Raw genomic sequence first — 72,089 nt, 5'->3', positions numbered from 1 at the left:
AATAGATTCGTGTAAGAACTGACCTAGTTCAGGAAGGCTAGCGGCCCGACCTGGCTACACACACACAAAGACCAACAAAGTCGCCCCTCCCTCTCTCACACACACACACACACACACACACACACACACACACACACACACACACACACACACACACACACACACACACACACACACACACACACACACACACACACACACAAATATCTCTCCCTCCCTCTTTCCCTCTTTCCCTCTTTCCCTCTCTCCCTCTCTCTCTCTCCAGCTCTCGGCTAAGGCTTAGACTCGGCCTCCCTGGAATACGGCGGCTCCGGCCACAACTCCCACTGAGCCGGAGCGTGGTGCAGAGATCGGCTGGAATGGGAATAGACAGTTAATGGGCACTTAGAGGATGGTGAAAACATTTTCCTCTGGAGAGGCAGTGGTTTGGAGCCATCTCAGCGGGTACTGGTCTGGCCAACTCTCTGACTCTCTCTCTCTCTCTCTCTCTCCCTCTCTTTCTATTTGTCCTCCTCCTCATCGTATGTCTCAGCCTCCTCCCCCTCTTGCCACCTCATTATCATCCTCCTCTTCCTTATCCTCTTCTTCATCCTGTCCATGATTTTACATCATCATCCTCCTGTCTGTTCCGTCTCCTCTCTTTCTACCTACTCCCATTCTCTTTCCCTCACCTTGTTCACTTTCATCTTTGTCATCCTCTTACCTCCTCATTCTTTACTCCATTGTCTTCAAAACCTCCCTAGTGGACGGTGGAGATGGGGTGCCTTGGCAGCGACCAGGCCCAGTCTGCTCATGGTTCTCTGTGAGGCATGAAGTGGAGGAGGAGGCCGGAGCCTGTAAGGCCGATGCCCAGCAGCAGTGTCTGTTGATGGGTACTGGCTCTGCCTCAACCCCCTCCCCTCCACAGTCTGGCCAGTCCAGACATCTGAGAATGTTGTTAAAAGAACTGGTGTCACCTCAGGATAATCTGAAGTCCTGCAGCCCATTTTCCAACCCATTCACTCACTCAGGCCTCACCGAACCTACGCCACTGCTGTCCTATTGCTATTCAACCAACACCTCATATAACTTTGGACCCAGCTTCTATTTACAGCATGTTTTACTGTGCGTTTAGTTTATATGTTTTCTTTTCTCCTCTTTTCCCCCATCTGATTTCTCTTCTTCCTCCTAAATGTTTTGCTTAGACTCGAAGCTCTATGGAAAATGGAGGACAGTCGAGATGAAGATGAAAAAGTGGATCATTTTCTGAGACAAGCGAGATACCAACTGACGTGACAAGAAAATGAACTCTCTAATCTAATTTAGGCTACATTTCTTTTAGATTCAGTCCAGAGAGTCATCCTCTAAACCACATCTAATGTTAGTTCAAATTTCCACAAGCTCTTTAGCATCATCATGACCGAGCTAAAGGCCAATAGCCAGTTTGTCATTACGGCAGTGATCACATCAAGAGCTTGTTCTTCTGAAGAGGGTGCCCGCTTATCCTGCTGGTCCCGCAGCAAACACACTACTGCAGGTTTCACACTTCAGAACACACACCCCACATCACAACTCTATTGTTCTCAATATGTTGACGTCACTGGCCCAGCTGTCACGACTACGGTAGTGAAGACACCGGCAAGTCTTTCCAGGCCTGGCTTTTCTGACACAGGCCATATGGATAAAGGGCAATGGTGGATACGGGGCAGTGATACAATTTGTGCACATTAGAGAGACATTTATTTGACAATGATGAAATGCATTTGGTTGTACCCTGATGTAGATCAACATATCTACATATATATATATGCGTATCCAATGCATTGCAAAATAGCACTAACAGCTCTACACCAGTCTCAAACTCTGGTCTGAATCGCAGCATTACAGGGACACAATGTGATATAAATGAGGTCATTTATATGGGACCATGGACTGTACAAGAGTGATGGAGAAGAGGTGTCTTTTCTTAAGGATGTATGGAGAGAGACAGCGAGAGATGGACACGCTCTCAGACTGAGCAGAAGTGTCTATCTGGGGGAGGGCAGTAGAAATCTGCCACGGAAGGCAGATGTGTCCAAATGTGACCCCCTCAGCAGACCCATCCAGCCCTAAAGACTATCTAATTGACTGGCTGGTCTTCATCCTCCTCCCCCTTACCTCCTCCAAGTCCCTGTGGACTGCTGGATGGATGGTGTTGACTCCCAACTGATCAAGCCCCATTCACTGCTAATGAGAAAATGCTTAATGACCATAGAATGTGTGTGTTTGTGAGTGTGTATGTATATGTATATGTGTGTGTGTGTGTGTTTGCACACACGTGTGCGATGCAATGTGCCGGGGTGAGGTTTAAGATGAGGCTTGACCTAATACCCTGTACTATTCCACCACCCCTAACTGATGTTAATTAACCCCATCTCACCCCGACCATGGTGAGGTACAGCATGTTCTGTATCAGAGTCCATCTGGTTTAACAGGTTAATATCATGTATCTCAGAATATTATCCCTTGGTTGAGATCAGCCAGGGATCCTTTACCATTCATTACGTGACAGTTATAAAACATTGCAATGGTTACAAAACAACATCCTAGACCTAGACAAATTGTTCCGAACAATATCTCTAAATTCACAAATGGGACAGTTCACTTCCATGTTTGATGCCTCCACTGAGACCATAGAGGACGAACAGTACTGACGAGTGTGTAATAACCAATGGGTAACAGGCAGAGAGACCTCTGGGACAGTGTGTGTGTGTGGGGTGTGTAACTCCTCTGGAGGTACTGACTGTGGATCCTCTATGTTGCAGTGTTCTACTGTTCTATATCCAGCTCTCCCAGTGCGAGTGTATGCCTCTGCACGCCTCCACCCCACACTACACAGAGCCACCCTGGGAGGCCCACTGTCCTGGGGCTGGAGGGACCACCACAAATAATGCTCACCAGAACACGCAGAATCTTATTATGAAGTATTACATCAGTGTTGGAGAAAGAAAGAATTTGATTAACATAATCAGTGTCTATTTGTATCAAGAAAGAGATGGCTTGATGGGAAATTAACATCTATGTGCATAAGAGAGAGAGAGAAATGGTGTGTGTTTGGGGAGGGGGGGGGGCTTCTCCCTCATCCTCAATGAAGTTCTCCTTCCCAGCAGATCTATTTATATCGGTTTCAAATTGGAAACATGGAAGTCGGTCTCTGACCACCAGAACCTAAGGAGACCCACAGGACTCCATCTAGCTCTCTTCTCTAGTTTGCTCAGTATCCCCATGAGGGAAAGGAACCAGACACCCATTAAAAAGACCCAGGACACCCAGTTAACAGCCACAGATACCCCCTTTTAGTGCTCCGGATCCCCCCCTTAAAATCCCTCATTCCCTGGATGATAGTGTGTCAACGTTGGTGGAGATCAGACAGCAGGCAGCTGGTGGCAGTGGAGGAGCAGCCTGCCCCCTCCTGCCACAGGAGAGATGGCTGAGAGGAGTCATCCATCACTGCCTGGTGCCTGCATGTGTGAGGCCCATCCACACAGGGACCCATGGCTAATGATTGCCTGGCTGACTGGAGCTGGGGTTGGGGCTGAGGCTGGGGTTGAATCTTGGAGTTTGGAGCTGGAGCTAGGGCTGGGGTTGGAGTTGGGGCAAATCAAATGTTATTGGTCACATACACATGTTTAGCAGATGTTATTGCGGGTGTGGTGAAATGCTTGTGTTTCTAGCTCCAACAGTGCAGTAATATTTAACAAGTAATATCTCAAATTTCACAACAATACACATAATACACACAAATCTAAAGTAAAGGAATGGAACTAAGAATGTACAAATATTTGGACGAGCAATGTCAGAGCGGCATAGACTAAAACACAGTAGAATGGAATAGAATACAGTGTATACATATGAGATGAGTATTGCAAAATATGTAAACATTATTAAAGTGACTAGTGTTCCATTATTAAAGTGTCCAGTGATTTCAAGTCTATGTATATAGGGCAGCAGCCTCTAAGGTGCTAGTGATGGCAATTTATCAGTCTGATGGCCTTGTGATAGAAGCTGTTTTTCAGTCTCTTGGTCCCAGCTTTGATGCACCTGTACTGACCTCACCTTCTGGATGATAGCGGGGTGATCAGGCAGTGGCGTGGGTGGTTGTTGTCCTTGATTATCTTTTTGGCCTTCTTGTGACATCGGGCTCAGTAGGTGTCCTGGAGGGCAAGTAGTTTGCCCCAGGTGATGTGTTGGGAAGACCGCACCACCCTCGGAGAGCCCTGCAGTTCCAGGCAGTGCAGTTGCCGTACCAGGTGGTGATAGAGCCCGACAGGGCGCTCTCAATTGTGTATCTGTAAAAATGTGTGAGGGTTTTAGGTGCCAAGCCAAATTTATTCAGTCTCCTGAGGTTGAAGAGGTGCTGTTGCTGTCTGTGTGGGTGGACTGTCTGTGTGGGTGGACCATTTCAGTTTGTTAGTGATGTGTGCGCCAAGGAATTTGAAGCTTTCCACCTTCGGTGTACACATAACTGACAAACTGAAATGTCAAGGGTTTAATCTCAGGTTTTAGAGTGGGGTTGGCGCTGAGCTGGTGTTCTGGATGGGAATAGAGTTGGAGTTGAGGATGGGGCTGAGGAAGAGGGTAGGTTTGGAGGCTGGGGATGGAGCTAGATTTGGGTTTTGAGAATCCAGAAAATCATGGGGGTCAAGCTAAACTCTGGGCATGATTTAGTATTGGTAATAATTCTGGGGTTTGAGAACACTCTGAAAAAGCTACTTAATCATTCTGCAGAGTCTTCAGAGGTACACAATATACAGTAGATGTCAGTGCCATATTAATTTGGTTTGGTTTGAGCTTAAGTAAAGGTCCTAAGTATTTTCTAGATATGTGTTTGAGCCAATGACTATATGAGTAGAGTAGTCTTTATACTCTGGAGTGTTAAGCAGTGAGTGTCTCTTTTTGGAAGGTGTCCTGTTCCACTCCTCCACTGAGGCTGAGAGGCTGAGGGGCCGTGTATAGGGGGGAGGGGAAACTGTAGATTTATATCCTCCACTGACACGCGCTGCTCTGGGTCTTATGTTAATGGAAAATGAGATGTTTAAGAGTCCAGGGGAGAAATACAGATCTTCTTAAATCCTGCCTGTCAGCCTATGTAACAGCATCATAAGTATAGCCTAGCATGTTAATGCCAGTAATATGTTACATTTTCAGCACAGTTTTATCCCATGATTTCTATATGTTACAGTCTTCTCAAAGCAGCTTACATAAAGCCTTATGAATGTCTATGTCAGGTTACGTTCACTACATAGACTGGAAGTGGGTCCTAGTGCGTCAGGCACATCCATCGCCAAGAGGCGTACAGTAGCCACAGTAAAGAAGAAAAGTCTCCTTCGTGTATTTGAAGTCATTGGTATGCAACTAGCGACCTGCCATTTCAAACCAGATAAAATTCATACGCAATGGATACCCAGTGTATCGCCACTCAAACACTGTCTTCCCCCTCACCACCCAAACACTGAAAGGTCTGCCAATGAAACACATTGACAAGTCTCTACCTAAGGTCTGTGGGGAAAATACTTGGGTCACAATCCTGTATTCTTTTCCCAGAGAGGTCTGATTCATACTTATTGTCCAATCACAGCCACTCTTTGTTTGTCCGAGCTGACATTCCCAGAATGCCCACATGCCTCAGATGCCTCCCTCTTCCTTGTTTCTTCAATTCTGTGTCTGTTTACTTTCTAAAGGGCTTTTTCTGCCCTCTTTTCTCAGCCCCAACGCCCAGACCTCTGTAGGAGGGGACTGGCTGGCCTATACCTGATGCCCTGCCACTGAGTACTGTGGTACTATAAGGTTTATCTGTGTCCCTTGTACAGTATGATTGGACCTAGAGTATCTAGCTAATACAAGCTAAGTTTCTCTAATAATGTCAGTATCAAGATTTGCCTCAATACAGGCATGTACATTTTAATATTACATATTCTACTTCTCTCCCCTAGATAGACCCTTCTGCTCAGTCTGAGAGCATGTCCATCTCTATCTGTCTCTCTCCAATATGCTTCTGTCATGTCAAAGGCCATACTCTATTCTAGGACCCATAAAACACACCAGTTATGTCATTACTAATGGCTAACCCTTCCGTCACCACCACCAAGCCTACAATGACAAGCCTGGAGATGCTTATCACCGGACGGCCCTGTTGACCACGCTCTCCCCCCACTAACCCCCCAACCCACCCAGACTAAACCCAGAAACCCTAAAGACCTAAATCGACAGTAGGACAGATAAATGCAGGCCTGTATAAACCAACGCAGCCTCCCTTCCTCCTGAACACAAAACCCAATGGCCTGCCTGTCCATGTTAGAGAATGCATTAGGATTTCCTCCAGGAAAGGATGAGTATTCTGTTAGCTAATCCTGGTTCTGTGGTTTTAGCTGGCTAAACCAGGCTCTAAGTCAGGGTAAGAGTGGGCATCGTGGGGCTGTCACAGAGGAAGAGGTTGATTCTGGAATAAAGATTCACTCTGTTATCATTTTTTGCTGGTAATTCTAATAAATTGTTATAATCGCAAGAGTATCACTGCAAATTGTTTACTTCAGCCAACATATGGATGCACATGCCATAATAATAAGTCTAGCAATTAATTTAATTTAATTTCCCCCTAATTCTTTTAGTTCTGGGCCAGTTTTTTGTCACTTGATCCGTTAGACACAGTGGAACAATATTCAGGCAGTACTTAGTAAGTGATTTGTAACGTTATAGCCTGCAGATTATGCTGTTTGTACAGCACACAAGGCCTCCCTATTAAATCTCAAACAGAACAGCCCGTATCATGTCTTTCCCTGCCTAGCATTCCTCAGAGATACACTCTGCCTCTCATATCTGGTCTGGATGGGGCCCAAAATCCTGCGGCAAAACCAAATTTGTGTAACAAGATCTGGACCCCGAGACGCACGCCTGCCACAACAAATTGGCCTCATGTATAGAGGGAGAAAAGAGTGGAGGAAGGGATGGAGAAGGGGAGGAAGGGGAGGCTAGTGAAGATGTAAGCTAGTGGAGGTAATCTTAGAGCTGCCGTGGCCTGGAGGGGCCCTGCCCCCTGATGCTCCAGCGTTTGGCCCCGGCTCAAATCACAGTCCCTGTGAAGACAAACATCACGTCTGCTTCGATTAGTCTTGTAGCACAGTGCTCCTCTCCTGGTAGGCAGAGCAGAGAGTGGGGGAGCATGGCAGGGTGCGGAGCCTCTCTCTGTGTGTAGAGAGAGAGAGTCGAGTTCCCTTTCTGTTTTCTCTATTTCAAAGTGAATCTTTCTCAAACCTGTACTTAGATTCACTCACATCTATACTTTGTAGTGGAGTGAGTTGAAGGTGTTTTCAAACAGTGTGGAATCAGGTGAGTAAAGCTTAGGGGTCACAGGGGGATAGGGGGGGTTACTGTATCCATTGAGGTTTGGGTGGTGTTGTTCCTTTTATTCTCCAGAAGTGTAATGAAGTAGTGTTTTTGACCTGCATGTTTAGAACAGCTCCAAACCAAATGGTCCTTTTGGGGCAAATTTGGCTACCTTTTTTGGCATATCCCTAGCAGTGTGCTTTTAAACTGACACGCACACACACACACACACACACACACACACACACACACACACACACACACACACACACACACACACACACACACACACACACACACACACACACACACACACACAAACACACATAAATGACCTTTCTCTGTGTATTTCTTCTGTTTTCCTGTTTGTGTCTGGCAGCAGGAGTGAGTGTGAGATGTATGTGTCCCCGTAACGTGAAGCGGCGCTGCCTGCAAATGTACTGTTTCTCTGTAAATCACAGCTTTCTCTTGTCTGCCGTCCAACACACATCCACCTCCACAGTATAATGTTTTCATTTCCCTGGCCATGTTTTCTCTACAATAAAGGTGCAAATGAAATCGCTTGTCCACCTGCCAAAAGAATTACAGCAGCACTGAGAAGTACCGTCTGGATGGCATTGATTTTTGTGTATTTCTTTCCCTCCATCCATCCCTCTCTCTCTCTCTCTCTAGTTTAGTTTTTATTTTTCTTCAGCCTTATTTATTTAATCATTATGTGGTGCTAATTGGCCTCAGCTTCCTGTTCCCTTCATTTCAGGGGAAAAATAAAAGGGGGCTAGAAAAACCTCCGTCAGAGTGGGACTGCATGTGGAGAGACGTAGAGAGGGTGCACCGTGCCAAGGCTGCCCTCAGCAGCCAGCCTGGTCAACAGGCAGCTAGAGATCAACAGAACTGGTCAAAGGGGGTGCAAGCACACCTCATGGACTTTAAATGGCTGAGTCCTTTCATCCATCTGTCCATCAATCCATCCATCAGTCCCACAATGTCACCCTTCATCCCCCTCACAGCAGTAGTGTCACCAATCACTAACTGCTCTTTATTTGACCTAGATCATACACCCTTTCCTCACAGATATGAGACACATCTCTAGATCTGGTTCATATGAACCTCACCTTGATCTCCAAATAAGGGAAATCCTGCCACAGGAAGTGTGTGCTATCAATGAGTTGAGTGCCTGCCTGCTGTTAGGTTATTAGAAAGCCTCTTCAGCGAAGCACACATCACATCTCCACCTCACTGAACTGGGTCAGGTCAACTCCCAAGCACAGGAAATCAGTCATTGGTTTGGATTTATTTGGTTTAACAGACATATACAACAATATGTACAACACGGACCCAGAGGATAGCTCTTTAAAGTATTAATTAAAACATCTGTTTCCAAAGTGATCCTCGATGGTGAAAACAAATAAGGCATATACATTCAATTCATTTATATTGTCATCCTAAAAAGTAGCACTAATTCCTAACCTAGGAAACAAGCTATAAATGTATTGCATCCCTATCTTTCAAATAAATACAATCAGTAGCCGGGGTTATAGGACTTTGTAGAGCTACTTTGGTCACCTCAGATGACAGTCAGGTTGACTTTGACTTGTACCTTTGATAAGTCTGGCACAATACAGACTTTTTGTTGTAACAGACACAAACTTGAGTCGTAATAAATCAGTTATTGCTCAATTAAACCAAATAGAGATGAGTCATTCCTTGTTCCTAATTCCTTCGTTTTGTGTCATTTATTTTAGGTTTGTGTTTTCATGTTCCAGTGGTGAATGGATATGTTTGGAAAGACCTAAATTGATTGAAACAACTATAAACTACCACTGTAGTCAATTTACTCTCTCAAAGGCAAACTGTCAGCACATTTTTCTATGAATTTAATGAATTTTAATGGAGGGATTTCTTTGCCAAACCAACCTAGTTTTCTTGTGCGAGTATTAAAGACTTCAGAGAGTTGATGCACTCAGAAACGGCTGCCCATGAAATTCACAGACACAATTGTCCCAGTGACGGCAATGGCCCAACCCTTGATTGGCTACACACTGTACAGACTGAGCTTAATTTAGTTAAGTGATTTGAGTTTGAGAAACAAATCATATTGTTTGGTGATAATGATATTACGCACGTGTAAATACCCACATAAACCTCAGCATCTGTACCAATGTGACATTCTCATCGACCGTCTCATACTGTTAGCATACTGTTAACCTGGTTGACACTAAACTACACACAATATGATATCACTGTACTACACATCACATCACAGTGGTGAAACACCCCACATGTATCATTATACACTGTATATGGCTCAGTGTAACAGTGCCAGGGTGATTTGGGTTAGGATTACAGTGTTGCTCACCCTGTTGTTAACTTTTATGTTCCCATCCATAAAGGCATCCCGCCCCCCTCTCTCCCCCCAACACTGCCGCCCCAACCCCTCTGGTCGCCCCAGCCCTCCGGCTATGATCGGTCTAAACAGGATCAGAGGATCCAGAGTTGGCCATGGATAAAAGAAACAACCCTCTCATTCAGGTGTGACACCACAGTCTAAGAGCTCATTTTAAAAAAATGATATCATAAATGTTAGTGTTTGTGTGGCCCTCATACGCTTTGGTTTTCTCAAGTCAAGCAATGAGCTTTCAATTATACTCTATACTGGCTGTCCAATTTGTGACACTCAACTCCTTTAAATAGGAGATCCAGAGATATCGCTGTCCTCTGTCAAATGACCCCTTGCAAGTCAATGGCCCAGTGGATTATCACAATTTTGACACCAATGTAGCGATACTTGGAAGCAGTTTACTCAAAATGTAGTTGGCAAGCCATTAAACATCAAACCAACCATCTAATGTACACCGGTCAAAAGTTTTAGAACACCTACTCATTCAAGGGTTTTTCTTTATTTGGACTATTTTCTACATTGTAGAATAATAGTGAAGACATCAAAATTATGAAGTAACACAAATGGAATCATGTAGTAAGCAAAAAAGTGTTAAACAAAAAACAAAAAATATATTTTATATTTGAGATTCTTCTTTTGCGTTGATGACAGCTCTGCACACTCTTGGCATTCTTTCAACCAGCTTCATGAGGTAGTCACCTGGAATGCATTTCAATTAACATGTGTCCTTCTTAAAAGCTCATTTGTGGAATTTCTTTCCTTCTTAATGCATTTGAGCCAATCAGTTGTGCTGTGACAAGGAAGGGGGGGTATACAGAAGATAGCCCTATTTGGTAAAAGACCAAGTCCATATTATGGCAAGAACAGCTCAAATAAGCAAAGAGAAACGACAGTCATCCTTACTTTAAGACATGAAGGTCAGTTAATACGGAATATTTTAAGAACTTTGAACGTTTCTTCAAGTGCAGTCGTAAAAACCATCAAGCGCTATGATGAAACTGGCTCTCATGAGGACCGCCACAGGAATGGAAGACCCAGAGTTACCTCTGCTGCAGAGGATAAGTTCATTAGAGTTACCAGTCTCAGAAATTGCAGCCCAAATAAATCCTTCACAGAGTTCAAGTAACAGACACATCTCAACATCAACTGTTCAGAGGAGACTGTGTGAATCAGGCCTTCAGGGTCAATTTGCTACAAAGAAACCACTACTAAAGGACACCAATAATAACAAGAGACTTGTTTGGGCCAAGAAACACGAGCAATGGACATTAGAGTGGTGGAAATTTGTCCTTTGGTCTGGAATCCAATTTGGAATTTTTTGGTTCCAACCTCTTGTGTCTTTGTGAGACGCGGTGTGGGTGACTGGATGATCTCTGCATGTGTATTTCCCACCATAAAGCATGGAAGAAGAAGTGTTATGGTGTGGGGGTGCTTTGCTGGTGATGCTGTCTGTGATTTATTTAGAATTCAAGACACACTAAACCAGCATGGCTACCACAGCATTCTGCAGTGATACACCATCCCATCTGGTTTGGGCTTATTTGGACTATCATTTGTTTTTCAACAGGACAATGACCCAACACACATCCAGGCTGTGTAAGGGCTATTTGACCAAGAAGGAGAGTGATGGAGTGCTGCATCAGATGACATGGCCTCCACAATCCCCCAACCTCAACCAAATTGAGATGGTTTGGGATGAGTCGGACCGCAGAGTGAAGGAAAAGCAGCCAACAAGTGCCCAGCATATGTGGGAACTCCTTCAACACTGTTGGAAAAGCATTCCAGGTGAAGCTGGTTGAGAGAATGCCAAGAGTGTGCAAAGCTGTCAGGCAAAGGGTGGCTGCTTTAAAGAATCTCACATATAAAATACATTTTGATTTGTTTAACACTTTTTTGGTTACCACATGATTCCATTTGTGTTATTTAATAGTTTTGATGTCTTCACTATTATTCTACAATGTAGAATATAGTAAAAATAAAGAAAATGAGTAGGTGTTCTAAAACTTTGACCGGTAGTGTATATGCTAAATTTGCTTAAAGCTAATCAACAAAAATGTACAATGTGATTTTGAATTTAAATGAGGTAGGATTTGTATTTCTTATCGTAACACACAGCAAAAACATTGAGGGGACTTCCATAGTGGTGAACATGCTGCTTCACAGCCATATATAGTCACACTGTCATGTTTTGGGTTACAAGGTTTTTGTCCACAAGGCAACTCTGCGCTCCATGTGGCTCCAAATGACTGTTTAACCTCAAAGTGGCTTCTATCTCAGCCACAGAATGACTGCCTGATCAACTGAAACACTTCAGCTTTCTGTTATTCATCACAATAGCGATATTATCTTTACTGGAACGACAAAGCCGGCGCTTTGTAGCATAGTGGATATGCTCACCATCATCTACTAAAAGAGGTTTGCTGTCACATTCAGTATTCTCATTATGTTATGAAGACACACACAGAGACAGTTTCGTATCTGAAATGGGTTTACAGAGTAGTGAAAGATAAATAGCCAAATCGACACATCGTGCATTATGACAATCAACCCACAATGTACAGTACATGTAGCCTCACAAAAGTCTGCATCCCTCTTTGAAGCAGTTTTTCATCTTTGTCTCTCTCTCACACACACACATATACTCACACACATACACACACACAGGCACACACACACACACACACCACAGGCCTTGATGGTGTTAATTAATCATTTGTGACTGTGAGTATGCCAACTGAGCAATATTACAGCCAAATGTGCCAGAGCACGTCTCCAAAAAAACACCTTGCATACACACACTCACACACAATGTGTGAGACAAACATACACATCTTCTAACTAAGACACATGTGCATTAAGCATCCACAGACACTTACACATCACACACTATGCTTTACCACACTATATGCTTTACAGTCACTTCATTGTGTGTGCAGAGAGTAAAATATCTCCCAGAAAAGGAGCATTCAGGGTTTTCTGGCCTCCCCCTAATGTTCTGCTGGTTTTGTAATAATCCTGATCTTCTCTCACGAGGACAGATATCATCCATCTCCAGGCCATCAATCTCTCTGCTGTATATATTCTAAAGCACTTACGCAACTCTGAACTTGTCTCATTGTCTGCGTGAATTTTGGTCTAAGGTGCAGGTTCTTGCCACCAGCCGTAGAAGGCCAAGTGAAGTTGGCTGGGGCGAACAAGGCAGTGACTGTAGGATTAACCCTTAGCCTCCTCTGCAAACCTTCCCCGCTCTCTGCTTTGTACTCTTGGTGCACAGGTGGGTTATTAGCTGTGTCTCTCCCTGAGCGTTTCCAGAACACAAGGAGTTAACAAAGACACTTCCTGTGCTGGCAGCGGGCCCAGGTTCAGGACATGCCTCTGCTCGGAGAGGTGCAGGCTGGGAAACATCTGTATGGCAGTGTCATAAAGGGCACACACACATGCAGGAAGACACACAGATGTACGTGCACACACACACACACACACACACACACACACACACATAATTTATTGTCTATTTTCCCATTTGAAGACGTAAAGATATGGAGATGTGTAATTCGTCAAGTCAAGGCCATAATGTTCCAAATGTAGTAGAAACTGGCCTACCTTAAGGGAAGACGGAACTGAAGACTGATATCACATGTCAAACATAAAATATCCTTAGGTGCTATAACAAGTAGAACCTGCACACAGCTTTCGCCTTGGGTTGAATGAGACAGATTTTAAGACTTTCTATGGCTTTGATTCAGTCACTACGACACTACGTCATAAGGACTGCATTCGTATAGGCCTATAGTACCATTATGTCAACACACTTTCAACTGCATTTTAGATTTTGAATTGAGTCTTAAGCTCTCAATTGCATATTCTTCTACGTTATTACTGTCTCACAGTCGGGCCTATAATGAGTAAATGGATGTAACCCACAAAGTGTGGCCCATTCACATACACCATAATGTCTAAGTAGGTTGGTAACCCTGTTTTGGAGCGAAGCCACTGGTATATGACTGGAATTGAATGGTTAGTCCCTGTAGAAATTTTACTGCCCTTCTGCTGGTGGAGAGATTTATTTTTCTTCAACTCTCTCTCTCAATGTTGAATGATGTGTTGCTCGGTGTGTTACAGGGACCCTTTGTTTATTTAAGGCCTGGGTTGCCAGACGCAGCGCGGTGCGCCACACTAGACGCCTGCTGATAGGTCCGTGCCCCAGAGCGGTCGACTAAATGAAAATCACAACACTTCAAAACAGCAGGGGACAAAACATCTGTTGCACATAAGCGGTGCTGTGGAGATGTGGAGAGAAACATACTATACAGCACATAGGGGTGGTGTTGTATACAGAACAATATAATCAGAGAAGAATAGAACAGGATTGATTCAGGCTCAATGATTTAGATTCAGAGGAACACATCGCTCTGTCTTTCTCCTCTCTGTCCTTGTGCTAAGGTGTTGACTGTGTTCAAAGTGGTTGTGATTAGAGTGGAGAGGTTACTCAGTAGAGACTGAGAGAGGGTAGGTACTAGGTAGTGCAGAGTGGTGCCTGTGGGGTAATGGCTGGGTGGGATGGATGTAGTTTACTGCCCCGTGCCCATGCCACTGTGCCCACTCATCTGCTGCAGGTGTGACTGACTCCCCTAGCTGTCTGAAACAGTGAGTCCTCTCTTTGTGTACCTCCTCCCCCCATCGCTTTGTGACTCTTCCGGGAAGGGTGCGCCTTTACCAGTAAAACATCTCTTCTAGGCATCACGCCCCTATCTCCCCAACTAACCCTATCCCCATCCCCCGACACTCCTAACTGTGGAGAGTGTTTTTGGTCATTAGCTATGGCAATTGCAATCCTCTAAATCAATACTGTTTTCTCTGCTTTTGCTGTCCTGCAACAGAACTTCAACTGGCAAAGATAGAACTCTTACACAAGACAAACAAACATGTGATATTGAGTAATACTGAGGTGTCAATTAACTGTATCTTCCACCATTCTTATGTCATCATCCCACAGTATATCTAAGCACACACTTCTCACACACTTCAATCTTAGCAAAATAATTAGATGCAAACAAACCCATGTGTGGTTTTATTTTACCTAAACTGATGAGAGGTAATATTCATTTACGTGGTTCATCTTTGCTCTATTGTTGAAGCCAATCTCACTGCAAAAGAGTACAGATGGTCTGCCAAATGTTCCACATTTACAAATATGAGGGAATGATTTGAGTGTGACACCGTGTCTTTCAACCATCCCCAAGGACACTAATTTGATGGATCCATGGACCCTCTCTCTCCTTCATAACAAACTGATAGTGACCCCAGTTCAAGACACAGAGAAAACAGGTTGGGGAGATACTGGCCAGGGCAGATAAAGTAAAAGCAGCTAGAGTATGTGGACCTAGGCCTCTGGAGAGGGGACTTGAGGTCAGGGAAAAGCAGACCGGGTCCATATGGAGTTAATCTTGCATTGCCATACCTCCAAAATCACATTATTGTCACGCCTCCATTGGAGGTCTGGAGAATTTTCTACTGCAAAAACAGTTTGAATGAAGCAATGATTTTGATTGTATGTTAAATTTCAACCCCCCCCACATGCCTGTGGAAAGGTCGCTGTGTGTTATGTGCGTCACTGTTCCCCGTCCGGATAGTTGTTGTTGTGTTAGTTCAAGTGCTAATTTTCAAGTTATTAAGTGTGGCCGACAGTATGTGATTTATATTTATTGAAATTGAAAGTGGATTACGCAGGTAAAGTCAAACGTCACAACACAATATAAACCGCTCTGGTGACAAACACACTTTTTTTCTTGTCTCCATTCGTCCACAGGACTGCTGGCTGTGCTTTGCTACCAGTGAAAATATGGTGAAGATTGCCCAGTATTCTGTTTTTGTAAGGACCCAAAGAACAGAGGCAGTGGGACAACATATTCAAGTAAATACATTATTTAAATGTAAAAAAACAATATATTATTAGCTAGCTAGCTACAGTAGGCCACTTTGTAGGCTAACTCAACTGAGCTGCTACCTAACTAGCTAACTTTACACACTGTTTGGCTAAGGGAATTAAATGTCATCAGCTAGTTAACTTCCTATTAGCTAGCTATTTATTTGATTTGATTTATTAGTATCCCCATTAGCCGATGCCAATGGTGACAGCTAGTCTTACTGGGGTCTGATGTATAACGAAAAATACTTCACAGACAAAATACTTTACAATTAACATACATTTAAAAACATTAACATGTAGTGTATGTGTGCATCTATCAGTTACACATACAGATCAGTATATACACACAACAAGTAGGTCACATGGAAGAGAGGAGTTGTGCCATGAGGTGTTTGATGTTCACTTGCGCTATATAAGATGGAAGAGAGTTCCATGCACTCATGGCTCTGTGTAATACGGTACATTTCCTTCTGGACCTGGGGAATGTGAAAGGACCCCTGGTGGAATGTCTGATGGGGTGTGTGTGTGTGTCAGTGCTGTGTGTAAATTGACTTCACAAACCATTTGGAATTTCCAACACATTCATGTTTCTTAACAAATTAGGAAGTGATGCAGTTAGTCTTTCCTCAACTCTTAGCCAAGTGAGACTGGCATGCATAGTATTAATATTAGCCCTCTGATTACATTGAAGAGCAAGACGTGCCGCTCTGTGATGGACCAGCTGCAGCTTAACTAGGCCTTTCTTTGCAGCACTTGACCATATGACTGGACAATAATCAAGATAAGTTCAAACTAGACCCTGCAGGGAACTTGCTTTGTGGAGTGTGGTGTCCAAAAAATCAGAGCATCTCTTTATTACGGAGAGACCTCTTCCCATCTTTACATCCATTGAGTCTATATGTTTTGACCATGACAGTTTACAGTAACAAGGTAACACCAAGTAATTTAGTCTCCTGAACTTGTTCAACAACCACACCATTTATTACCAGATTCAGCCGAGGTCTAGAACTTAGGGAATGATTTGTACCAAATACAATGCTCTTAGTTTTAGAGATCTACAGGACGAGTTTATTACTGGCCACCCATTCCAAAGCAGACTGCAACTCTTTGTTAAGGGTATCAGTGACTTCATTAGCTGTGCTTTCTGATGTATATATGGTTGAATCATAAGCATACATGGACACTTTGTTTAATGCCAGTGGCAGGTCATTGGTAAAAATAGAAAAGAGGAGAGGGCCTAGACAGCTGCCCTGTGGTAAACCACACTTTACATGTTTGACATTAGAGACACTTCCATTAAAGAAAAGCTTTTGAGTTGTATTAGATAGATAACTCCACGATATGGCAGAGGTTGAAAAGCCATAACACATATATTTTTCTCAACAACAGGTCATGATCAATAATATCATAGGCTGTACAGAAATCTAATAGTAAACTCCAACAATCTTCTTATTATCAAATGATTTCAACCAATCATCAGTCATTTGTGTCAGTGCAGTATAATGTTGAGTGCCCTTCTTTTTAAGCATGCTAAAAGTCTGTTGTTTATTTGTTTACCGATAAGTACCATTGTATTTGGTCAAACAGAGAAATGTAACTAGCTAGTAGCCAGCTAGCTACTTCATGTCACTCGTGCTAGTCTTTACAGTCAAATATCACTTCAGATACATAAATATAAAACATTTTGATATAGCCAGCATTGCAGACCATCTCCTCTCTTTCTGCAGCTTTAGCTCAGCTCAAAATAACAGAGAAATACTGTGAAAACTAGAGTACTGCAAACGTCCTAAAAGGTTTTGTCCACAGTGCTTGATTTGTTGAAATGTGTTGTCTTAATTGTACTGATCTGGTGAGCACCTTTACAGCTCCGCCCAAGCAAGGCATTTGCTTGGTTTGACATGTTGCGAGGCGTCACTGATTTACACTAGGTTCCGGCCCCTGTTTAGCTGATTTATGCCATGGAACTTCCCCAGGCTTCCCATTTTAGGGAAGCCTGGTTAGTGACAAGGCAAATATGGAGTGGACAGGGCTGAATGGACACGGTGAGTTTTTCAGACAATGTAGAGGGGTGAGTGAATATTAAGATGTAGTTGAACTAATGGCTGACTTAAAGTGACGCAAAAAGGTGCTATATCAAACATTAAATTTAAAAAATACAAAATTTTATTCAATTGATTGATTAATTGGCTGGTTTGTTGATTGATTGCTTGTGTCAGTAAATTACAGCTGCAGAGGAAGTTTTGTGTGGTTTTGGTTCGTAGGAATGAACCGTGTGCCAGACATTGGGGTTGTCAGCGTGAGAGAGCACAATGGGGAACCCCAGGCCCACAGGATGTTGTCAGCCCAAGAGAATGAGGATGATGTGACATCACATCCTGTCTTCCCCTCACTGCTCAAATGCACGCACACACACACACACACGCACACACACGTACACACACACACAAGGATGGGTTAAGTGGTTTCCTGCTCAGGAATACACAGATGTGTTGTCTTTGTTATCCTCACATCCTGTCCTCTGTCTTTACTGTACTTCACCTGCTCTCTAGGCATTTCATTTCATGCAAACGTCTTTGCAAAAGCTCCCTTCGATGCAATCTTAGCTTGCTCTTTCAGAGAACATTGTAGACAGTGACCCTAATCAGCATTACACTGAAGGTTAAATTGTTGCTGTCCCTCTTGGCAAGGATATGCTTGTAAATGAAGATTGGTTCTTAATTGACCTTCCTGCTTAAAATGAGGGATAGAGTGGATTAGGAGAAACTAATGGAAACTCAAATTTGAGTCTGATTATGCTTTCTAAAGACACCCTTTTCCATGTGAAGTCTTAGAAAACTAAAGGCAAGCATTCCTACTCTAAAATAAACTAAATTGTCCATTCTGGATTTTCTGAAGTCCAGTATCCATCCATCTCTTCCCTCTAACTCTCTCATTCTAAGTCCAGTGTAAAGCATCAATAACAGAAGTACCCCACACAGCAGCAGCCAGCCAGCAGGATGATGCACTCCCCTCATCTCCCAGACTCTTTCTGCTCCTCCTCTCCTCCCTCTCTCTCTTCTCTCCTCTAATTGAGGAGTGTAATTTGATGGCACTCGTAACAGAGTTAGAAAGCAATTAGCGTTGGGGCCCGTCGGCACGAATGGCACAGAGAGCCCACCTGTGGGCCACTTTTTAATTTGGTGAAGTGCTGAGTGCTTAGTGCAGGGGCCCCAGCTTTGATATACTCAGTAGATGGTAAATCCTGTTAGCGATAACTCCGCAAACTCCCCCGCCGACCAATTTCCATCTAATCCCCTGGTTAGAGACACACCATGGCAGGCAACAAATTATTAGGGTGTCATCTGGCCAAGGATTAAAAAAACTGACTCCTTCACGTAAAAGAGGAGAGGAGTGGAGGAGAGAAGGATGGGTGTTTAATTAAAGAGGCTGATCCGTGCTGTTTGTTGAAGAACTAATTGTCTGTGCCCCTGAGGAGGCACTTTCCTCAAGAAGCTTCTCCAAATTACACTGGCGACGGTAAATCCTCACATGTTGCATGGTGGAAACCACTACACTAACAGTAGACATAATAATTAAAATATGTTTATTTAAAAACCAAAACAGTAAAAAAAAGAATATATTTTCTCTGAGGAAAGGTCCACATCTTGGAGTCTGTGAGTATTTGTTCTAATTACTCTGAAGTTCCCAATCCGGTTGGAAACCGGGGTGCTTCTCCAAGCCCTCAGGGGAGTGTGTTTAACATGTAATCCTGAAGAATGACACTTGACCCAGAACAACCTCTGCCCCCTCATTAAAGTGCCCCCCTCCCCTCTCAGCCCCTCTCAGTTTCAGGTCTGGCTGCCTGGGTGTGTAACCCAATCCACTCCAGAGCATTGCTTCACGAAGCTCCTCACAGAAAACGCATCATCACACAGCGCCTACGTGTCATTCAGTCGCCAACGTGTCAGTGTACCCCTGGGGTTCCATTTACAGGAGCTATTTTATCTATCTAATTTAAAAGGTAGTAAACTCAGGTTATAATGGTGTTATATTCTAGTCCACTCGCGACGACTACACTAAGATATCCCATCCACCAAACAACCCCCACCCCCCACATCTCCCTAGGATCTCCCTAGGATCTCCCTAGTTTGTAGCTGCATAGTTTGTAGCTGCATGGACATAGTCAATCACTTTATTTATTACTGGAAGTCTCTGTGGAAGAGTAATTCTAAGGTATAGGTTCTGTCTCAGTATCCTGTGCTGTGATGGTGGCTAACCCAGACCCGGCGCCAGGATAAAGTGACTAAGGGAGCAGTTGAAATTGCAGGGGTGAGAACATTGGGGGGGGTGAAAAAAGTGAAAATCAATCCCAGAACAACAGCAAAGGACCTTGTCAAGATGCTGGAGGAAACAAGTACAAAAGTATCTATATCCACAGTAAAACAAGTCCTATATCGACATAACCTGAAAGGCCGCTCAGCAAGGAAGAAGCCACAAAACCACCATAAAAAAATCCAGACTACGGTTTGCAACTGCACAAGGGGACAAAGGTCATACTTTTTGGAGAAATGTCCTCTGGTCTGATAAAACAAAAAAGAACTGTTTGACCATAATGACCATCATTATGTTTGGAAGAAAAAGGAGGAGGCTTGCAAGCCGAAGAACACCATCTCAACCGTGAAGCACTGCGGTGGTAGCATCATGTTGTGGAGGTGCTTTGCTGCAGGAGGGACTGCTGCACTTCACAAAATAGATGGCATTATGTGGTAGGAAAATTATGTGGATATATTGAAGCAACATCTCATGACATCAGTCAGGAAGTTAAAACTTGGAAATGGGTCTTCCAAGTGGACAATGAACCCAAGCATACTTCCAAAGTTGTGGCAAAACGGCTTAAGGACAACAATGTCAAGGTATTGGAGTGGCCATCATAAAGCCCTGACCTCAATCCAATAGAACATTTTTGGGCAGAACTGAAAAAGCGTGTGCGAGCAAGGAGGCCTACAACCCTGACTCAGTTACACAAGCTCTGTCAGGAAGAATGGGACAAAATTCACCCAACGTATTGTGTGAAGCTTGTGAAAGGCTACCCAAAATGTTTGACCCAAGTTAAACAATTTAAATGCAATGCTAACAAATACTAATTGAGTGTATGTAAACTTCTGACCCACTGGGAATGTGATGAAAGTAAAAGAAAGAAAGAAAAGCTTAAATATATCATTCTCTCTACTATTATTCTGACATTTCACATTCTTAAAATAAAGTGGTGATCCTAACTGACCTAAGACAGGGAATTTTTAATAGAATTAGAAGTCAGGAATTGTGAAAAACTGAGTTAAAATATATTTGGCTAAGGTGTATGTAAACTTACGACTTCAACTGTACATATTCCAACCAAAGGCCGTGGACAACAGGCAACATCCGCACTGAGCTAAAGAGTAGAGCTGCCGCTTTCAAGGAGTGGGACACTAATCTGGATGCTGATAAGAAATTCTGCGAAGCCCTCTGACGAACCATCATACAGGCACAGCATCAATACAAGACTAAGATTGAATCCTACTGCACCGGTACTGACGCTCGTTGGATGTGGCAGGGCTCGTAAACTATTACGGATTACAAAGTGAAGCGCAGCCGTCAGCTGCCCAGTGACACATGCCTACCAGACAAGCTAAATTACTTCTACGTGCGCTTCGAGGCAAGCAACATTGAAGCATTAATGAGAGCATCAGCTGTTCCGGATGACTGTGTTATCACACTCTCCATAGCCGATGTGAGTAAGACCTTTAAACAGGTCAACAGACTGATCACCACGACGTGTACTCAGAGCATGCGTTGACCAACTGGCATGTGTCTTCACTGACATTTTCAACCTTTCCCTGACCGAGTCTGTAATACCAACATGTTTTAAGCAGACCACCATAGTCCCTGTGCCCAAGAACGCCAAGGTAAATTGCCTAAATGACTACCGACCCGTAGCATGTCTGTAGCCATGAAGTGTTTTGAAAGGTTGGTAATGACTCACATCAACATCATTATCCCAGAAACCCTAGACCCACTCCAATTTGCATACCGCCGAAACAGATCCACAGATGATGCAATCTCTATTGCACTCCACACTGCCCTTTCACACCTGGACAAAAGGAATGCTATCCATTGACTACAGCTCAGCGTTCAACACCATAGTACCCTGAAAGCTCATCACTATGGATCCTGGGACTAAACACCTCCCTCTGCAACTGGATCCTGGACTTCTTGACGGGCTGCCCCCAGGTGGTGAGGGTAGGTAGCAACACATCTGCACGCTGATCCTCAACACTGGAGCTCCCCAGGGGTGCATGCTCAGTCCCCTCCTTTACTCCCTGTTCACCCACGACTGCATGGCCAGGCACGACTCCAACACCATCATTACGTTTGCAGATGACACAACAGTGGTAGGCCTGATCACCGACCACAACGAGACAGCCTATAGGGAGGAGGTCAGAGACCTGGCCGGGTGGTGCCAGAATATCAACCTAGCCCTCAACGTAAGCCTTTTGGACTTAGACTTGGTGCTCCGGTACTGCTTGCCGTAAGATAGCAGAGAGAATAGTCTATGACTAGGGTGGCTGGAGTTTTTGGCAATTTTTAGGGCCTTCCTCTGACACCACCTGGTATAGAGGTCCTGATGGCAGGACGCGTTGCCCCAGTGATGTACTGGGCCGCACGCACTACCCTCTGTAGTGCCTTGAGGTCAGAGGCTTAGTTGCCATAGTCAGGATGCTCTCAATGGTGCAGCTGTTGAACTTTTTGAGGATCTGAGGACCCATGCCAAATCTTTTCAGTCTCCTGAGGGGGAATAGGCATTGTTGTGCCCTCTTCACGACTGTCTTGGTGTGTTTGGACCATGATAGTTTGTTGGTGATGTGGACACCAAGGAACTTGAAGCTCTCAACCTGCTCCACTACAGCCCCGTCGATGTGATTGGTGGCATGCTCGGTCCTCCTTTTCTTGTTGTCCACAATCATCTCCGCTGTCTGGTTCACATTGAGAGAGAGGTTGTTGTTCTAGAGCGGGTCATAGACTGTTCTCTCTGCTACCGCATGGCGAGTGGTACCGGAGCGCCAAGTCTAGGTCCAAAAGGCTCCTTAACAGCTTCTACCCCCAAGCCGTAAGACTGCTGCAGTTAATCATATGGCTACCCAGACTATTTGCATTGCCCCCCTCTTTTTTTGCGCTGCTGCTACTCGCTGTTTATTATCTATGCCTAGTCACCTTACCCCTACCTACATGTACATATTACCTCAATTACCTCGACTAACCTGTACCCCCATACATTGACTTGGTACCGGTACCAAGTCCAGAGAATTGTTGCAGAATACCAAAAGTCAGTCCATGTTTCAGTGCAGTAAGAACGGTCGGCATAGCGGAGAGAAGTCCAGAGAATCATTGCAGGATACCAAGTGGGGTCAATTTTACCCATCTAAAAAGTCATGGCTCTCTAGGTCAAGGGCACACAGGGCCTCCGCCTGTTGGCTGTTGCATTAGCTGAATGATTCTGACATTTCACCAGAAACAGCATCCAAAGTGCTGAAGAACAATTTCCCCTCTCTTCTGCTGGCCTGCTGTACTGTCTACCACGTATTGCTGGAGATTTGTTCTTAGATAACATCGTCGTTTGCTCTGGTGGTGCATCAGTGCCACTGGCACTGCACTGTGCCCAAATGTCTTCGAACTCACTGTCGCACCTCAGATTCTCAACACACTCCAAAGCACTGTAAACTTAAGGCTGGTACAGATAAACTTAAAGAGATACAGATTCCGTCATCATCTTCAGCCGCCCTGTAGCCTCAAGTCTTACTTCTGTATTGTAGAAATGCATGTGTTTCCCCCCGCATTTTATGGAAACCAAAGGAGTCACGCTTAACTGCCAGTGGCTTTCCATAGCCCCACTACACAAACTGTGGCGTGCCCTGTCCATTGTGCTGACACAGCGCAGCAGAGATACAGATTTCTAACCCTAACCCTAAGTCTGAGCTGAGGGGTCTAAACCCCCTTTAGCCCCCTTCTGGAGCCGGGCCGGGTCGGGTTTACCCTTCAGTGTCCCCACATCCCGTTACGAGGGGTGTTCCTTGGCGGTCCCCTCGCTCTGCCTCAGATTGGCGCGAAGTGACAAACTGCAGCCAGGGGTAATGGAGCCCATCATCCAATGGCTGAGTAATGAAGAGGAATTATGGATAATGAGGAAGGATAGACCGCTTTACCTGAGAGGACAGATCTCAAAGGACTCTCACCTCCTCCCATCCTCACAGCGGTAAATCTAGGGGAGGAGGAGGCGGTGGTGGAAATGGGGGAATGACAGAACTCACACATGAGAAAGCACACTCAAACTTGTACATTTACAACCTCTTCAACCTCTGTTCTCTGATTTTGGAAGTTATCAAGTTGCTGCATTAGAAGGAACATGATAAATTTGTCAAAAAAATAGAAAACAGCAACAAACCCAAACACAGAGACAATAACAAACCCAAACACAGAGACAGATAACAAAGATGTAGTTCCTCATACTTCAACTACCAATGCATAACTCTCATATGACTGTGCTTTTAAACCTGAAGTGAAGGACAAAATGTTTATGTTTGTCTCTGAGGCCAGTCAGCGAACTAATGAAACAAATCCGGGGGATAGATTTACTTGGCTGAACCATCAGGGGACATTTTCATCTGATGATTCCCAGAGATGGTGTCTGATGATGGATGACCAGGGTGTCCAACCAAATACTTACACAGAGTGAGCCAGCATCCCGCTGCCCTTTCACTTTGCCTCTCTGGCAGAGAAGTCACTGTCTTTGGCTGGCCTCTTATTCTGGATCTGTGCCCAACCCAATCACAAATCCCCATTGGCTCACACAAACCTGTCGCTAAGCAGTTTAAGCCAGTGAAGTTTCTCAAACCTCCCCAACTTCCCACAAGCCCCACCTCTGGCCCCTGCTTAATCAAACAAGAGAAGAAGAAAAAAACAAGTTGGAGCTATCCCACATCACTGGACAATGACAGGGGGGAAGACAGATGGGATTGTCCTAGTGTGGATGTGCCAGAAAACAGGGAGCTAACAGAGCAGATGTATACATATATATTAATTCCCCCTCCATTTCACTTTTCTTTGTCCTCTTGACATCTTTGCTTGTGTCCACAACCAAATATACTGACCAGTATTTACAGTGCATCGTCTCTGTGTGCATTGTCTCTGAGTGGATGGCCAGTTACAGCATTAATCAGCACAACACAAGTAGCTCTGATGTTGAAACTCTTAGATACTTCACTATCGATAAAACCCAGGGCTTGTGACCCGTGTAAATACCGTAAATCTGTTCCACTCTTATTTCTCCTTCTCACTCACATGCTTCTTTCTCATGTCCCCATGTTATATCTGCTGTCCCATTCCTGATTCTTGGTCCATAGTTCCTGAGACCTAGCTATGTGTGTCTGTTTGTGTGTCTGTAAGGATGTGTGACTCTACCTGGCACCATCACAGCGTTTCCAGGCCGTGCTAATGCCTTTAGCATCCAGCTCCAGCTAGGCTGGGACACAACAGGAAGCACACTGCTCAGCTGTCACCAAACACTGCCTCTGGTGGCCAGGGGGGTCACGCCAGAACGAAAAGAAGAAAAATGACAACGCTTTAATTTATGCTGCCATTATTTTTCATGATCCCAGAGAGCATTGGACTAGGAGGGATGGGGAACATGGGGGAAGTTGAGGAGGAGAGTGTTTCAAAATCAGTGAGGCAAAACCATTCCAGATACAGAGTGACCGAGGGGTGCTATCAGGTCCTATCCTCAGCTCTCTGTTTAGGAGTGGGAACGGTGCAGTCGCAGTCTCGCAGATGGTGAACAAATGTTCTTTTGAGGCGGCGTTGCACAAGACTTGGTTCTCTTGCGAGGCCCAGCAACGGGCTGGCCTGCTGCAGATGGCTGGGAAAACAAGAGACAAACCGTCTGTGACAAAACATGGCTGCTGATAGCGGTGCATGATGCAACATGGTGGGAGGTAAATGATCGTACACATGCAGACATCTGCTTCAATGAGTTTTCCCTTTTGTTTGTCAGTGACTGTGCATTACCAAATCACTTTACGTATTGATCACTATGCAGCAAAACTCTTCAGACTTGGCCAACTTCATAATCTTCAGCTTCTTTACTCATCATTTCATCATCACTTGAAATTCCATTTAGTCTTCATAATTGCTTGTTTCTAACAGTACTTATTTCCAAGACAAGACCACAAGACACAGTTGATGTCAGAATCACACTAAAGCCCACCTTCAGTAAGGATATTATATCTTGTTACAGTAATTGTGAGTAAAGAGCACGGAGTCTTTTTGTGTCAGAGCAGCTTACACCGTTTTCAGAAGAAAGTCATGAAATCGAAACAAAAACTTGAGTAGAGCAAATGTTATTTCCATTACATCTGGGATATTTCTGAATTTACAACCCAGGTTTCCCTCACAAAAATGGTGGTGCAAACTATTAACACATAATTATGTAGTGCGAAAATAGAAGCATATGACCAGTGTTCACCCTCAATACTCATTTAGTTTTATGTGCCTTAAAGAAACTGCAAACATTGATGGAATACGCCTGGAAATTGTCAAACATAAAGCGGAGTCAATGTACATGAGTAGACAGAAGAGATTTCTTGTCACCAAACTTCTGTTAGCCAGTTCTTAAGAAGACGGGCCAGATGACTTCACAGAACATTATCATCGCTTAGCACTTCAGACTTGAGATCACAAGTTCTCGCTTTCATTAACCTTTTACTGCAGTGGGCTAAATCAGCGTCACACAGAGTGATTCTTGGTAGTCTTAACAAATCTACTTTGAAACAAAAGTATACACATCACAAACACGTTTAAGTGCTTAATAAAAAGAAGACACCTGTATTGTCAGATGTATTACATTTTGAGTTTGCATCCCAATATTACACTTTATATACATCACAGAAGACTGAAATATAACATCACTTTTTGACAGAGAAACACCGGATTTTCACCTGTTTTTTTTATTAATTATGAAATTATACCACCTATGTGGCCAAAGAGGGTGCTTTTGGTCATTGACTGCAGGAAAGGGCTACCAGCTTTGTGGGTAGAGCATTGATGTGGAACAGGCATGCTTTCTCTCTGTGAACTGCTGTGTATGGTATGTCATCTCTTAGAGTCCAAATCAAATTTAGCCTGTCGCATGTTACATGGAGCAGAGGAGAGAAATACATCGTCATAATTGTGGGATTGCGAGAGAGAAGAGTTTCACACATCAAATGGCCTCCAATCCACCCTGAACAACAAGCTCATGGTACCTATAACTGTCCCCCCTTTCTATCGTGTTCTCTCTCTTCCTCTCCTCTCTTTCACCCCCCATTATAATGACTATTCCATTAACGTGAGAAGTGAGACTACCGAGAACTCTTACTATTCATTGAGTTAACTTTAATAATAAGATTGGACCAGGAGCTCTGGGCGATGGAGGGTAGCCGAGAGGAGAAGGCCCAGAGAGGGTTGCCCTTGTCTGGGAACAGTCGTGTCCATTGTCTGGGATGAGTAGGTGTTTTGGTCTGGATTGGCTGGTCCCAGTTCTGTAATTGCGGGCTGGAATGTGAGCCCGGTTAGGGGACATTTTCTGACTACTGGCTGTCATTGTTCCAGAGAGCTTCAGAGCTAGATCTCAGCGTTGAGATCTCAGTGCCACTCCAGGGTCATGGTATTTTTATTACTTCATTGACACCCCTCGGGCTCCATTGGAAGTTAGGAGACACTGAGGATCATTTGATCGACTGGTTATCTGACTGGTACAGAGAGTATAGCCATGTGATGGGACATCCGCCATGAGAAACCTGCACATGTTCATGGGTGATTGTGTACGTGAATGTATCGTCACGCACATAGTAGGGTATACAGTTCTGATTTCAAACTTAAACCTTCAATGTTTTCAGTGTATGAATGCCTGTTGAGATCTACAGGACGTTCAAGGGGTACCAATATGTACTTTGATTTGCATGGCATTTGCATGAAACAGAGAAAGAGAGCAAACAAGTAGGATGAAATGTCCATTCTGTGATTTGGGAAGGGATGGCAGCTTAGTCAACTGTCTCCAGACTTTCAGACATACTGCCAGGAGGCTGAAAGCTTGCTTAGTAGCTGTCTACCCCTCTCTTTCTCACTGATCTCCCATGCAGAACATATTCTCTCAAGATTCACACACCATCAACATATTCACCTCACATTGTGACATTATTTCGCTGTCTGGTGTTTCATCTCGGAGTGTGCTGATTAGAATCTCCACTCCACACAGACATTGTGAGGAGTTATGAGGAGAAATCAAGGAAAGGTTCTTATAAGTTTGTGTGTGTGTGTGTGTGTGTGTGTGTGTGTGTGTGTGTGTGTGTGTGTGTGTGTGTGTGTGTGTGTGTGTGTGTGTGTGTGTGAGACAGGCCAATGGAGGACAATCATTCTGGTGATCTTATCTCACTAAACAATCACTATCTCCGAACCAATCTTACATGTAGGCCATCACATCCTGCGGATCAAGATTTTACCTTACAACAGGACAATGGCTTTTCATTTAGACATTCATTTCCTTTTAAAATGTTCATTATCTAGTGTAAAGGAGTCTGCATTGCTCTGTGTCCACAGCTCCCTCAAATTACACACATGTTCTTCTGCTGAACATACACTGAGCGTACAAAACATTAGGAATATGGGGCATGGACTACAAGGTGTTGAACGCATTCCACAGGGATGCTGGTCCATGTTGAAACTGTTGAAAAACCCAGCAGCGTTGCAGTTCTTGACACACTCAAACCGGTGCACTTGGCACCTACCCCGATCAAAGGCACTTAAATATTTGGTCCTGCCCATTCACAATCTGAATGGCACACATACACAATCCATGTCTCTATTTCCTTCTTTAACCTGTCTCCCCCCCTTCATCTACACTGATTGAATTGGATTTATCAGGTGACATATCAATAAGGGATCATAGCTTTCACCTAGATTCACCTGGTAAGTCTGTCATGGAAAGAGACGGTGTTCCTAATGTTTTGTACAGTCAGTGTCTCTTGGATTATTGTTCAGCTGCATGTCACGTACTAAACATTATCTCAAGACTTTGCTCTGCAGACAGTGATTTGCACCTCTCTCTCTTTAACTCTCTCAGTCGCACGTACACGTGCGCACGTACACAACCACACACACACAGAGACACAGACATGCACACACACATGGGGAGACTCATTGTTCCACAGGAAATGCTCTACCCACACAGACAGTAGGCTTGTCTACTCTAGACTTAACCTTATAATAAAGGCCCTACCTCTGGTCCAGCTACAGTATGCTTTATGGTAGGTCCTAGTTTCATTAACAAGATATACCTTGACTATGGTCACTGGCCTGGGAGAGGAAGGGAGAGAGGAAGGGAGAGAGGGAGAGAGGAAGGGAGAGAGAGAGAGAGAGAGAGAGAGAGAGAGAGAGAGACCTGATATACAGAGAAAGATTCAGTGGCCTGTTATAGACATAGGTCAGGCACATTGGTCCTATTGAGAGAGAGAGCGACCTGATATACAGATATACAAAGAAATATTTAGTGAAGGAGTCTTTAAATGACAGTTAGTCAGTACCAGAGTATAGACAGAGCTTTAGCTTCAGCCTGAATTGGCCTCTCTAATCCTTGAGGTCTTTGGGTTTCAACACTTTGAGGAGGCCAGAGGGAGAGCAGCTGCTTTCTCTGCTTCTCGTAAAGACTGAAACAAACAGATACATGCACACAGAGACACTGGAAGGGAGGCAATGAGACTCCCAGTAATGGATGGTGCAGGTGTTAAGATGTTTCAAGTGGGAATTTCCCAAAGCCCATGAAGTATTCAGCAATGGACCATAGTAGTCCCTTCTTAACTACATGTGTCCAGGGGAAGGGTTTTTTACCGTCCAAGCCCAGCACCTGCCCTGTAAATACTGTCTTCCCTTCATGTAACCCTACCCCTCAATTACATCATCCACCCCTCAACTCATCCACCTCCCTGCAGAGACAGTAAGGATACATGTATGTTGTCATCTGACAGTGTGAAACATGGAGCACTGCAGGTGGCTTGGTTTTTTGGCGGTGAAGATGCAATCATACTATCCATTGGATATGAGATGGTAGGTCAAATTATAGTACTGTCCAGTCTTCAGATCAATAGTCTAGAATTGTCTCTACATTGTCAACTCTGCCTTCTGATGTGTTTTAGTCTACAAACAGGGCTAAATTCAGAAAATAATTCCCCTTTGAATAATGAACCTTACTTGGTCCAAACTGTCAGAAGCAATGGGTCTATGATTCCAAGGTTCTAATCTCACTGTGAACATTTTATTTCACATATAAAACAATCTATAAAACGTCTCTATCTTTATTTCTGTTATAAAAGCCGAGCAGGAGCCTGAGTACCATCCCCTATATTCTGCCATGTCTACTGAATGTCTCCCCACCACCCTACTCATTTCATTAGGAACCAGCCACCAGACACTTCAGAGAAACATTCAATTATACTCTGACTGTAATTAAATGTCCCTCAAATGAGTTAATTTAAATCATCTTCTTCATTTGGGCTTCACACAGGATTGCTTGGCTCTGAATAGGGCTCTCAAATGAACATTAAGTCCCTCACCCACTGGGAGTGTTTCAAGGGGCTATGTTCACAATCGCAGTCAGACGACATTTTCTCAAGCTAAGTAAGCTAACAATGGATGGTGGTTTAATAGGGATGGATAGACACACACACACACACACACACACACACACACACATACACACACACACACACACACACACACACACACACACACACTGACACACTAAAACACACATGGATAGATGCAAAAAACACACACACATGGACAGACACAGACACACACACTCACAAACACACACAGGTGAATTACAGCTCACACAATGACATCAGGTTCTATATGGGTTCATTTGGTAGCCTTTGTATTTTCAACGTAGCGATTAGTCCTCTAGCACAGGAGACATCGTGTGACATTAGCTTAAATTATGTGTGATTTAACACTCATAATGGGGCGGATCTGTGAGGTGCCAACATCTATCTCCTCACGTCCCCATGTAGGCACCAGACACAGGTCTAGGTTTACCATTTAAAGGTTTGAAATACAAAGCAATGAAAGACTCAAATGTCACCTCAGATCCCATGATTAGTAAAGGTTGAGATTAGGGACAGTGAATGACTAATAGGCTCTAATAGACACACATGACTAAATAACACAGTGGAGGAGCTTTAGTTGGCCTCCTCAGGAACGGTCTCTCTTTCTCTATACAACATGTCATGTTTACAAGGACCACAATGCCCACAGGGAGCAGAATACAACACAACACACAGTAAACACAAGAGACAGGAGTTACAGAAGTAAATAAAGTAATATGTAGATACTGTATCAAAGTACAGATCCCGGACGAGCCCCCAACTATGTTACGATGACGAAAGCATGAGTCTAGCAGCCTGACTCCTATTCAACACATACAGTATAGGTCAATAGCTGTCTTGAAAAACCAAAACAACTTCTCTCTCTGTTCCACTCTGTTAAAAGGGTTCACCTCCCACCACACTGGCACAGCCCAGCACAGTCTAACATAATTAATATGATAATTATTTGTGGATGAAATAACTGTCAATCATGTAATGACCCCCTAGTTATTTTTAAAAGGGGATTCATCAATATTCTCCTGGGGTACATGGAGAAAGGTTAGAAAATCTCTCATTAGGATAGGAGAATGCGTGTGTGCGTGTGTTCGTGTGTGTGTGTGTGTGTGTGTGTGTGTGTGTGTGTGTGTGTGTGTGTGTGTGTGTGTGTGTGTGTGTGTGTGCCTGTGTATGACGATATCTGAGAGTACACTGTATCTCGCCACCAAGGAGGTTCTCTGAATGAAGGAATAGGGAAAATCCATGTATTATATTTTCCTTACACAATCCAGGTAATGCCACCTCTGCTTGCCTGGCTCTTACAATCAGGTATACCTCACTTCAGAAATGTTCATTCTACACATTCTCTCTCTCGCTCTTCCTATCGGATTCCAGACTTGCACATTACCGACGCTAGGGGATGCCTATGCTGCAGTCAAGCCAGGATAAGTGTGCACTACCCATAGTCAGCGTTGGGCAGCCCAACCCCAGTCTGTCCATGGTTGTTATCAGCCTGGGTCTCGTACAGGTGGAAACAGACAGTCAGTTCTGCAGTCAATACTTCAATGCAATCCATGGGCTGTATTGGCCTGTTAGTCAAACACATATATTGTTCAACGTAACAAGACGATCTCATTCTGTTTTATGGAAAATAATCCAAAGGTTGAAGCAATGGTTCAATGGTTCAATGGTTCAATGCTTAAATGCTTAACCAAAAGTTGAAATAATCTACTCTACATCTCATTTCAATACAATGTGCAATACCTTAAGGGACTCTTTCACAGGACCACTCTGATATGGCGCAATGATCTCCTAAAATGATCTCACAAGGATATTCCTTACAGTTGTCATTGATGATATAAGAGGTCATGAAGTCACAGAATGAGAAAACATCCAGTGGGGAAGTCATTGTTGGCTCATCAGTAACAAAGACATTACCAGATAAACTCTGTTCGGTGAGAGCACTTCCGGGTTGGAGCGAGCGGTCGCATCTGCACTCGGTCCGCAGGTAGTATTACATTTCATTACATTTCATTATAGTACAACGGTTTGATTTGTCTAATCTTAGCAATTTCTTCTTAGCTAGCTACACAGCCGTCTTTGTATCATAGATAATTGCGTAATTATCGTATTTCGTCGTCCTAACGCAGTCTACACTGCCCTGCAGCTAGCCAGCTAGCTAACGTCCACCGTTAGCTAGTCCACCGTCTACCGATTAGCAGCACAACTATTACACTCAACTGAACGACTTGATTAGTGTAGTGTTAGCTAGCTACATAGTTGTCTTTGCTGTCTTCGTACCCAAGATAATTGTGTAGTTTAGAGTGTGTAGTTTTATGTCGTCCTTAACATAGGAGACTCTGCTAGCTAGCCAACAGCTAGCCAACGTCTACCGAACAGAACTTCTGCACTCAACAATCCGGTCGCATTTCGCTTCGCTCCACAGGTAGTATCACATTTTTCTTTTCATTTCATTACAGTACAACGGCTTGATTTGTTTGATCGTAGCTAGCTACATAGCTAGCTACATAGCCGTCTTTGTATCAAATATAATTGTGTAGTCTAGAGCGATTTCCTAGGTTAGCCAGCCAGCTATTGTCGTTCTTTTAACGCAACGTAACGTAATCAACACTGCTAGCTAGCCAGCTAGCCCCGAATAGCAGCACAGTAGAAACTATTACACTCAACGGAACGACTTGATTAGTGTAGTGTCAACAACCCAGCCAATGCCAACTAGCCTACTTAGTCAACAACGCAGCCTCTGCCAGCTAGCCTACTTCAGCAGTACTGTATCATTTTAATCATTTTAGTCAATAAGATTCTTGCTACGTAAGCTTAACTCTCTGAACACTCGTGACGTGTAGTCCACTTGTCATTCCAATCTCCTTTGCATTAGCGTAGCCTCTTGTGTAGCCTGTCAACTATGTGTCTGTCTATCCCTGTTCTCTCCTCTCTGCACAGACCATACAAACGCTCCACACCGCGTGGCCGCGGCCACCCTAATCTGGTGGTCCCAGCGCGCACGACCCACGTGGAGTTCCAGGTCTCCGGTAGCCTCTGGAACTGCCGATCTGCGGCCAACAAGGCAGAGTTCATCTCCGCCTATGTCTCCCTCCAGTCCCTCGACTTCTTGGCACTGACGGAAACATGGATCACCACAGACAACACTGCTACTCCTACTGCTCTCTCTTCGTCTGCCCACGTGTTCTCGCACACCCCGAGAGCTTCTGGTCAGCGGGGTGGTGGCACCGGGATCCTCATCTCTCCCAAGTGGTCATTCTCTCTTTCTCCCCTTACCCATCTGTCTATCGCCTCCTTTGAATTCCATGCTGTCACAGTTACCAGCCCTTTCAAGCTTAACATCCTTATCATTTATCGCCTTCCAGGTTCCCTCGGAGAGTTCATCAATGAGCTTGATGCCTTGATAAGCTCCTTTCCTGAGGACGGCTCACCTCTCACAGTTCTGGGCGACTTTAACCTCCCCACGCCTACCTTTGACTCATTCCTCTCTGCCTCCTTCTTTCCACTCCTCTCCTCTTTTGACCTCACCCTCTCACCTTCCCCCTACTCACAAGGCAGGAAATACGCTCGACCTCATCTTTACTAGATGCTGTTCTTCCACTAACCTCGTTGCAACTCCCCTCCAAGTCTCCGACCACTACCTTGTATCCTTTTCCCTCTCGCTCTCATCCAACACTTCCCACACTGCCCCTACTCGGATGGTATCACGCCGTCCCAACCTTCGCTCTCTCTCCCCCGCTACTCTCTCCTCTTCCATCCTATCATCTCTTCCCTCTGCTCAAACCTTCTCCAACCTATCTCCTGATTCTGCCTCCTCAACCCTCCTCTCCTCCCTTTCTGCATCCTTTGACTCTCTATGTCCCCTATCCTCCAGGCCGGCTCGGTCCTCCCCTCCCGCTCCGTGGCTCGACGACTCATTGCGAGCTCACAGAACAGGGCTCCGGGCAGCCGAGCGGAAATGGAGGAAAACTCGCCTCCCTGCGGACCTGACATCCTTTCACTCCCTCCTCTCTACATTTTCCTCTTCTCTCTCTGCTGCTAAAGCCACTTTCTACCACTCTAAATTCCAAGCATCTGCCTCTAACCCTAGGAAGCTCTTTGCAACCTTCTCCTCCCTCCTGAATCCTCCTCCCCTCCCCCCCTCCTCCCTCTCTGCAGATGACTTCGTCAACCATTTTGAAAAGAAGGTCGACGACATCCGATCCTCGCTTGCTAAGTCAAACGACACCGCTGGTTCTGCTCACACTGCCCTACCCTGTGCTCTGACCTCTTTCTCCCTCTCTCTCCAGATGAAATCTCGCGTCTTGTGACGGCCGGCCGCCCTACAACCTGCCCGCTTGACCCTATCCCCTCCTCTCTTCTCCAGACCATTTCCGGAGACCTCCTCCCTTACCTCACCTCGCTCATCAACTCATCCCTGACCGCTGGCTACGTCCCTTCCGTCTTCAAGAGAGCGAGAGTTGCACCCCTTCTGAAAAACCTACACTCGATCCCTCCGATGTCAACAACTACAGACCAGTATCCCTTCTTTCTTTTCTCTCCAAAACTCTTGAACGTGCCGTCCTTGGCCAGCTCTCCCGCTATCTCTCTCAGAATGACCTTCTTGATCCAAATCAGTCAGGTTTCAAGACTAGTCATTCAACTGAGACTGCTCTTCTCTGTATCACGGAGGCGCTCCGCACTGCTAAAGCTAACTCTCTCTCCTCTGCTCTCATCCTTCTAGACCTATCGGCTGCCTTCGATACTGTGAACCATCAGATCCTCCTCTCCACCCTCTCCGAGTTGGGCATCTCCGGCGCGGCCCACGCTTGATTGCGTCCTACCTGACAGGTCGCTCCTACCAGGTGGCGTGGCGAGAATCCGTCTCCACACCACGTGCTCTCACCACTGGTGTCCCCCAGGGCTCTGTTCTAGGCCCTCTCCTATTCTCGCTATACACCAAGTCACTTGGCTCTGTCATAACCTCACATGGTCTCTCCTATCATTGCTATGCAGACGACACACAATTAATCTTCTCCTTTCCCCTTCTGATGACCAGGTGGCTAATCGCATCTCTGCATGTCTGGCAGACATATCCGTGTGGATGACGGATCACCACCTCAAGCTGAACCTCGGCAAGACGGAGCTGCTCTTCCTCCCGGGAAGGACTGCCCGTTCCATGATCTCGCCATCACGGTTGACAACTCCATTGTGTCCTCCTCCCAGAGCGCTAAGAACCTTGGCGTGATCCTGGACAACACCCTGTCGTTCTCAACTAACATCAAGGCGGTGGCCCGTTCCTGTAGGTTCATGCTCTACAACATCCGCAGAGTACGACCCTGCCTCACACAGGAAGCGGCGCAGGTCCTAATCCAGGCACTTGTCATCTCCCGTCTGGATTACTGCAACTCGCTGTTGGCTGGGCTCCCTGCCTGTGCCATTAAACCCTACAACTCATCCAGAACGCCGCAGCCCGTCTGGTGTTCAACCTTCCCAAGTTCTCTCACGTCACCCCGCTCCTCCGCTCCCTCCACTGGCTTCCAGTTGAAGCTCGCATCCGCTACAAGACCATGGTGCTTGCCTACGGAGCTGTGAGGGGAACGGCACCTCAGTACCTCCAGGCTCTGATCAGGCCCTACACCCAAACAAGGGCACTGCGTTCATCCACCTCTGGCCTGCTCGCCTCCCTACCACTGAGGAAGTACAGTTCCCGCTCAGCCCAGTCAAAACTGTTCGCTGCTCTGGCCCCCCAATGGTGGAACAAACTCCCTCACGACGCCAGGACAGCGGAGTCAATCACCACCTTCCGGAGACACCTGAAACCCCACCTCTTTAAGGAATACCTAGGATAGGATAAAGTAATCCCTCTCACCCCCTCCCCTGAAAAGATTTAGATGCACTACTGTTCCACTGGAGGTCATAAGGTGAATGCACCAATTTGTAAGTCGCTCTGGATAAGAGCGTCTGCTAAATGACTTAAATGTAAATGTAAATGTGTTGTTGACAGTGATGCTGATTTCTCACTAAGACTTACTTGTGACAGGAGGTGATGACTTCCGATGCCATGACGTCCTTCAGTATCATGTAGCAACCAAGATCAAGCAACAACAACAAACATGCATTGGCGGGAGCGTTCAAGGAAAGCTCTTTAGTTTATCTATCTTGCAAATTAGGCTAATGGTGAAAACCCAACGTAGATGTAAGGCCATCTTATGAACGTGCAAAAGTGCAAGTCACCAAAAAGAGAGGATATGGGTTTACCCTGGTAATATTTGTCACCCTATCCATATTACTGTAAAACTAACTACATTTCTCAGAAATATGCTTCCTCCAAATGCCTACAGTTGTAAAAGTGATGTTACTGCAGCTGTAACAAAACATGAGCAGTTCAATCCAATCAAAAAGATAAGCTGACATCTGAATGAAAAATGGTCTTCAGTGAAAGTGAATCATATGATATGACCTCCATGCCCATTCCGATAGTTAATGTGTCATAGTATTGCGCTACACATTAACCCTTGAGAATGACTAAACTAATAGATCATGGCATTTGCATAAAATTATGGGTAATACACAGCTGTCAATCGTTGTCCCTGATTGTGAACCATACTTAGGCAGCCTGTTTTTCACCCTTGAGTTGTGGGTGATTGTTTTCTGTTTTGTGTCTGCACCAGACAGGACTGTTTCGTTTCGTTCATTCTCCTTTGTTATTTTGTTTAGTGTTCTTGTGATAATAAATTATCAATATGGACACTTACCACGCTGCTCATTGGTCCTCCTCTTCTTCCACCAACAACGGCCGTTACATGAGAGAAATAAGCTTTTTGTGCATATGGGACATTTTTTGGGATCTTTTATTTCAGCTAATGAAACATGGGACCAACACTTTACATGTTGTATTTATATTTTTGTTCAGTATAGTTTGGGACATAGATGTAAGTGTAAAACTGACACAATACATTATATCACTGGAACACAATGTCTATGTATATTACCTGTAACATATGCTAGGGTCAGAATGAATGTATCAGTATAATACTATGCTCCTGTTCTAAGGACAAGTAGAATGGAAAGGAAATCATGTGACTCCACTGTGCTGAACTAAGATGACTTCTCATATGGATGTGACTCACTAATCACTGGCATGGAGAAACATGACGATGTTCAGTTTCTTCTTTGATTTTCTCTTCTTTCTATATTCCATTCCTTCCTATTCCGGCCCATTCCTTGTTCTTCTGACTAGGAGGCGGGCCTCTATTCTAGTGATGGGGTTTGTCTCTTTTCACTGACTCTGATCTTTTCGACATGTTCCCTCAAAAGAATGAATCTTTCGACTCATTTTGTTCACTTGAGTCAGTATGCCCAGAGCATGCTGGACCCCCTACTGGCCAACGATGTACTGAAAACTCGATGATTCTACCAGCATTTTGTTCACATGTCGTTCACTATACAGGGCTTATTGGAGATGTCCTTTGTGACTGAGACTTGATTGCTAGGCATACAAATAGGATTATTTACTGATACATTTGAAACAAGGTCTAGTTGTGGCCGCAACCAGACTAGAGTGTGAGCACAATATCGTTTGCGAACTGCACCACCCCAAACTATTTGTTCTCGAGTTTGAGTTCGTTGAGAAGAGGCTGTGTGTATGTTCTGGTTCAACAAAGCTGTGTCACATTCAATAATTAGTTGCATTCATTCTTGCACCATGCGAGCAATTACCAGTTCTAAACATGTATTTTGCTTATCTATGCTGCCAGCAACGTGATTTGTTTTACAGTTGTTGGTTGGGGGCACATCTCTGAAGCCGCTGAGCCGGAGGAACGCATATTAATCCTGCTGTAGTCATTGCAGACAGCAGGTCCAACGAACAAATAAAATGAAGGAGTAAATCAGAAAAACAAATCATGAATTTCGAGTCACTAAAAAGAGTTGTTCGTAAAGAACGAATCACTACTGTAGTCCAATAGACACGCATGTCTGACTCAGTCTTTCACATGTCTGTGATAGATTCGTTGGTTTACTGCTGGTGCCGCGCCATGCATCTCACCATGGTGTCAATGTCAAAATCAAAGCCAACAACGCTGACCCCTGGCGTCAACCCCCTGGTCTCGAAACGGCCTCCCTCGCTCTCCTATCAGACAATGGCTGTTTCCTCCTCCGTGTGCCACCAAATATCTTCCCCCTACAGTCACAGCGGCTGTCCTGGAGACCTCACAGTGGAGAGATGGTGATGGTCACCTCTAACCCTGTTTAGTCTCCTCTGCCTGCCCCTCCACTCCCTCTACCCCCTCCACTCCCTCTACCCCCTCTACCCCCTCTGCCCCCTCTACCCCCTCTACCCCCTATACTCCCTCTACTCCCTCTACCCCCTCTACTCCCTCTACACCATCTACCCCCTCTTATCCCTCTAATGCTTCTACCCCTCTACCCCTCTACTCCCCTCTACCCCCTCTACTCCCTCTACTCCCTCTACCCCCTCCACTCCCCTCTACCCCCTCTGCCCCCTCTGCCCCCTCTACCCCCTCTGCCCACTCTACTCCCCCGACCCCCTCTGCCCCTCTACTCCCTCTACCCCGTCTGCCCCCTCCACTCCCTCTACCCCCTCTACCCCCTCCACTCTCTCTACCCCCTCCACTCCCTCTCCCCTCTCCCCCTCCACTCCCTCTACCCCCTCTGCCCCTCCACTCCCTCTACCCCCTCTGCCCCCTCCACTCCCTCTTCCCCCTCTACCCCCTCCACTCCCTCTACCCCCTCTGCCCCTTCCACTCCCTCTACCCCCTCCACTCCCTCTACCCCCTCTGCCTCCTCCACTCCCTCTGCCTGCCCCTCCACACCCTCTACCCCCTCTGCCCTCTCTACCCCTCTTTCCCCTCCACTCCCTCTGCCCCCTCCACTCCCTCTGCCCCATCTACCCTCTCCAACCCATCTACCCCCTCTGCCCTCTACCCTCTCTACCCCCTCTACCCTCTCTACCCCCTCTACTCCCTCTACTCCCTCTACCCCCTCTACCCCCTCCACTCCCTCCACTCCCACTACCCCCTCTACCCCCTCCACTCCCTCTCCCCCTCTCCCCTCCACTCCCTCTACCCCCTCTGCCCCCTCCACTCCCTCTACCCCCTCTGCCCCCTCCACTCCCTCTTCCCCCTCTACCCCCTCCACTCCCTCTACACCCTCTGCCCCCTCCACTCCCTCTGCCTGCCCCCTCCACTCCCTCTACCCCCTCTGCCCCCTCCACTCCCTCTTCCCCCTCTACCCCCTCCACTCCCTCTACACCCTCTGGCCCCTCCACTCCCTCTTCCCCTCTACCCCCTCCACTCCCTCTACCCATCTGCCTCCTCCGCTCCCTCTGCCTGCCCCTCCACTCCCTCTACCCCCTCTGCCCTCTCTACCCCCTCTGCCCCCTCCACTCCCTCTGCCCCCTCCACTCCCTCTGCCCCCTCTAACCCCTCCAACCCCTCTACCCTCCACTCCCTCTTCCCCCTCTACCCCCTCCACTCCCTCTACCCCTCTGCCCCTTCCACTCCCTCTACCCCCTCTACCCCTCCACTCCCTCTACCCCCTCTGCCTCCTCCACTCCCTCTGCCTGCCCCTCCACTCCCTCTACCCCCTCTGCCCTCTCTACCCCCTCTTCCCCCTCCACTCCCTCTGCCCCCTCCACTCCCTCTGCCCCATCTACCCTCTCCAACCCATCTACCCCCTCTGCCCTCTCTACCCCCTCTACCCTCTCTGCCCCCTCTGCCCCCTCTACCCCCTCTGCCCACTCTACTCCCTCAACCCCTCTGCCCCCTCTACTCCCTCTACCCCGTCTGCCCCCTCCACTCCCACTACCCCCTCTCCCCCTCCACTCCCTCTACCCCCTCTGCCCCCTCCACTCCCTCTGCCTGCCCCTCCACTCCCTCTTCCCCCTCTACCCCCTCCACTCCCTCTACCCATCTGCCTACTCCGCTCCCTCTGCCTGCCCCTCCACTCCTCTACCCCCTCTGCACCCTCCACTCCCTCTGCCCCCTCTACCCCCTCCAACCCCTCTACCCCCTCTGCCCTCTACCCTCTCTACACCCTCTACTCCCTCTGCCCCCTCTACCTCCTCTGCCCTCTGCCCTCTCTACCCCCTCTGCCCCCTCTGTCCCCTCTGCCCTCTGCCCTCTCTCGCTGGGTGACAGATGGATTAAGGTAATTACAGCTTGGCTGTGCCCACATTCTGGTGGCAGGGTGAAAATTGAGATTCCAACGGGGGCTCTATCACTACACTGTTGATGAAACGTCTTGCCCTTCTTAGTGCTTGTTAGTTGGGGTGGAGGGACTTGTGTACTGGCCTGGATACCCTATTATGAAACCGTAAAGCTGCATTAAGAGTACTTGCAGCAGACCCTATCAGCTCTGACTATAAACAGTACAGACCTGGATAACACATTCAGATTGGTGTGTGTGTGAGTATGTGTGTGGTACAACTCAGTGTTGGGACGCCTAAGTGACTGATTAAATGGCAGCTCTGTGCCTTATCAACCTCTGGCTGCCTCTCACTGAACTGTTGTTGGTTTAATCCCCCCTTCTCCTGCCACTCCCGTCTATTGCAGGCCCACAGCAAACATCTCACTGATCTGCCCACTCAGTCTCCTCGCTATTTATCACAATACATTCAATTAAAGAACACATTATTAAACAAACCACGCAAGATCTATTAAATTTATATGTCAGAAATGATTTGTTTAACTATGCAAAAAAAACTCTGAAAACAACCACAAACTCCCATATCCCTGCTGTTCACGATTGATAAATGACAGCCAGTGTGTGTAAGAATGAGAAGAATACAGTCCTGATACAGTACCTGATCTAACCCACTCTGATAGTCTATTCAGTGTAACTATTCAGTGGAGCTGTTAATTCCTGCTCTACTGTGTGTTTAGGGTTAATGATGTTTAAATGTCGAAGAGAGAGAGAGAGAGAGAGAGAGAGAGAGAGAGAGAGAGAGAGAGAGAGAGAGAGACCTGATACAGGTTCAACTGTTAAATCAGGATCAGAGGGAAGATGGTTCAAGGACTTAGAATAGAACGATGAGCAATCAACAGCCAAATTGTGTGTGTGTGTGTGTGTGTGTGTGTGTGTGTGTGTGTGTGTGTGTGTGTGTGTGTGTGTGTGTGTGTGTGTGTGTGTGTGTGTGTGTGTGTGTGTGTGTGTGTGTGCGTGCGTGCATGCATGCTCTAACAGTTAGATTAGACAGGTAAATAAACAGATGATGAAATATACTTTTCCAGCGTTTAGCTGGAAGACACTGGATATAATACAAAAAAATCCCTATTATCATAAAACCCCAAAAAACTTCATAGAACACACATTCACCTTAGGAGCTAATCATGCAGTGTTAAAGTGCCCCTTAAGGCTTTAGTTCTAAGGGTCCAAAAAGTGATATGTTAATTCTCCCCATGAATAGTCATTCCAATGAGGGGTCATGTTGACATGTTTTGGTGCCTCAGGGGCTGTGCTTTCTATGACTTCTCCTTATCTTCCATTGTCTAAGACATTCCTAGAGAAAATTCTCTGTACCCAATGAACTAATTCTTACTAAATGCATTTCTAGACAATATCTTACTGTGTGTACATACATCAAATACTTTTAATGAACATGGCATTTCATTTAACATGCTTCTTCGTAAAATAGAGAGTAGCATTCATGTCATCGATTCTCCATAACTAATAACTCATAACTCACTGATGCTCTAATAAAAAGCTGGCGCTGGAGCACAATTATTTTGTGTGGAGGTGCTGACTATCAGCGAATCAACTGGGAGACCCTGAAGAAGGCCCAGTGATGCCGAAACGTTGGTGTTTTACCAAATAAATGACTGTGAGTTTATATATTCTGAGGGTGTGAATCTCTCTGTTTATTTTTATAGCTCACTGATACTCCACCAAAATATATATTTTAACACACATTCATTACGCTTTTAAAACTAAGGTGTCTTCGCCTGAATACAAATCTCTACCTACCTACCTATCTGTGTTTCCCCTCCATTTTGTCCGGTAAGACAACCATCTTCCTCCTCTCTCGGTCTTTTGATGCGGCTACTTGCTGCACAGTGGTGCTATCCCTTCCATGTAGATCTCTCCCTCTCCGCACTGCATCATCAATAACTTCAAAGACACAAAAGCAGCTAAATTAGTTCTGGCACTTTGTTCTTTCATGACTAATGAGCTTTGCCTTCGCTTGTGTATTAGTCTTGCTGCACTGCTGTGGCTCTACCCCAGGGAACGCCACACTGCCTTACCGTGCTGTGTCTTTCCATGAGCAGGTAACCCCAAACAAATGACTAGAGGGAAAATATGGGCATAGACTCTATACAATATTTCGGGGGTTTATTTGCATATAAGCGTATGAGCTGCTATGGATATAATGGCATCGTTTGAGATCACTGGAAACTTGTTTCAGGGTCAGATGACAGAAATCATGTTATTCTATGGGGTCCATATGCAGAATTAGAAGCTAGAGTATGTTGCCTTTGTTTTGCAGCCAGTACTCATGGCCACCACTGTGTGTGCAATTACATCTGCTAAATGGCATATATATATTATTTTTTATTATATACTGAATATAAACGTATGGTCTATATACGATCCTATGCAGGCAAGAATTCATTACTGTTTAGGCATATGCAATGTCCTGCACAATAACCCACTGCGCACACTGACCAAGAGCATCTGAACTTAGGTTCAGGCTAAGGCAAAGCATCAGGGAACAGGGTACCTATCTGTTTTCACATGTATCGAGTGGTTTCATAGCTTGCGGGTTAGCGCTTTCTGAAACTGTCACGCCCTGATCTGTTTCACCTGTCTCTACCCACCTCCAGGTGTCACCCGTTTTCCCCATTAGTCCCTGGGTATTTATTCCGGTGTTCCCTGTTTGTCTGTTGCCAGTTCGTCTTGTCTGTCAAGTCAACCAGCATGTTTTTCCATGTACCTGCTTTTTCTTATCTCTCTTTTGCATGCCCTTCCCGGTTTTGACCCTTGCCTGCCTTGACTCTGAACCCGCCTACCTGACCATACTGCCTGCCCTGCCCTGACCTCGAGCCTGCCTGCCACTCTGTACCTCCTGAACTCTGACCTTGTTATGATCTTTTGCCTGCCCCTTGGATTATAATAAATATCTGACACTATATATCACCCTGTGCCCTTATAGTAAGAACTGGCCATGACAGACCCAGCAGACTTGGACCGGCTCCGCCACACTGTCTCCCTGCAGTGAGCCACCTTTGGGAGGCATGAGGAGCTACTGCTGGACCTTTTGGAAGGGCTTCGCTTCCTGCTGGAACGCCACGACCAAGAGTTCAAGGCTATTATGGAGAAAATCAGTGAGTTAGCTCATAGGCAGCCTGCCACCTCTGAAACCCCCCAACCACCCAGTAACCTTTTTACTATTAGTTGTGGGTTTGTACAGCCTACCCCTGCACCCCGAGAACCCCGCTTACCTCCTCCAGAGCGATATTCTGGGGATCTTGGAACCTGCCGGTGTTTTCTTTTTCCGTGGTCCCTCATTTTTGAGCTGCAGCCATCTTCAGTCCCTTCTGATTGGTCGAAGATAGCGTATATTATTACGCTAATGTCGAGAGGGGCGCTATCCTGGGCTATGGCAGTTTGGGAGCAACAATCCGCTATGATCTGGAAGATGTCATGTGTATCTCTCTGGTCCTGAGACCAATGCCATGGAAGAGTACATCGAGGACTCTCTGGCTTTTGGGAGTGTTAAAATTTCTGCCTCTCCTGCTGGAGCAGGATTCTTCTTTGTGGGGAAGAAGAACAAGACCCTGCATCCATGTATTGATTACCGGGGTCTCAATGATGTTACGATCAAAAATTGGTACCCTCTACCACTCCTCTCCTTGGCTTTCAAACTTCTCCAGGGGGCTACCATCTTTTCCAAACTGGACCTTCGGAATGCCTACCACCTTGTGAGGATAGGAGACGAGTGGAAGACAGTGTCCACTGGCAGTGTTGAAAGCTATGAGTACATGGTCATGTTGTTTGGACTCACCAACGCACCCGCTGTCTTCCAGGCCCTGGTCAATGATGTGCTCCGGGACATATTGAATCGTTTTGTTTCTGTCTACCTCGACGACATCCTGGTTTTCTCTCATTCTGCCCAGGAACACATTCTCCATGTTCGACAGGTCCTTCAGCGCCTCCTGGAAAATCAGTTGTTTGTAAAAGCTGAGAAGTGCGAGTTCCACCGCTCCACTATCTCCTTTCTGGGATACATCATCACTGAAGGGAATGTTCAGATGGATCCATAAAAGGTGAGAGCGGTGGTGGATTGTCACCAGCCCATGTCCAGCAGTGGACAAGGCTTTTGGGGATCTAAGGCAGCGATTCACTACTGCCCCCATCCTCATCCATCTGGACCCAACTCGTCAGTTTGTGGTTGAGGTCGATGCTTCCGAGGTGGGGCAGGGGTTTTTCACCGACCATACTGCCTGCCCTGCCCTGACCTCGAGTCTGCCTGCCACTCTGTACCTCCTGGACTCTGACCTTGTTATGATATTTTGCCTGTCCACCACCATTCTTTTGCCTGCCCCTTGGATTATAATAAATATCAGAGACTCGAACCATCTGCCTCCCGTGTCTGCATCTGGGTCTCGCCCTGTGCCCTTATAGAAGCAGTATTATAACATGTTTTGTCTAATCACTCTTTCACAATCAGTCTCATAATTTCTTTGTGACTTTCATGCTGTTTACAATTGAATCTCTATGAAAATGTCTTGCTGAATAGTTCTTGCCCACTATTAGTGACAATGACTATGTCAAAGACCTGAAGCAGCGTACTGGTACTGTCTACTGTCTCCTCCTTTCAACATGAATGCATTATGCATCCTATCAATAACCATTTCACTAACCTAATATTGTATGCATTTCAGTAAGATATTAAGAACAGTTGAATCCCTCTTTCTCTCTCCCTTTCTCTCTGCTTTTGCTGTGGTCAGAGAGTGTTAGTGTTTGCTAGCCACATCCTAAAGACCAAGCTTATTTTCTCTGAATACCTCCTGTGTATCGCTGTGCCTCCTGACTACCCTCTCTGTCCCTCTCTGTCTATCTATGTCCCATTCTGTCAGTGGTCTAAAGTACTTAAGTTCAAATACTTTAAAGTACAACTTAAGTAGTTTTTGGGGTATCTGTACTTTACCGTCCATTGATAAAGTGATCATGTAAGATCCACCACAGGCTTCATACCTCGGACTATTTGGAGGGAAGCTTTGTCTCCGCTTTTGACATGACGTTGTCAAATAGTCGTTTCATGCCTGTGACAAAAGCCTATAATCATAGTCCCTGTCTCTCTCCAACTCCAAGACTCTCATCCCTATGACTGAGTATGTTTAGCTTCCCGGGTACACACAGTGTAATGATATGCCAAATAACTCATGTCCCAGCCGCCAATCTATGTGAAAGAGGACAGTGGCAATCAGTCAACTTCCGTTCCAAACTTCAGGTAAGATTTCCTCTTTCATTTCTCCTTCACATAACTTTTTTATCTGTGGCTGAGAAAGAAAAGCAGGCAAACGTTTTCTACAATTTGTAAAACCAACAAACACACACACACACACGCATGCACACACACACACACACACACACACACACACACACACACACACACACACACACACACACACACACACACACAGAGAGAGAGAGAGAGACACACAAAGCCAGCCAGACAGACAGAAAGACAACACTACATAAAACTGCCTGAATGAAAAAGTGAAAAAATAATACCTTCTGTTTTTAAAATCAGTTAGTGGACAACAATCTACAGAGCTAGAACCACACAAGTTTCCATGTCTCTCCTTGTCTGGATCTATGCCTGTACATACAGGGCTGTGGTGTTATCTGGTTTTATCTCCACTTTTAAATAACCCGTTTTGAATCTTTTCAAGAGATTGATTAGATATCAACACCTTTGTCTTGGCTTGCCTTGAGTACACACTACCTTGGACCAACTAACAAAAGCTGCATGGTAACCTTTGTTAATGTGAAATAAAAATGAACTTATATGTGTGTTAGCGATAACAACATTAGAAGGTATCTGGGGCATTGCTATATGAAATCCATACTGTCGCCTATTTTAGCCTTGTAATGATTCCTATGAAAACATACACAAGCTCTGTTCATCTTGAACGATCTGTAGGGATCAGCATCATCCCACCTGAATGACGAATCAAAAACCATTGACAAGAGTCGTCATAGTGATTATGAGTTAGACAGGTACAGTATGACAGCTAACAGGGGGATTTTCCATTGACCATGATTCCACAGATATCAGGGCAAGGGGATTTAATCTCACCTTTGACTCCTTGACTCATCACCAATAAACAAAGTTCAGATGGTAACATTCATTGATCCATTAACACGCATTGATCCACATCCCACAGTGACATAGCAACAGGATGGGTCCTAGGCTATCTCTACTTGACTAATTCCTATCTCCACTATTTGACTTCACTGTATTGCCAAAGTCTGTGTGATAGGGCCTTGTGTGTGATTGTGTTTGTAGATCATTGGTATTTCACTTGAGTAACACTGTGGTTTTGTGTTGTCATTGTCAGGTGACTAAACATAATCAGGGATGGCGTTTTAATGACTTCAACTCATCAAACTGGTTATTGTGCAATGAGCTTTCTCATACATTGGAAGCACCCCCACACTGAGTTTAGACCTACAAAAAGTACCCAAGTAAAAATTTAAAACAAATACCTTTACAGAAAATGACCCAAGTAAAAGTGAAAGTCACCCTGTAAAATAATACTTGTGTAAAAGTCTACACGTATTTGGTTGTATATATACTTAAGTATCAAAAGTAAATGTAATTGCAAAAATATACTTTAGAATAAAAGGTAAATGTATTTTTAAAAATGTCACATTTTTTAAATTAAGCGAAACAAACGGTACATTTTTCTTGTTATTTTAAATTGTGGATTGCCAGAGGAACAGTCCAACACTCAGACATCATTTACAAACAAAGCATTTGTGTTTAGTGAGTCCGCCAGATCAGAGGGAAGCGTTGAACTCGCTGAACGGTTATAACAACATCAGACTGATTGGCACTGTCCTCTTTCACATAGATTGGCCGCTGGGACGCGAGTTATTTGGCATATAATTTCACTGTGTGCACCCGGGAAGCTAAAAATACTCCGTCCTAGGGATGAGATCATAGTCTTGGAGTTGGAGAGAGACAGGGACTATGATTATAGGCTTTTTGTCACCGGCATGAAACGGCTTTTGTCAACGCCGTGTCAAAAGCGGAGAAAAGCTTCCCTCCAAATAGTCCGAGGTATGAAGCCCGTGGTGGATCTTACATGATCACTTTATCTATGGAGGTGTTATTACGCATGATTTACCGGCACGCGTAATTAAATATTTTATCATTGACACATTTATGCGACAATTTCCTAAAACCAGACTTTTGACCTAATAATTTAGTGTGTGCTACTAATGTAGGCGAGTGGGGCTACACTTGCAGACTAAATGCAAAATACATACAACTAGACTTTAGGGTAGCAAATCTCCATAGTTGATGTTAGGTGCTGTGAGTTACTCTATACGTTTAGCCTACTTTACAGGCTTGCATTTGTTGGTTGGCCTATGAGTAGCCCAAACTGTATAGGTAAACACACAACAAACCTGTGGCAGTGGCCTTAGTAACCAGGCTGTGTTTTAGACCGGGAAACTGGTCAAACAATTTGGTTGGTGAAAACGAAGTCCCTCCTATTGCTGTCAAATAGCCAATGTTATGCTGCGTTCATAACCAAATGGGAAGGTGGTAACTACATTGGTCAAGTCGTAAATATGAGTCAGGTGCATTCAGGTTTTGATGGGACACACCATCAAACACGGAGGACATTAGGCTTGAGATTGTTTTGCTATGTTTTGCACATGACGACAGAGAGGTGCAAGTGGGAAACTCAGAGCACGCGGATGATAGGCCTACACGATTTTGGCTCCAGTAATTACCAGTTGGATGGGGGTTGAAGGGGATTTTTCCCAGTCGTATGCTGGTATTTACTAAATTACGAGAAATCGTGAACGAAGCATTATATCACTGATTAGACTGAGTAAAGAGGGTAGAAGGTGAGCATTGTTAAAATAGTTGTAGGGTGGTAATTTGGCTGGATAGTGTAGTATAAAACTACATGATTAAACTGGCGTGCGCGGCTAAAATTCGTCTGTGCAATAGACTACAACAAGTGAGTTGCTCATGACACGCAGTCCATTAAAACCCGAGGAAATGTCTGACCTCTGAACGTCGAGATAAAGTGCAATGTACAAGAGAGTGGTTTAATGTATGACTTTGGAGCAGGGCCCGCGGAATCAGTGCTTTAGATCAAGTTTTAAAAATATATATATAGCACTGTAGTGCATGTAGGAAAATCTCCTGGTTTGGAACGCATTGTTCATTACTGAATGACTCCCATGTAACCACTGCTTAATAGCAGCCTATATGAGGGGATTATGATTTGATAGGACCACGTAGGAAGTACATGTTTACTTGTTTTATGTAACGAATGTTCTACACAATCTAGTGTATACAGCTGATGGGAGTGGCGAATGTTGTATTCTATATTTTCTCCCCAAAAAGGACTTGCAATTGACACGTGATTCATGCGGGATATGCCACCATTCACCATTCACTCCTTTGGCTATTTCCCTGCCAATGTTTCCATACTGTCGTTCTAAAACAAATGTATCATACCTTATACATACATTGGAGTATTATTCTTTCCAATAAATAGTCTCTTGCGAAATTGTCTAATTTTGCTTCTGCTGTGAATGATTCTTTCAGATGAAGCAGTTTATTTAGGAGAACGGTGCTTCAATGTCCCCAAAAGGTGGCACTGTTGAGTTTTACAACGGCAGATGTATGTCTGCTCTCCACAAATCCTTTGTAATTTTATTTCATAGAACTTCAGCACAGAATCGTATGTATTCCTGTATTCTGTCACATATCAATACTGTATGAGCCAACGCTGTTGTTCATGTCACTAAGATGATTGTAAAGCTGCTTATGCATTTTGGTTAGGCTACTGGTAAATTTGACCACTTCGAATTTCAAGTAACACGAACTGTGAAAACGTGTGCATAACCATCCCCCAATATTTGCACATCATAAATCATGAATACTATGTTTGATACTTTTGAAACTAATATAAATCCTACCACCATACAAAAGCGTTATTACGCATTTATTTCATGACAACAACTAATAATATATATTATTGCTTCAATAACTTAATAATTTGCATATTGCAATTTACATTTGGATATTAAAATGTTACCATTGCCACTTGCAATAACACTAAATCGAACCATAATGTGCACACAGCCTACTGTCCTTTCCCCACCATGAGCGCAGTGAGAGAATGTAATGGTTATTTTTTGTCCAAATGGTAGAATCAATGGCCATTAAAATAATATAAATGGAGAGGCGAAAGAGTTAAGAGGTTGAGTTGCAGCTGACAGTCAGCTGATAGCCTTTGACAGTTGAGAAAAGTTTTGTTTCTGTACTAATATGTTAATTAGCCCATAGATTGTGCGAGCCCATTGGCTCTTCGTCCGAGTCAATTTCCCATTTCCAACCTGACGTCAGGGCGGCTATAAAACTCTGCAATGCTTTTAAACTCATCTGCTGTGTGATCCTTCTAAAAAATCGCCTACAAGTCAGAGGCATTTTACGTGCGAGGCTACATTTACCCCTCTCCTTCGACATTTCACCCTCTCCGCTTTACGCAATGTAGGCCTTCCATGAAGAAACAGTAATGTGTTAAATGTTAAAAATACAAATTCGCCGAATTTCTCATGCTGAAAGAGGACTCCGCAACTCGCCTGCACGGCTCTGGTGCGTCTGTGCAATAGACTCTGAAAAGAAAACTATTAATTTACAGTTGGGAACACGTCGCTGCAAAAAGGACATTGAAAACCTATTTTTTCACTTTAAGACAAATACGCTTAAAAAGCAAACTGGCTCACGTTCTTCCAAACCAACCCAGTTTGACAGCTGCTCTTCACCCCCTTTGGAGGACTGTCGGCAGCAAGAGGATGGCATCAGAACTGGCAATGAGCAACTCCGACCTGCCCACCAGTCCCCTGGCCATGGAATATGTTAATGACTTCGATCTGATGAAGTTTGAAGTGAAAAAGGAGCCGGTGGAGCCCGATCGCAACATCAGCCAGTGCAGCCGCCTTATCGCCGGGGGATCCTTGTCTTCCACCCCGATGAGCACGCCTTGCAGCTCGGTGCCCCCTTCTCCAAGCTTCTCGTCGCCCAGTCCGGGGTCGGGGAGCGAACAGAAGGCACACTTGGAGGATTTCTACTGGATGTCCGGTTATCAACCGCAGTTGAATCCGGAGGCGCTGGGCTTCAGCCCCGAAGACGCAGTTGAGGCGCTGATCAACAGCAGTCACCAGCTCCAGTCCTTCGATGGCTATGCTAGAGGGCAGCAGTTTGCCGGCGGAGCCGGAGGAGGAGGCACCATGGGCGGGGAAGAGATGGGCTCTGCCGCGGCGGTGGTGTCCGCAGTTATCGCCGCCGCAGCAGCCCAGAACGGGGGGCCCCACCACCACCATCACCACCACAACGGCGGCCACCATCACCAATCACCTGGGGTCTCGTCCAACGGCAGCTCCGGAGGAAACCACCCACACATGGGACATTTGGACGACCGGTTTTCGGACGACCAGCTGGTGGGCATGTCGGTGCGGGAGCTCAACCGGCAGCTACGGGGAGTCAGCAAGGAAGAAGTGATCCGGCTGAAACAGAAGAGGAGGACCCTAAAGAACAGAGGCTATGCGCAGTCCTGCCGCTACAAGCGGGTGCAGCAACGGCACGTCCTGGAGGGCGAGAAGACGCAGCTCGTCCAGCAAGTCGACCACCTCAAGGCGGAGATCTCCAGGCTGGCCCGGGAGAGGGACGCATACAAAGAAAAATATGAGAAGCTCATCAGCAACGGCTTCAGAGAAAATGGATCCAGCAGTGACAACAACCCTTCCTCCCCGGAGTTTTTCATGTGAGTCTCGATATTATCATGAAAACTGAGTTTGTCAGTTCCCTCATTAAAAAGTTTTCATTGTGATATTTTTTGTAATGGGGCTTACTAGACCAAGAAAACTAATTTGCAAACATTTTTTTCGGTTTTAATTTTTTTGACAACAGTCTGTCAAATAACGGTTTTGTGTTTTGGGGCTTGCAATAGAAAGATGGAACTTTGTCATAATTGCCCTTCATTTTGGAGTAGAAACTGAAACCTGCCATCATCTTTTTTTTTGCTACCATTCTTATTATTTGATGCATATTTTTGTCAAGCTCTTTTTCATCATTGTTCATTTGACTTGCAGTGTTTTGAATATGAACTATCATTTATTATTTGTTAACTTTACAATGTTGCTGTATACTATGTGTGCATGCAAGCACTAAGTATACCCCTTGGAAGTTCATCGACTTGCCTTTTTTCACCTTTCGACTTTGAAATCCGTGTACAAATACCGGTCAAAAACTGCATCCATCTACAGTAAGAAGACGTTTTTGGCCTTTTTCCCTTTCTGTTTTTGTTCTGCCAAACTCGGAGGACTGCGAGCCTGCCATTATACCCCACCTCATCTCATGCGTTATGCTTGCTATTTTGTGTTAAGCAACAAACAGACTATATTACTCATAAGAAACAATATCCATTATTTTAAAATAGATATGTTTTTGAACTGGACTGCATGCTGGACATGTACGGTGTTTCTTTTCTTTTTGTGCTTGAAAATGTAATTTTATCGGATGACTCCAGCATGGCATTCATACTTGTTTTATGACCTGATCACTTTTTTGGGACAGCAACAAAAAAGTGACAAGGACTCTCCACCCCCCTTCCCGTGTAAGTGCATTTCAACTGTGTTGAATGATACGACTAAGCGCCCATTTCTATACAGTATGACGCATTCCTGATGGAAGATGGTCGGCGGTATCCATGTAGCGAGGTAGCAAAAAGGACCTCAACTATTCTAAAATGAATTATCTATCCCTATATGGGACTAAACTGTATGTTGCTTAAAAGCAGTTTGTGTATTTAAAAATAAAATAAAAACATCCCTGTGCGTTTAACAACTCTGGAAGGCTATGGATTATAATTGAAGTATATGTAGACCTACAGTAGTTATACTTTGTAAATCTAAAAGAAAATATGGATGTGCTACAAGTTGACATTTAAAGAAGAATGTGATGTAGATTATTAGGATCATTTAGCTGTAGGTTTCATAAAGTCCTGTGCACTAAATTGTTTCCCTGTCATTGGGTAGGGGAGGTTGGGGCGGCTCCAATTGATACAATTTAACAGTATTGTTTCCATGCATAAGCAGCGCTTTTTGCAGCATGTTCTTCCAGTTTAAGCAGTAGTTTGACAGCTGTAGTAGTGTTTGTCTTCACCTACCACTCACTGTATTTTAAACCAAAGTATTAAATAAGGAGAAACTTCAGCCCTAAGTCAGCGTGAACCCTGCATTTTGATAATGTATTTTGGACTGAATTGCACTAAAATGTAGTCTGCAATATATCACAGAATGGGAACTCTATGAAGCTAATTCAAAAACGCAGATAGATAATTTTTGGCATTGCTGGATAACTTAATTTTAATAGTTTGTTGTCAATCAGTATTAGATTATTTTTTGGCTCAAACAAACTCATTATTTCCAAGGCAATAATATTATTATAATCAATAATGTCTGGACATTGTTAAATAGACAGGGATTGACACCCTGCTTGTACAAAATGGGGAGATACCATTCATCAATAAATCTTTAAGACATATGTTAATTGAACTTTCCTCTTATATATTTTGCTGTGCAAAATTATTTCCCTCACTAACCATTTATGTGATGTTCATATGTGCTCATTTTTTTCTCAATTTCTTACAATTAAATGAAATGCAATAAATGTATGTAATCGGCCTTTCATTAAGCTTCTCCGTTTTCTCTTCACATAGACCTGCAGAGATAATGATGGAATGTGAATTTCACAAACAAATCCAGAGTAGTTCATGTTAATGGGAATAGACACAAGGAGTTACATTTGGGGGATTGACTTAAAGTACGCTATATATGAATTGCTATCCATCCGTTTTCGTCAAATTTTCCTGAAGTTGTTCTAGTCTGTGGGATTTGTCTTCATCTGTGCAGATGGAAGGAGGCATGACTCATGCCAGATAATCACATCAGTAACAATTTGTTTGGCTAGGTAGCAACCCTGCCTAATATGAGCCTCATTCAAAACCTCAAACAACATCTTAAATGTGGAACACAATTTAACTTTGAAAATACATAGACGTTGTATTTTTGTTAGAGATAAAAATCCATTTGGAAGTGATGCACCTTAACATTTCTGCGAGCATCTTTACAGGTCAGTAGTAATGGTATTCCTACAAAGTTATTCATGTTTTATAAAAAAGAAGAAAAAAAGAAAGGTGTACGATAGAGAGTCTCATTACTAATTAGACTTTGTTTCACTGTTCAATATTTATTTGAACTAAATACCATTTCACATTTTAAAAAATCCCTCAAATTAAATAAACAAAATGAAAGGTATAGTTGAGGTAAGAGTCAACGTTATATGCCATGGATCAAGCCTCCTGGGTATGTATTTACATTCCATAATTATTTTCAATATCAATCTATCATTCATGTCATTGATGTAAAGCTTAGTACAATGCCAGTAGCATATGTGTGTGCATTGTACATTATGATTACACGTTTTATTAAAACTGAAGTGATGCATTTCATCCTCGATTTGAATGATTCATAACAAAAAGGTGAGCTTTCTTTTTGTTGTGCTTTCATGCAAAACTATATTATTTGCATATTTATGATTTTGGGAACATCTGGACTTGTTGTAGTTCCACATGTTAGTAGGGCAATGGAAGTATGTCCTTGCATTCGTGTGTGTGTTTGTCTGTGTCTGTGTCTGTGTGTGGGTGCACACGTCTATGTCTATATGCCAAATATGTGCTTGTGTGTGACTATTTTTGTGAGACTATACTCGTATGTTCATGTGTTTCTATAGATATCTATGTGTGTGTGACATTCCATGTGTGTGTGTTTGTGTGTATTCTGCAACAGCCCAATCCCTATGTACCCCTTTTCACCGTTCTTTCCTCCCTGTCCTCCTCCCCCCCTTGCATTTGGCCTAGAACAGAGAACAGACCATGCTCCGAAAGACAGGGGTACACCCAGCAGGCGAAGAGGGCTCTGTCGTGCATGTGAGGGGGTGTAGGAGGCGGTGCCAGGGCGATGCATAATGAGTCACCGGGGTAGGCATGGGCAGATGAGGCACAGTAGCGCTTCTCCCAACCCGCTGTTGGTTTGGCGTTTACCTTATGACCTTTGAGACCTCTTCTGAGGAAGGATCTTAATCTTAGTGTCCCCGAGGGGACAGTAACTGAAGATCCCTCTCAATGTCTTTGTCATATCAAACTGTCAAAGAGACTTGTGTAGGAGAATGGAGGGCATTTTGTTTTAGTGTTCTACAACAATTGGTTAATGAGAAGAGAGATGTGACAGTGTGAACAAGACAGCATTTTAGGGATTAAATTCAATCTCACTCTCTTTCCTTTTCATTTTTAGCAGCACACCAATGCAGCAGTATGCACATTAAGGTGTGAATGGAAGGTTTTGCATGTGTATGTGCGAGTGTGTATATGCATGTATACTCTGAACATGGATGAGCGGGGGTGTGGTCATCTTAACATAATGTTTAAATCACCTTTATAGTGGTTGGTGTCTCTTTTAAGGGATAGTTAGAAATTTAATCAGGTGGGAGATTACTGGGGTGGGAGATTACTGGGGTGGGAGGTTACTGGGGTGGGAGGTTACTGGGGTAGGAGGTTACTGGGGTGGGAGGTTACTGGGGTGGGGGTTACTGGGGTGGGAGGTTACTGGGTGGGATGTTACTGGGGTGGGAGGTTGCTGTGGTGGGAGGTTACTGTGGTGGGAGGTTACTGGGGTTGGAGGTTACTGGGGTGGGAGAGTACTGGGTTGGGAGGTTACTGGGGCGGGAGGTTACTGGGGTGGGAGGTTACTGGGGTGGGAGGTTACTGTGGTGGGAAGTTACTGGGGTAGGAGGTTACTGGGGTGGGAGGTTACTGGGGTGGGAGGTTACTGGGGTGGGAGGTTACTGGGGTGGGAGGTTACTGGGGCGGGAGGTTACTGGGGTGGGAGGTTACTGTGGTGGGAGGTTACTGGGGTAGGAGGTTACTGTGGTGGGAAGTTACTGGGGTAGGAGGTTACTGGGGTGGGAGGTTACTGTGGTGGGAGATTACTGGGGTGGGAGGTTACTGTGGTGGGAAGTTACTGGGGTAGGAGGTTACTGTGGTGGGAGGTTATTGGGGTGGGAGGTTACTGGGGTGGGAGGTTACTGGGGTGGGAGGTTACTGGGGCGGGAGGTTAATGGGGCGGGAGGTTACTGTGGCGGGAGGTTACTGGGGCGGGAGGTTACTGGGGTGGGAGGTTACTGGGGGGGAGGTTACTGGGGTGGGAGGTTACTGGGGTAGGAGGTTACTGGGGTGGTAGGTTACTGGGGTAGGAGGTTACTGGGGTGGGAGGTTACTGGGGCGGGAGGTTAATGGGGTGGGAGGTGACTGTGGTGGGAGTTTACTGGGGTGGGAGGTTACTGGGGCGGGAGGTTAATGGGGTGGGAGGTTACTGTGGTGGGAGGTTACTGGGGTGGGAGGTTACTGTGGTGGGAGGTTACTGGGGTGGGAGGTTACTGGAGTAGGAGTGTTGTGTGATTTTTTTTATTGGGCACAGGGGAGGTAGTGCATTTTTTCTGTGGTTTACATTCCCCATTTTGCAGGTTTTACTATATAATTTTTTCCATATAGCCACATTTCCTCATCTCCTTTCATGTGCCCCCACTATAAAGGTGTTTTGGTACTTCCCTTATGCACTACGCTTTTCTGCACGCTGACTATACAGTCAACGCTATCCTGCCCTCTATCCATAGGGACAATAGTGGTAGGTGGATCGTTTGTCCAGATCTGCAATAGGTTAACTAGCAATCATACCACACATCAAGTCATTGAAATCTGCACCAATTTTCTCCAGAAATCCACAAGAACATAGAGGAATAGCTGATAGTCAGCGGAGAGGTCAGGTGCATCATTGCGCATGAAAGAACAGTAAAGCCATGAGACACGCAGTAAAATATTATCCCCTATTAATCTTGTTTAGGCCATACAGATTTAATTGACTATATAACAGACACCCCTCTTCACATTTTTTTTGTTTTTGTGATTAATTTAATTCATATGAAACTATTATTTTTAAATCATTCTTTTTGACTGTGGTAATTGTGGTTTGGTTAAATTGCGGTGAATCGAATCATGGGAATCAAAATAATTATTTGTGAATCGCAAACAATGAAAGGAAAAAACTTAGCTGTAACGTTCCTTTGGAATTGTGTTGCTGCAAAATCCATTTTGTAGATGATTTAAGTTGATTTGGATATTCGATTTTCGGGCATTGCAACTCAATAGATGTTATTAGTCAGCCTGAAGTTAAAACTTCTAAAAGTAAGAGAGATACTGAGTGCACAAAACTTTAGGAACACCTGCTCTTTCCATGACATAGACTGACCAGGTGAACCGGGGTGAAAACTAGGATTCCTTATTGATGTCATCTGTTAAATCCACTTCAATCAATGTAGATGAAAGCGAGGAGAAAAGTTAAAGAAGGATTTTAAAGCCTTGAGACAATTGAGACATGGATTGTGTATGTGTGCCATTCAGAGGGTAGTAGGAGACAGGCACACCGGTTTGACTGTGTCAAGAACTGCAACCCTGCTGGGTTTTTCACGCTCAACACTTTCCCGTGTGTATCAAGAATGGTCCACCACCCAAAGGACTTCCAGCCAATTTGACACAACTTATTTTTTCAAAAACTTTTCCAATTAAATGCTGAATGCAAAGTAGGACTACCTCTCAGAATGATATCATGAACATTTGTATCAATCAGGTGCACATTTGTTTTGTATACTCTGCCATCTCATGTGCAGTACAGAAACCTGACAGAAACACTGCTAGCCTAACACAAATGTACTGTGACTAAAATCCGTCTGGGACATGCTTTCATTGGTGCTTTCAATGGTGCTTTCCAACACCTGACATCAATATAGTGGATTAGGGAGGAACCCTGACTGACTTGCTATATGAGCCACGTTACAATTCCCAGCATGTGGGTTAAACCCTACTGGCACGATGCGTTTGTCTTTCACGCCAGTGACCCGAGTTGTATTCCCTGCCCCACTGTTCGCTACAATACTAAAAGGCTGACATCTCTTGGTGAGGTCCCTAGGTGTTGTACAAAGGTTGTTTGTTATTATTTCAAGGGGTACAACATTAATTAGATTTTTTTTATTAGGATTTTCTTTTTAAATGCTGCCTTGCCTCACTTTATAAATAAATATATATGTTATACAGTTAATTACTTGTGTATGGCCTTAGGGACAATATAATTATTCTACCTAGACCAGCTTACAACACCACAATGAAATTCATATTTGCATTATTGTTTTCAAGTGAGTACAATTCTACGCTAGGCTGTAAACTGCAGTGAAAGTGTGATTTCAATAACAGCCAAAAGCCCTGTGATTTGAACATTCCATTTGGATCAGTTGTGTGTCTCGACAGATGATAAGGTCTAGAAAGGCACAGTACAGGACAGTCTGGCTGGATTTTTACTTCTGATACCGATGCGCTGTCTGTTGCCGATCATCATTCTCCCAGGTCGTTCTATATAGTGTAACGACATAGGCCTATGCTCCCAGCAGGCCCAGTTATTCAGCAAAGCTCAACACACGTTCTGCCTATTTTCCGATCCAAGCGGCTATTCCTTGACCTACAACCTAACGTGTCAATGTAGGATAAATATTTGTTATTTCATTTTTAAAATGTATTACCTTTTATGGATGGCATGAACACAACCAGTCACAATCTGATTAGGCTACTTCAAAAGTCTCTTGTAGGCTACCTGCGCACGTTCATCCACTCCGATCTAATATAATACCAGCCTCCAAGCCATGATGAAGCGCTCAAAGCCGGTACTAGGTATGTAATTATGAATTGCTCATGGGTTGTGTGTGGTGCATTGGCACAGAAACTTGTTAGTGAAAAATCGTTGCATATATTTATAATAATTATAAATATAGCATCAAAATGTTGAATATCTGATTTCCCCCTAGCTGATCATTGTCTGCAGCCGGCTCTGATCGTAGTGTAATGAAACAGGCAAGGAGAGTGAGCTCATCTGTGGTGGTCAGAGAAACCTCAACCTTCTGGCCTGTTGCCCTGCGTGGCATTGACTGTGCCACAGTACCATGCTGAAGTGGGCAAGTCGATTTCAACATTTATCATCACAGGATTGCTACAGTTATTGTTATTTGTGGAGGTAATCATTGTTTTAGAGATCATTTTATGAGGGGGGAGGGGTGCATTTTTTTTTTTTTTTACAGTACAAGGGGATGGTTATGTGAAAATATTGTTCATGTTGGGGAGGGGGGTGCATATTTATTTATGACACCTCCAGCTTATTTTCATGATCTTCTCACATTGATGAAACAGTTTGCATTGTATCTCCTCATAGTATCTGTTAAAACTAAGCAGGTGCCGTTTTATCACTGTTAAACACATACAAATGAGTTACTTGAAATTAAACTAACAGAATCGTTGCATTTTTTCATTGATAGTAAAACGGAAGCATCCACCCTGACAGAGACTCGCAAGCTTACATGAATGTTCACTGCAGGACCAGGCAGGCTTGCGAGGCTCTACCCTTAACAAGCTTCTTCAATAATTCACCCAAATAACCTCCAATGTGCAAGTGATGATGTGTTGCCCTATTATACAGACGAAGAGCCTCTTTAATTCCTTCACTCCGATGGTTATGTGTGAGGAGGAGGGTGTGTGTGAGGAGGAGGGTGTGTGTGAGGAGGAGGGTGTGTGCTGCTTCTGCTGTGGTGGCTGTTGTGCCCAGAGCGAGGGCCGAGAGGGGGCGATGGAGGGGTAGAGAGAGGGGGGGACTGAGACAATAGTTGGAGCCGGGGCTGAATTAAATGATTTTGCTGATGATTAATAGCGGAGTGGGCCAGCGGCTCCTGCGATGTAGAGATGATAAATTGTGAGTGCGGCTCTCTGCAGCTGTGCCAGGCCTGTGTCTTAGCATGCACACATCTCGCCATTTACAGCCAAGCCCCTCTCCTGCTTACTTAGGACAAACTACTCAATTTATCTAATTACATACGTGTTTGATCCCCGGCCATGGAGATGCCATGTATTGATATATTTAATATTAGCCACACAAAACAATCAACAATTATTTGCTTAATTTTGGGAGGATATTAATTGGCTTTTTGCATCTGTTATTCTGTTTACTGTATTTGAACATTGACTTCTTAATATTTGTCTCTTTATCTTGGCAGATTGTTGCTTTGTGTATAAGGAGCCTAATTCCTATCATTTTGGGGGAGTGTTTGGAGCTGTATGATGAGAATGACTCTACTTCTCCCTCTCTCTGTATCTCTCTGTGTGTGTGTGTGTGTGTGTGTGTGTGTGTGTGTGTGTGAGGGACAGTCTTCACTGTGTCTTGCCAGATATCAATCAGTCCTAGCCCCCCACCACCACCACCACCACCACACACACACACACACACACACTCTCTCTCTCTGTAATTGATTGTTCTGTTCGAATAGAATCAGATGTAGTGAGGATTAGTCCTCAGCTGTTTTTTTTTGGATCATGTGACGGCCATCATCCATAATTAATGATTGTAATCTTTGTTTTTATATTCTTTGATTTAACCACAATATATGGAATCTTGGCACATTTGATTGAGGACTGACAGTTAAGTGATAGATGCTGTTGCTAATTTCGACTTGCTACAGTGCATGGTTATCTGAATGATGGTTCTATCTGCTCTCACAGAGGTGTTCATTTGGAGCGATGTAACGCGTTGATGCTTGCCGCCTAAGGAAGTGGGGGGTGGACAGGGCGGGGTGTTCGCTCAGGGAGCAACAAGCCTATTGACAGATCCTAAAATAGGTAGGCAGGAGTCCCGACTCCTCCCGGGGCTCAAAAAGGGGCCCAGGAGAGGGGCTCAGGAGGGTTTGTTTGTGTGTTTGTGTTTGTGTGTATGTGTGTGTGTGCGTGTGCGTGTGCGTGTGCGTGTGCGTGTGCGTGTGTGTGTGTGTGTGTGTGTGTGTGTGTGTGTGTGTGTGTGTGTGTGTGTGTGTGTGTGTGTGTGTGTGCGTGTGTGCGTGTGTGTGTGTGCGTGCGTGCGTGCGTGTGTGCACATTTGTCCATACGTGTGTCTGTGTCCGTGTGTCAGGCTGTCTTTCAGAGGATGTATGGAGGTCAAAAGTGAGAGCACACAGGGCCATACACAAAGTCATTAGAGTAATCCCTAACCCAGGGGAACACACTCATTTCCTCTTCTTAGAGAGACAGCTCCGTGTGTGAGATACACACAGCTAACGCTCTACATTATTACTGACTGAATAATATATACTGCCATCATAGCAGCCACTTAGCTCCAGACTTTATACAGAGAGCTCAACACTCACTGCAGTTTTACCGGTCTCCAAATGTGTGCTTGTGTGTTCCAAAGAGTTTAAGAGAGTTTTGCTACAGCTTGTCCAGTTAAGTCACATGTGTGTGTATGAGTAAGCACAGTATGTGTCTATGTGTCATTATTGGTGTGTTAATTAGAGAATCAGGGACTGGTGACAAACCTCTCCTCTGTCACAATATTCCCCCTCTGGGTATTAATGTAATAATTCCTAAATCACATTGATTCCTATGTCAACAGGCTAATGATTTAAATGTAGAACACCACACTGCCCTTAACCTGCTTTGGGTCTGTGTGTTAGAGAGGAGAGGAGATAGGGCTGAGACTGAGTGACATACCCTTGTTTGTCCTTTTTACCAAGAGACATTAGTGTGTGTGTGTGTGTGTGTGTGTGTCTGTGTGTCTGTTTGTCTGTGTGTGTGTGTGTGTGTGTGTGTGTGTGTGTGTGTGTGTGTGTGTGTGTGTGTGTGTGTGTGCTTATGAGAGAGATAGATCTTGTAGTGTGTGTTTGTGTTGGTCTGCGCAGGCGTCATGACTTTTCACCTTTCTGAACGTCTTCGTTTATCTATGCCGTCTGTGTGTGTGAAGGTGCAGAGACAGGGTGCAAACACACACATACACACACACGGACAGACGGTAGAGTGAGGAGGGCAGACAGGAAACGTGGGGTTGGCGTGCTAACCTGGGTTCTCTCTGGGCCAAACAGAGTCCAATGAATAATAGAACACACAGCTTTTGTTTATGCTTTATTTAGACATCTTAAGACGACCTACCTTCTAACAGGTAAAGGCCATCAACTCTATCCTTGACAAGAACAACCCAGGAGGGTAGACCTAATTGTTTGAATAAAACAGACTCTCCAAATCCAAATCAGACGTTTTATTCAATAGCCAGGACACAGTAAACATTTGCTTTACAAGCATTTTTCATGTTGAGTCAAATAAAACACGTAGATTTTATTGAAAAATAATAGTTTTATCCCTTCACAGAGTGACAGAGTGAATGGTGAGGCCTATCCCCTCCCTACTAACCTTCTTATAGGGCCTGCCCAGGTCGGTAGAGGACGCTGGGAGAAAACAGGAAACAGCAACATTACTCACCTCCTATCCTCTCTGAGAAGAAAAGCTTTCTCCCTCCTTCAGGGGAAACGTGCATCAGGGATCAATTAAGATGCACTTATTTTACTGGGAAATATTTCTCTCATTTTATCCTCTTTGGGGCAGCAGAAAGTCGAAACTTTGTGCTTCAAATAGATGTTTTAGAGGGAATAGGCATGTGACTCATTAGAGAGTTGTCCTTGAGAGTGGCTGGCTGCAGGTTATGTTGATAATGAAGTGTAGCCGTACTCTGAGGGGTCATTTTATATGTCTGCAAATGGAGCTAAAGCAAAGGGACTGGGACTTAAATGAATCCAACACCAGCTCCCTGAGGTCCGGTGGCACAGAGGATGGCAGGACAGAGACAGAAAGAGAGCGAGTGGGGGGGGGGGGGGGTAGCGGACTTCTACTTTAAAATACTTTCTCTTTCTCTCCGAATGACATCTGCTTTTCATTCTTGAAAAAAACTCACTCAGAAAACATTTCTTAAACAATATATATATATATATTTTTAAATCAAAATAACTGATGATATGAATGTGTTAGGCTACTCCAATTCCCCCAAACGTCTGAATAATCTATGTTTTTTTGGAAACACTTCAAGACAAAGTAGCCTAGCGACTCCTTATCCTCATGAGTTATTTCAATTCATTTTGGAGGCTGAATGTATGTATCTGTTTATATGCTCCTGTGTGAGTCCGAAGCATAAACAGATTATTGCCAAATATACTGTACACCGATATGAACTTAGGAAGTTATTATTAACTCTTCATTACCACCTGGTTCTAGAAGGTTGCAGGGAATCATATTAACTAAATAAATAGAAGGTCCTTGAACGTACTCATCCCCTTCTTCAGAGCAGTTAGGGGCTAGTTTGGGCTGCGTTCAGGCATAACGTATCTGCATCTCTCTGATAAACGTTTACACGTGCAGTGATTTAGACGCGCTGACTTTATGTCCTGCTGTGCTCTCTACATCAGCAGACTGCGTCACCGCTGTTTTCCTGGAGTTTGGCAGAGCTCAGTAAAATTGAGTTATGTGGCATTTATTTGAAAACCCAATAATTTCAGATTTTCTCCACTGCAGTGTAGAGATGAAGTATTTCTTAGACTGTCATTTTTCCACCACTGTTGTGGGTGTGTGTGCAATTATTTTTATATCAAATGTTACCACTGCTTATTCAGATGTTTCAATTGTAGATGGTTGGTATAAAAGCCAAACAATTTCAATAATTGTGAATAATCATTTTTACAGAATAAATATTGTGGATTTAGATTTTTTTTAATCCTCTACGATGCGGAGTGACACCGCTCAGACTTTTCACACTGATGAGACCCAACACACACTCACACACGCACACATACGCCACACCACCTCGCTGCAAGTCAAACGGACATTGATCCCTTAACCAAGCAAGGTGACCTCCACTCCTCCCAGAGCTTCCATCTCTCTTTCTCTCCTCTCTATTTCATACCCATGTCATTCCTACAATGTCTGTCTGTCCGTCTCTGTTTCTGTCTGTCTGTCCAGACCCAGCCAGTGAGGGCTCAAAGTGATGCTAGGTGTTGGCCCAGCCAGTGAGGGCTCAAAGTGATGCTAGGTGTTGGCCCAGCCAGTGAGGGCTGAAAGTGATGCTAGGTGTGGGCCCAGCCAGTGAGGGCTCAGAGTGATGCTAGGTCCAGACCCAGCCAGTGAGGGCTCAGAGTGATGCTAGGTGTGGACCCAGCCAGTGAGGGCTCAGAATGATGCTAGGTGTGGGCCCAGCCAGTGAGGGCAGGGCTGTGGACCTCTCCAATGGTACCAGGAGCCAAGTCACCATCATGAGCATAAGGCAGTGTACTACTGTAAATGCCTGTGTATCTCACTTTCACATTCTCTCTCTATGTGTGTGTGTGTGTGTGTGTGTGTGTGTGTGTGTGTCTGTGTGTGTGTGTGTGTGTGTGTGTGTGTGTGTGTGTGTGTGTGTGTGTGTGTGTGTGTGTGTGTGTGTGTGTGTGTGTGTGTGTGTGTGTGTGTGTGTGTGTGTGTGTGTGTGTGTGTGTGTGCGCGTTGACATGCATGTATGTGCATGTGTTTGCAAATCAATGTGCAGTTAATATGATTTGTGATATTTCAATATTCATATCTAGGGTTAATAATGTGTCTTTCATTACTGTTCAATCTGGTTTTGATTCGGTCTTTCACTTATCCCTCTGTCATAGACATTTGTCTGGGTATTTCTGTCATATCGGATGAATATGTTTAGATGCCTGGAGACTGGATACACAGAGTCTTTTGGAGTGCAAATGTTCTTCCCTTTCCTCCACATCAAATCTTGTCTACAGTAAGCTACCGTATGGATTTTACTGCGTAGCCAAGGTGAGAAAGCAACTTGTTCAGTGTGTGTGTTTGTGTGTGTGTGTGTATTCATGGTGTGTGTTTTGACTGGGTCTTCTGCTATCTGCATTTTCAGGTCATCCAGAAAATTCCTCCATCTGTGAACGAGAGCGTCGCCCCTCCCTGCCCTTGACCTTGATGTCTGAGGTAAAACACAACTCTCTTTCTCTCTCTCTTTCTCTTTCACTCTATTTCTCTTACTCTCTCTTTCTCTTTCAGTAGTGATGTAGTGAGTAGTGTTGAAAAATATGATTATTAATCATGTCATTATTATTACCATTATTATTATTCATATTAAATGTTTACATGTTTACAGTCGCTAAACCAGTGTTTTTAAAGAATCAGTTTAATTGAATGAATTGTTTTTCCACTTTTCACTTTCAACACATTTGAAACCTAATGCAATTGAACGTGTATTACACTGAACGACCCAGTCTATACTGTATGTTACCCTAACATAATGTGTGGTTCTCTGAAGGGTCCATTACAGCTATGCAATAGTGTTTGTCATTCTTTATTCATGAATCTGATGCCGCCACCATGTTACCTCTACAACGTGTCTCTCAATACATTTCTCCATCTCATCACTTTATGATGTTCATGGAGCAGTACTCCAGCATGTTCATGTCCCATCCTCACTCTTAATGTACATCTCAGAAATGTAAGGGCCATCCTGGAAACGTCTACCTGTCGGAACTATATACTTATCCCAGCTCCTGGGTTCGATGGCACTTTCTATTATATTGAACCTGTAGCAACACCCAGAGTAGGGTTCATATACAAATAGGGATCCGACTAAAGAAAATGTCTGCAGGCGTCTGTAATCGATGCACAGAGATGAAGGGAAACTGAGGCCAATGTTTATCACAAAACCAATTGTTTCTGTAATGGCTTCGCTGATTGTGCCGCGCCGAAACCCATCGACTAATCTGTTAGGAGGGACGCTCCGTTCGTGACTCGTCAGCATGAAACTTGAGCTGCGCTGTCTATGTGGGTGCCCACGTTGACAGAGAAAACATGCTAGTGTGTGTGTGAGTGAAACAGTGTTTTAAGGAGTGTGTATTGACAATTTTATTGGGTGGTGTGTGCCGTGTTTACATTCAGCTGTACTGATCATATCCCGTTCCATCATAAAAGGAGTCACAAATAGCCCCTAAACCCTCCATTCCCCTATATGGTACACTATACATTACAACCCCCCTCATACCTCCAACCATCTCCCCAAAATGTCCATGTTCCCTCTGCAGGCAGCTGCTCCTCATGCCCCCCCAGGCAGCTCCTCAACGGGAAATCCCTCTCATACCCCAGTCTGTGTCCGGGGACCAGTGACTCTACTCAGCCCTCAGTCACTGTGCTTACCCTGTCAACAGGACCAGTAACAGTACACTGCCTGGTGCTCAACTTAAATGGAACTCTACTCAGACCGAGGGAGTAATTTGTTATGACTGAGTTACAGATGGTTAACACACTGCACAAGCAGAGAAAGACACATACACTGAATGGACAAATCATTAATACACCTGCTCTTTACGTGATATAGACTGACCAGGGGAATCCAGGTGAAAGCTATGATCCCTTATTGATGTCACCTGTTAAATTCACTTTAATCAGTGTAGATGAAGAGGGGGAGACAGGTAAAAAAAAAGATATATAATAAGTCTTGAGACAATTGAGACATGGATTGGGAATATGTGCCATTCAGAAGGAAAATTTAGCAAGACAAAATATTTAAGTGCCTTTGAAAGGGGTATGGTTGTTGGTGCAAGGTGAAGCAATTTGAGTATCTCAATTAACTGCAGCGCTGTAAGGTTTTTCACGCTCAACAGTTTCTTGTGTGTATCAAGAATGGTCCAACACCCAAAGGACATCCAGCCAACTTGACACAGCTGTGGGAAGCATTGGAGTGAAAATGGGCCAGTATTCACTTAGGTTGGAGTCATTAAAACTCATTTTTCAACCACTCCACAAATGTCTTGTTATCAAGCTATAGTTTTGGCAAGTCGGTTAGGACATCTACTTCGTGCATGACACAAGTAATATTTCCAACAATTGTTTATATACAGATTATTTCACTTATCATTCACTGTATCACAATTCCAGTGGGTCAGAAGTTTACATACACTAAGTTGTCTGTGCCTTTAAACAGTTGTAAAATTCCAGAAAATGATGTCATGGCTTTAGAGGCTTCTGATAGGCTAATTGACATCATTTGATGTCAATTAGTGTACCTGTGGATGTATTTCAAGGCCTACCATCAAACTGAGTTCCTCTTTGCTTGACATCATGGGAAAATCAAAAGAAATCAGCCAAGACCTCAGAATAAGAATTGTAGACTTCCACAAGTCTGGTTCATCCTTGGGAGCAATTTCCAAATGCCTGAAGGCACCGCGTTCATCTGTACAAACAATAGTATGCAATTATAAACACCATGGGACCACGCAGCCGTCATACCGCTCAGGAAGGAGATGCGTTCTGTCTCCTAGAGATTAACGTACTTTGGTGCGAAAAGTGAAAATCAATCCCAGAACAACAGCAAAGGACCTTGTCAAGATGCTGGAGGAAACAAGTACAAAAGTATCTATATCCACAGTAAAATGAGTACTATATCAACATAACCTGAAAGGCCGCTCAGCAAGGAAGAAGCCACTGCTCCAAAACCGCCATAAACAAAGCCAGATTACGGTTTGCAACTGCACATGGGGACAAAGATCATACTTTTTGTAGAAATGTCCTCTGGTCTGATGAAACCAAAATGTAACTGTTTGGCCATAATGACCATCGTTATGTTTGGAGGGGAAAGGGGAGGCTTGCAAGCCGAAGAACACATTCCCAACCATGAAGCATGGGGGTGGTAGCAACATGTTGTGGGGGTGCTTTGCTGCAGGAGGGACTGGTGCACTTCACAAAATCGATGGCATCATGAAGTAGGAAAATTATGTGGATACATTGAAGCAACATCTCAAGACATCAGTTAAAGCTTGGTTGCAAAATGGGTCTTCCAAATGGACAATGACTCCAAGCATTCTTCCAAAGTTGTGGCAAAATGGCTTAAGGACAATAAAGTCAAGGTATTGGAGTGGCCATCACAAAACCCTATTGAAAATTTGCGGGCAGAACTGAAAAAGCGTGTGCCAGCAAGGAGGCCTACAAACCTGATTCAGATATATATATAATTATACAAATGTATTTTACTGAGGTGTATGTAAACTTCCGACTTCAACTGTGTATATATATATATATATATATATAAAATATATAAATTATTTGTGAAAAGTTTTCAGAAATATCACTTTTCCAAAATATCCTGAAATGGGATGGCACATTCTGTGGTCTCTAACTCTATACGCTATACTGCTAGATCGAGACATTCCATTATGGCCCTTAGTGTGTCCAGTGTTATTTCCCTGATTGTCTCTAAGTGGGGCCTGGAATCAGTAGCTGGCCTGTCTCCAGCTCCACTTAACTTCAGCAAAGAGGGAGAGTGAGAGTGAGGGAGGACAAAAGGCATCAGGGGAGACAAGGACAAATCATCTTTAGATGAAGTGTTTTAAATGCTCCCCTTCTCCTCCCATGTCACCACCGTGAATCAGGTGACCTCTGCTCACCTGCACAGGATATAAACAACGCCATGTCAGAGAACGGACTGTTGGCGAGGGAAAGTGGAAAACCATGAGGGTGTCCATCTTACTCGCCACCATGTGTTAAAACGTTGTACCGCACCCTGACTACCTGCCAAACCTCTTACAGCTCGGCTTGGCCCGGTCCGGTCGATGGCCGACAGTCATCTTGGTTTCCGTCTCTCCTCAGACGACGCCGGCTAGGCAGTGTCTTTGTTTTATGCAAATCCATGCATATGAGAAGGGATGGGGGGAGGAGGGGAGTGCAATGAGCAGTCTGGCCACGTAGCTCCAGGAGGACAGGCTGAGTGATGGAAACAAAGAGCCAGGGTCTGAGTGTCCTTGCCTGGGGAAAGAGAGTTCTGACTCTGGCTGGAGCGGGCCAGCCACCACCAGCCACCAAAACACAGGTGTCACCATCTGAGCCTCAGACACAATTGAGTGAGTGAAAGAATAGATAGGACAATGTATTTTATATATTTTATTTTTTAAAGGGAAAACATTAAAAAAATGTATTGTCTGCTGAATGACTAAACTGTCAAACTGTACAAGTAATAAATACAGGAGGAATGGTGGAATAAGGGCTACTGTGTCTGTGTGAAGAGAGGGGTCATGGCTGAGACGAGTATGTCCTTTTTACCAACAGATGTTCTAGTGTGTCTGTGTGTGTGTGTGTGTGTGTTCATACCTGACTGGGAGGACAGCAGGCAGGCACCTTACCCTAGTGGTGGCCCTGGCAAAGGGGGGACTGGAGTTCAACACCCAGCAGGGGGGAAGAGACCCAGAATCTGCTGACAAGGACAAAGTGACAGGTGTGTGTGTGTGTGTGTGTGTGTGTGTGTGTGTGTGTGTGTGTGTTTCTGTGTGTGTGTTTCTGTGTGTGTGTATTTCTGTGTATGTGTGTGTGCATGCACTCCCATGCTTATGAGTTGAGGGCTGAGGAGGATGAATTGGCTGGCTTATGTGCCATTGAGTGTGTGTATGTGTGGTCAGATGTGGGGCAGGGTCTAACGGACATGGAGGGCCACCACCCGTGGCTGTGTGTCCGTGTGACAGTAGGGTGGCTTGGGTCAGACTCGCTGACTCAGTTTCAGCCACACACAGCACCCCTTTCACAAAGACATCCATCTCACGATCACCACAGAGTAAGTGTGTGTGCCTGTACGAGTCAGTTTATCACCCACTCCACTGTGTGTGTGTGTGGGTGTTGTCCATGCCTGTTTACATGTGTGTGTGTATGACACAACACCATCCTCTCACCCTCACCACTTCTCTCTAGCCACTCAGTAGTACTCTCCTCCCCTCCCCTCCTCTGTCCCAGAGAGCTCACTCTATTACTAGTTGCCATACAGGATGTTGGCCTCCCTATTCAAGGGAGGGCAGATGAAATCCATCCAGATTGACCTGTCACACAGAAGAGGGGAAAGTGATGGAGGGAGGTGGGAGAGGGGGAGGAGAGGCAGGGGGGGGTGCAGAACAGAGCAGGGGTACGAAAACAACCCCTCCAACCCCTTTTGCTATACACGGGTCAACAGTTGAGGGTGATTTATTTACATCAGGACCGGGGCGACATGTTCCCCCCCACCCCACAAACCCCATCCATCTCTTTCTCTTTCTCTCTCTCTTTCTCTCTCTCTTTCGCTCGATCTACTGTATCTATCTATCTATCTATCTATCTATCTATCTATCTATCTCTCTCTCTCTCTCTCTCTCTCTCTCTCTCTCTCTCTCTCTCTCTCTCTCTCTCTCTCTCTCTCTCACCCTCTTTTCTCCTCCACCTGCCTCTCAGAAAGGAGTGAGAAACTGGAGAAGTGTGCAGTAGGAGTGAGTCTATATTTAGCGTGGATAACCGAAGACACTGTGGTCTGGCTTTAAGGTTAAAAATATAGATCTCCATGTACAGCCAGCTGGGTACAGTAGACGGCATCCACTGTCAGGCCCCATGAATCATGATGACTTTCCCCCTCGGCCAAGCCTGGCCCAGCCTTGGGCTCTGGGTCCTGTTATAGGCTCTGTGGTCCTCTTTAGTCTCTACATCATAGACTGAGAAACGTATCTTAGACCCTTGCCTTCAGACTAGCGTTTTATCATATGCTCTGGGTATCTCTAGACCTTTATCTCGGCCAGAGAGAGCAGGGCATAGGATTTAAAGACTATAAGACTGTACTCAGTGACATTAGAGACAGAACAGGTTTGACAAAGGGTTAAGAATGTTAGCGGTGTGGCACATACACTGAGTGCACAAAACATTAGGAACACCTTCCTAATATTGAGTTGCAACCCCTTTTGCCCTCAGAACAGCCTCAATTTGTGGGGGCAAGGACTCTACACGGTGTTGAAAGCGTTCCACAGGGATGCTGGCCCATGTGTACTCCAATGCCTCCCACAGTTGTGTCAGGTTGGCTGGATGTCCTTTGGGAGGTCGATCATTCTTGATACACACGGGAAACTGTTGAGCATGAAAACACCGGCAATGTTGCACTTGACACAATCAAACCGGTGAGCCTGGCACCTACTACCAATTCAAATCAAATCCAATTGTATTAGTCACATGCGCCGAATACAACAGTGAAATGCTTACTTACGAGCCCCTAACTGACAGTGCATTTTCAAAAAATACGGATCAGAATAAGAGATAAAAGTAAAAAGCAATTAAAGAGCAGCAGTAAAAAAGAACAATATATACAGGGGAGTGCCGATACAGAATAAATGTGCGGGGGCACCGTTTAGTTGAGGTAGTATGTACATGTAGTTAGAGTTAATTAAAGTGACTATGCATAGATGACAACAGAGATTTTTTTATATATTTTTTATTTCACCTTTATTTAACCAGGTAGGCTAGTTGAGAACAGGTTCTCATTTGCAACTGCGACCTGGCCAAGATAAAGCATAGCAGTGTGAACAGACAACACAGAGTTACACATGGAGTAAACAATTAACAAGTCAATAACACAGTAGAGAAAAAAAGGGGAGTCTATATACAATGTGTGCAAAAGGCATGAGGAGGTAGGCGAATAATTACAATATTGCAGATTAACACTGGAGTGATAAATGATCAGATGATCATGTACAGGTAGAGATATTGGTGTGCAAAAGAGCAGAAAAGTAAATAAATAAAAACTGTGGGGATGAGGTAGGTGAAAATGGGTGGGCTATTTACCAATAGATTATGTACAGCAGCAGCGATCGGTTAGCTGCTCAGACAGCCGATGCTTAAAGTTGGTGAGGGAGATAAAATTCTCCAACTTCAGCGATTTTTGCAATTCGTTCCAGTCACAGGCAGCAGAGTACTGGAACGAAAGGCGGCCGAATGAGGTGTTGGCTTTAGGGATGATCAATGAGATACACCTGCTGGAGCGCGTGCTACGGATGGGTGTTGCCATCGTGACCAGTGAGCTGAGATAAGGCGGAGCTTTGCCTAGCATGGCCTTGTAGAGGACCTGGAGCCAGTGGGTCTGGCGACGAATATGTAGCGAGGGCCAGCCGACTAGAGCATACAAGTCGCAGTGGTGGGTAGTATAAGGTGCTTTAGTGACAAAACGGATGGCACTGTGATAAACTGCATCCAGTTTGCTGAGAAGAGTGTTGGAAGCAATTTTGTAGATGACATCGCCGAAGTCGAGGATCGGTAGGATAGTCAGTTTTACTAGGGTAAGCTTGGCAGCGTGAGTGAAGGAGGCTTTGTTGCGGAATAGAAAGCCGACTCTTGATTTGATTTTCGATTGGAGATGTTTGATATGGGTCTGGAAGGAGAGTTTGCAGTCTAGCCAGACACCTAGGTACTTATAGCAACATCATTAATATATACAGAGAAAAGAGTCGGCCCGAGAATTGAACCCTGTGGCACCCCCATAGAGACTGCCAGAGGACCGGACAACATGCCCTCCGATTTGACACACTGAACTCTGTCTGCAAAGTAATTGGTGAACCAGGCAAGGCAGTCATCCGAAAAACCGAGGCTACTGAGTCTGCCGATAAGAATATGGTGATTGACAGAGTCGAAAGCCCCAGCAAGGTCGA

The 72,089-nt window shown here is 44.7% G+C and overlaps 1 protein-coding gene across 1 annotated transcript; it reads left to right on the top strand.

Annotated features, from left to right (window-relative positions):
- The first annotated feature begins 50,000 nt into the window (after positions 1–50,000).
- Positions 50,001–53,323, top strand: LOC115112398 (transcription factor Maf). Its single transcript, XM_029639437.2, has one exon. The coding sequence runs from the start codon at positions 50,429–50,431 to the stop codon at positions 51,398–51,400; it is 972 nt and encodes a 323-aa protein (XP_029495297.1). The 5' UTR covers positions 50,001–50,428; the 3' UTR covers positions 51,401–53,323.
- The last annotated feature ends 18,766 nt before the right edge of the window (positions 53,324–72,089 follow it).

This window comes from Oncorhynchus nerka, linkage group LG27, assembly GCF_034236695.1.
Source record: "Oncorhynchus nerka isolate Pitt River linkage group LG27, Oner_Uvic_2.0, whole genome shotgun sequence".
In the NCBI taxonomy this organism is placed as follows: domain Eukaryota; kingdom Metazoa; phylum Chordata; class Actinopteri; order Salmoniformes; family Salmonidae; genus Oncorhynchus; species Oncorhynchus nerka.
This window is presented reverse-complemented; position numbering and strand designations above follow the sequence as displayed.

Coding starts and splice junctions, on each gene's coding strand:
- LOC115112398 (XM_029639437.2), top strand. CDS start 50,429: ATGGCATCAGAACTGGCAATGAGCAACTCCGACCTGCCCACCAGTCCC.